Raw genomic sequence first — 71,830 nt, 5'->3', positions numbered from 1 at the left:
TGCTTTTCCTTCACTCAGCGGTCCAACTCATCCCAAACCATATCATTTGGGTTGAAGTCAGGTGATTGTGGAGGCCAGGTCATCTGATGCAGCACTCCATCACTCTCCTTCTTGGTCAAGTAGCCCTTACACAGCCTAGAGGTGTGTTGGGTCATTTTCCTTTTGAAAGACAAATGAGCGTTTTCCAGATGGGATGATGTATCGCTGTATAATGCTGTGGTAGGCATGCTGGTTAAGTGTGCCTTGAATAAATCACTGACAGTGTAACCAGCAAAGCACCACCCCCACACCTTCACACCTCCTACTCCATGCTTCACGGTGGGAACCACACATGAGGAGATCATCCATTCACCTACTCTGCGTCTCACAAAGACCCGGTGGTTGGAACCAAAAATACATTTGGACTCGTCAGACCAAAGGACAGATTTCCACAGGTCTAATGTCCATTGCCCGTGTTTCTTGGCCCAACCAAGTCTCTTATTCTTATTGGTGTCCCTTAGTAGTGGTTTCTTTGCAGCAATTCGACCATGAAGGCCTGATTCACGCAGTCTCCTCTGAACAGTTGATGTTGAGATGTGTCTGTTACTTGAACTCTGTGAAGCATTTATTTGGGCTGCAATTTCTGAGCCTGGTAACTCCAATGAACTTATCCTCTGAAGCAGAGGTAACTCTGGGTCTTCCTTTCCTGTGGCGGTCCTCATGAGAGCGCTTGATGGTTTTTTACGAAAGTTCTTGAAATTTTCCGGATTAACTGACCTTCGTGTCTTAAAGTAATGATGGACTGTCCTTTCTCTTTGCTTATTTGAGCTATTCTTGCCATAATATGGACTCTGTCTTTTACCAAATAGGGCTATCTTCTGTAAACCCCCCTACCTTGTCACAACACAGCCACTTGGCTCAAACGCATTAAGAAGGAAAGAAATTCCACAAATTAACTTTTAACAAGGCACATCTGTTAATTGAAATCCATTCCATGTGACTACCTCATGAAGCTGGTTGAGAGAATGCCAAGAGTATGCAAAGCTGTTATCAAGGCTTTTGACTGGTACTGTATACACAGTTTTTTTCAATAATTTTGTTGCAATTTTCACAAGTATGTGGTACATTTTCACAACTCAAAGCACAAAAATCTAAACAGATCATCGAAGTATTCACTTGACTTTTGATGTGATTTTCTTGTCATTTGTTAACAATACTGCTGAATAAATAATTTTTTTTATTTTTATTATAGTCAAATACTGTATGGAAATTATATTTACCATCTACTATTCTTTCTATTCAGGACAAAATAACAGTTATTGTATTTTTTTGCTATTGGATTAAATTATAGTTAATGTGACTAAATGGTGAGCCTATCATTACATTACTTATTGGTGACTAAACAAAATATAACTCTCATGGCGCCCCCGGCACCTCTTTTATCCACACGCACTGATTTGGCTGATAAATACTTTGTTGAGAGAAAATGTACATGAGATGATTGTGATATGTTGTTTTCTCACCTATCTATCTTAAGATGAATGCAGTAATTGTAAGTCGCTACGAAATAGAGTGTCTACTGAATGGCTTAAATGTAATATTCTCATGGTATTTCACAGAAAACTTTTATTTTGCAGGGGTGAAAGATGTGTGAAGGTTCTGAACATAAAATAGGGAGCATTACAAGGGTTATCAGTTTAGAATGTTGTACTTCGAGGTTTAATAATATACCACTTACATCTAAAGAATGTGCCAAAGGGATTGAAAAACAAAACGTTGAATACGGCCAGCAACAGTGTCTTCCTACAATTCTACACATTTTCCCATGGGGGGGAAGAGAAAAATTTGGTAAGGCCTTGTGTCTCAATTAATACTTATCCGGTTTCGGTGTCCCTCCCATGGGACAGTTGTAGGCTAATGCGGCTAGCATGAGGTTGAAAGTATCAAGAACATTTCCCAGGACATAGACATATCTGATATTGTCAGAAAGCTTAAATTCTTGTTACTCTAACTGCACTGTCCATTTTACAGTAGATATTACAATTAAATAATACCATGCTATTGTTTGAGGTGAGTGCACAATTTTGAACATGAAAGGTTATTTTAATAAAAAAAATTAGGCACTTTAAAAAATATAGATATTTTTTATTTTACCCCCCTTTTTCTCCCCAATTTCGTGGTATCCAATTGTTAGTAGTTACTATCTTGTCTCCTCGCTACAACTCCCATACGGGCTCGGGAGAGACGAATGTCGAAAGCCATGCGTACTCCGAAACACAACCCAACCAAGCCGCACTGCTTCTTAACACAGCGCGCATCCAACCTGGAAGCCAGCTGCACCAAGGAGGAAAGCACCTGGCGACCTGGTTAGCGTGCACTGCGCCCGGCCCGCCACAGGAGTCGCTAGTGCACGATGAGACAAGGATATCCCTACCAGCCAAACCCTCCCTAACCAGGACGACGCTAGGCCAATTGTGCGTCGCCCCACGGACCCCCCGGTCGCGGCCATAGACCACTGCGCCACCCGGGAGGCCTAAAGTAGGCACATTTTGAACAGAAATGCAGTGGTTCATTGGATCGGTCTAAAACTTTGCACATACACTGCTGCCATCTGGTGGCCAAAATCGAAATTGCACCTGGGCTGGAAAAATACATTATGGCCTTTCTCTTGCATTTCAACGATGATGGTACAAAATAATGTTTGTTTTTTCTTTGTATTATCTTCTACACTATCTATTGTTTTATATTCTCATACATTCCTTTCACATTTCCACAAACGTGGAAGTGTTTCCTTACAAATGGTACCAAGAATATACGTATCCTTGCTTCAGGGCCTGAGCTAGAGGCAGTTAGATTTGGGTATGTCATTTTAGGATAATTTTTTTATTTTATTAAAAAGGGGGCAGATCCTTAAGAGTTTTTTAAGAACTGTTGTCTAAATGAGTGGTTCTCAAACTTCTTTTCTCTCTCATCCAACCTTTTTTCTCCTTCATCAATCTACACACAATACCCCATAATGACTAAATATTACATTTACATAAGTATTCAGACCCTTTACTCAGTACTTTGTTGAAGCACCTTTGGCAGCGATTACAGCATAGAGCCTTCTTGGGTATGACGCTATAAGCTTGGCACAGCTGTATTTGTGGAGTTTCTCCCATTCTTCTCTGCAGATCCTCTCAAGCACTGTCAGGTTGGATGGGGTGTGTTGCTCACAGCTATTTTCAGGTCTCTCCAGAAATGTTAGATTGTGTTCAAGCCCCGGCTCTGGCTGGACCACTCAAGGACATTCAGAGACATGTCCCAAAGCGACTCCTGTGTTCTCTTGGCTGTGTGCCAAGTCCTGAGCACTCTGGAGCATGTTTTCATCAAGGATCTCTCTATCTTTGCTCCATTCATCTTTGCCTCGATCCTAACTAGTCTTCCAGTCCCTGCCACTGAAAAACATCCCCACAGCATGATTCTGCCACCACCATGCCATAGGGATGGTGCCAGGTTTCCTCCAGATGTGACGCTTGGCATTCAGGCCAAAGAGTTCAATCTTGGTTTCATCAGACCAGAGAATCTCATGGTTTGAGAGTCTTTAGGTGCCTTTTGGCAAACTCCAAGTGGGCTGTCATGTGCCTTTTACTGAGGAGTGGCTTCCATCTGGCCATTCTACCACAGCTGGACAAGATGGAAACGAAAAGTGACAGTGCGCACCGAGCAAGAGAGGCCACGGACAGACAAAGCTGAAACTTCACTGCTTGACATGTGTGATGAAGTCCTGGTTGAGAATGAAACGACTGAACAAATGAACAACAAAACAGCACAGCAATTAAGAGAAATAAATAGGTTTTCATTATGATTTACTGGTAATGGGGACATACGTAAATGCCAACAAAATAACTTTTTGGTCTGTGTGTGTGTGTGTGTGTGTGTGTGTGTGTGTGTGTGTGTGTGTGTGTGTGTGTGTGTGTGTGTGTGTGTGTGTGTGTGTGTGTGTGTGTGTGTGTGTGTGTGTGTGTAACCTTTATTTAACTAGGCAAGTCAGTTAAGAACAAATTCTTATTTACAGTGACGGCCTACCACGGCCAAACCCAGACGACGCTGGGCCAATTGTGCGCCGCCCTATGGGACTCCCAATCACGGCCGGTTGTGATACAGCCTGGATTCGTATCAGGGACTGTGGTGACACCTCTTGCACTGAGATACAGTGCCTTAGAGCGCTGCGTCCATGTGTGTGTTAACTATTTAACTGTACTAGAATGCTTGAAAGGCCGCAAACATTTTTAATATCAGTTATCGGTATCAATATTGTTTTTTTGGGCAAGGAAAATATTGGATATCGGTATCGGCCAAAATGATGTATCGGTGCATCACTAGATATTTTATAAGTACCATAAATCATCTTCAATAATTTATTTATTTTTTGTCTGTATTTTGTACACAGAGAAATAAATGAATTAAGATGATTATGGTGTAATAAAATATCCATAGAGTACTATTGTGTGCTGACCATGTCTTTCACTATGGACTATAAGGATCCAGCACCCGACTACCTCTGAAAAATAATATGAGAGTGAGCATGTTAACTATTATTCTATTTGATAAATATAGTCAAAGATATCATATTTTATTAAGGCTTCAATGAAACACACAAATGCAAGAATGCATCCTATTACCAATAACAGGGGAGGTATGCATGTCTTGGTTGTATGATCTTTAACGCTCTGCAATTTTCTCACTCTTCATTATTCATGATTAATTCAGGATTATCTGTAGTCATGGTATCATCCAAATTAATGTAGAAGTGTTTAGAAATGTATTATGTTCTTATTTACAATAACAGTGACTCCAAAATTACACAATGCATTAATTAGTATTAATTTCTATTGGGCACAAAATCATCTTAAACACAACCAAAACAAACTGCAAATCCATCCAACAAGTTTGTAAAGTCACAAGCTTGATGTACTCAATGCGTGCTAGGAATACGGGACCAAATACTACACTTTTGACTACTTTATTTATAAGTAGTATTTACATATGTCAATCATTTTGACCCCTGCCTTTTTGAGAAAAACAATTATTACCTGTTAAACAAAATCTTTCTTTTAGCAATTGTATTGGTATTAATATAATTTCCCTTTTTTTTAGCATACAATTGCTCAGTATTGTTTTATACAGTCATTTTTGCTCATCTTTATCAAGGGTGTCGGTAATTTCGGACCCCACTGTATATGCTGAATTTGTCAGTTCGTATTTGGTACTGCTTTTGGAATAGGCTTCATTTTCTATCTATTCTGCAGCTTACTGCTAAAATGATCATTTTAAAGAGCAACATGATGTCAAGGCTAAGAAATGTATTAAGTTTAATTTGCAGAGGACCAAAAACAGTCTACGTGGTACATTGTTGTCTACAACACAATTTGGCCTACACAATTATTATGCCAATTAAACGTCAGCACATTGATCTAGTATTTGACATTTGTGCTGCTGTGAAACATCACCAAGATAAACATTTAGAGTTATCAACACATCAACACATCAAAGTTGTTTCTGTGTAAGTTGGAATAATATATTTAATTGAAAGTATTTTTCATTGGACCCCAGTAATGACTGGTGTTTTAGCTAGCAAAAAATATAATTATCATCCATGAGCAGATAGTGTACATTCATCTCCTGTGCTTCCTATTTGTTAAGGGTTTCTGCCTCAATTCGTTTTTCATGTCTCCCATGCAGGTTGCAGCTCTCGTTCAACATCTCATTGAAAACACCCCAGCCATTTTTTGGTGAAGATGTTGAGTGCATTTTTACTGAGCCAAAGAAGGAACAAGGAACTGCAGAGGATGTCATGGGTGAGATCTATATTAGATAAGTGTTTCTTCACTATTTTAGCATTTCCATGGTAACCATGTGCTCTCATTTGGATCTTTTTGTGTTTTTTCTTTCAGTGGAGTCTTACCAGCAGGTCGACTCGTCTGATTATTGGGACTGAGAGAAGCAAGAAGGACTTCACTCTCCTAGCAGGGAACCCTTTTCCTGCCATTGGAGAAACTGGTCTTGTAAGAGATTTTGGGGCTTCTGAATGAGGTTGACTCCTTGAAAAAGCAACATGTGACTGAGGACAGTGCTTATAGCTGTGGGAATCTAGACTTAATGTCTTCCCTCTCCAGTAGGTCTATCTGCTCCCTGATGGGGACACAAAGTTTTTGCTCAGCCCGCTGCTCCTCAGAGCCCATTGTGTGTCTAAGCTCCCCCCGGTTGGGGTCCCACAGCCAGCTCTACACTCTTGTCGCCCGCCAGTCCAGCTGCGATGCAGCAGTGATGTGTGGCCATGCAGACCACTCCCAACACACACACACAAATCCCACACCAAGGGGATACTAAAGTGGGACAGCAGCCCCAGGGTAGATGGCAGCAAGTCTAGGTATGCCTTCTGGAGGTCCCCTCATGTAGCCTCGAGGTTCTGGCACCTTGCCCAGAGGCTGGCCGTGTCCAACAGGTCCAGTTTCTCCAGCCTGTCCTCCACAGGCACCTCTCCATCTACCTCCTCTCTGAGCTCCAAAGACAGCGCCTTCTCCTTCTGCACCGACTCTGTGTCCTCTCCCAACGAGCCCAACTCCCTCCCCTTCCTGTTCGGCATGTCGGCACGGTTACGCCCTCTCACTCCAGACACCACAAAGAAATTTCCAAAAGATTGGAGCATGACATTCCCAGTGGCAGTTGCTCAGGCACCCAAGGATTTGGATGGGTATAATTGGTCTGATGAGAGAAAAGGAGACTAGAAGCATTGCCATTCTATTAGCATTCAGAATAGAGAAGACCACCAGATGCTCACCCAAAGCCTCTGTAGTTTAAAAGGTGAGTATATTCAAAGCCCTGTCTCTCAACCAGACAGTGAAAGGATTCTCTCTGATTGGAGAGGGGAGCAGGTGCACCAGAGCCAGAAGGATAAAGTGTGCAAGTTGTCAGAGTCAAAAGGACAGACCAAAGAAACATCCATTGCACACATACAGCTGAGAAAAAAAAAAAACTGTCTGTCAAGAAGGAAGAGGTGAAGGGGACGAAAATTGCATTTTACACCTCCTCTAACAGAATGCTGGTGAAAAAAACAGTCTGATCAATCTGTGGAACAGTGTGGAGTCTCTCTGGTATCTGACACAGGGAGAGAACATCAGGAAATTGGGGAACTGCTGGCCCAAAGTGTGCAGCTCAACATACCCCAGACAGTGTCCTATGGTCAAAACACTCCACTGGTCCTGCAGTCTGTGTCAACCAGACAATTTGCAAATAACAAGAAAGGATCAAAGGCCAAAACAGATATTCACCTTGGTGAAGTGGTCCCTGAACAGTTGGGTGGTGGGTGCACTCCTCTCTCCCACACATCATCTAAAACTCATGCCAAAACTGCAAGCACAATCAGCCACAATACTGCAAGCACAATCAGCCACAATACTGCAAGCACAATCAGCCACAAGACTGCAAGCACAATCAGCCACAAGACTGCAAGCACAATCAGCCACAAGACTGCAAGCACAATCAGCCACAAGATTGCAAGCACAATCAGCCACAATACTGCAAGCACAATCAGCCAAAACTGCAAGCACAATCAGCCACAATACTGCAAGCACAATCAGCCACAATACTGCAAGCACAATCAGCCACAAGACTGCAAGCACAATCAGCCACAAGACTGCAAGCACAATCAGCCACAATACTGCAAGCACAATCAGCCAAAACTGCAAGCACAATCAGCCACAAGACTGCAAGCACAATCAGCCACAAGACCGCATGTGCAATCAGCCACACTATTAGAATAAAACTGCAAGCAACTGTCAGAAATACTGTGAGAGAATACTTCAACTCAAGTGACAGCAAGAATGGCCACTTAGATGCAAAATGGAACGAAAAAGAGCTCCTCCAGTGGCAAAATAAAATGTTGGAACCAACAGAAAATGCCACAAAGCGATCACATGGTGAGGAGTTGTCTGATTGTTAATGCTCATCATTTGGTGTTTTGTAATGGGCTGTCAGAATGTAGATCATCCTGGGTTAATTCACCCCCCTCTTTGCGTTTATTTTTTGTGAAATTATAAATTAAGTCAATGAAGGATCCCACTGGGCATAGACATCAGTTCAAAGTCTAATTTTGATTAACTTTAAGTTGAGTTGTCATCTAAGGTGAATTCAACATGAAATCAAGAAAACATTTCACCAAGTCATTGGATTTAGGTTAAAAAAAAATAGGGTGAAAAAATTACGAAATTATCTTATATTGATGACTTTTTGCAAATCCAATCGGTTTTTACACATGGATTCAACATCATCACATTTCAGTTTACACATGAAATGATGTGTAAACAACATTGATTCAACCAGTTTTTGCCCAGTTGGATGGTGCAGATTGAATGCAGGCACTCAAACCACTCAGACAGAGCACTTCCTCCAAATGAGTGGGGATTCATAACCTTAATCATTTTCTATACAGAAGCACTATGAATAAGGACCAGACATCTTGACATCACTGTGATGTATGTGTTTCCTAATGGGGCTGTGATAATCTGTCGGTGAAAAAGTAAAAACAACAAAATTTGAGGCAAATTAGGTATAAGATGCACAACTTGTATATGGGCAAACACACACATTTATTTAAGTTTTCATGGCCTGGATTCTGTTTTGCAAACAAAACAAATATACAGAATAATTGTAACAATATAAATACCTGAGATGGAATATTATCCAAACTGAGTTCCAAATAATGTAAAGTGATTGTATGGTGTGCAACACATATTCCTGCTGTATAGTTAACATCTGGTTAATAAGTAATCACCTACTTCTCACTTTTATCGCTAAAGAAAAATGACCAACGTAAATCACATTGCATATAGTGAGTTTAAATGTTTGTTTTGTTTTTGCACAGTTCAGTGCTATTTTGCATTTGCAAAATGAAGCCTCATGTATAGATCTCATTTAGACGCATTGATATAACGGTCTTAAACACATAGTAACATATACTGTACCACTTTTACCACATCATTGTTTGTTTTTATGTATGTTTTATCCTAGAACTGTAACTTTGAACAATAATCATATGTAGCGTTAACCTTCATAGCAACGTGTGTGTGTGTGTGTGTGTGTGTGTGTGTGTGTGTGTGTGTGTGTGTGTGTGTGTGTGTGTGTGTGTGTGTGTGTGTGTGTGTGTGTGTGTGTGTGTGTGTGTGTGTGTGTGTGTGTGTGTGTGTGTGTGTGTGTGAGTGAGGGGGAGGGGGGGATTTGCACCTCTTCACCCCTGTACGAGCTTATGTTGATGGCACCACCGATAATAAATCAAGTTAGCCCTAAACATCTCTGAATCTCTGAGTATGTTTTCCCATGCCTTCTCAGTCCTAGGGTCCTAGGCATAATGTTTCCTTTTATTTCTTTATTGGGTTTATTTATTGAGTTTATTTGAGCAAGGACAATGTACATCAGAAGCAGTACACTTGAGAAAATATGTGTTGTATCAGATTTAGCAAGCAGCTCATTTCCGTCTGCAGTTCCAGGAAAGGTTAACATCAAAACAAGAAAACATTATGAAGCCAGCAGGCTGGATGCCTTGTTACAGAGCTACAAATAATGATTTGTAACACTTAACTTACTATTTCTAATTACAGAAATGACTTCTAAAGGCATGCTACTTTAGGCAATGGCCCGCTGCTGGCAGTATTTTCTTTTTAACGCTATGTACCGTTAACATGTAATTGCTACAACTGATTCTACAACCGAACCTACTTCAAGCTAGTTGATTGATAGGGCAAAGGGCAGTGATATGTTCCTGAGTGATATGTTCCTGGGAATGTTTGATTATTATTAGACTTCGTACAATAGGTGCGAGGGGCAGCAAGTTGCATGAAGGATCACTGGCTGCCTTTAGATCCCACAGCGTCCCTCAACTATTGGGGCGCTTGGACAGTCATACCATCCATCCACTTCTGCACTGTCACATGGCAACCAAGATGGGACCTGTCAATCAGAAGCAGATTAGGCTCAGACAGATCGTTTCAGAGCATTTACATAGACAACTTCAGATTTGTTTTACTGAATTACTGAATTTACTGCAACCTGTTGCTTCTATGTCAGTTCAGCAGTCAGGCCCTGTCTGGAGTAAATCAAGCTTGTTTTGCTTGAGCCTTGATCATGTATGTAAATCATAACATTTCGACAAGCAAACACATATAAATTGTTTATGTAACCTAGTACCATCATCTTTGAAATGCAAGAGAAAGGCCATAGTGTATTATTCCAGCCCAGGTAAAATTTAGATTTTAGCCACTAGATGGTATAAGTGTATGTGCAAAGCTTTTTTTGGTACCATCATCTTTGAAATGCAAGAGAAAGGCTATAATGTATTATTCCAGCCCAGGTAAAATTTAGATTTTAGCCACTAGATGGTATAAGTGTATGTGCAAAGCTTTAAACTGATCCAATGAACCATTTCATTTCTGTTTAAAATGTTGTATCAAGAGTGCCCAAATGTGCCTAATTTGTTAATTAGTAACTTTTCATGTTCAAAATTGTGCTTTCTCCTCAAACAATAGCATGGTATTATGTCAGTGTAATAGCTACTGTAAAATGGACAGTGCAGTTAGATTAACAAGAACGTAAGCTTTCTGCCAATATCAGATATGGCTATGTCCTGGGAAATGTTCCTGTTACTTACAACATCATGCTAATCGCATAAGCCTACGTTAGCCCAACCGTCCCATGGAAGGGACACCGATCCCGAAGAAGATTCATTAATAGATATCATCCTGACCAACTTTCCCTCTAAATACACCTCTGCTGTCTTCAAACAGGATCTCAGCGATCACTACCTCATTGCCTGAGTGCGTAATGGGTCCGCAATCAAACAACCACCCCTCATCACTATCAAACGCTCCCTAAAACACTTCAGCAAGCAGGCCTTTCTAATCAACCTGGCCCGGGTATCCTGGAAGGATATTGACCTCATCCCATCAGTAGAGGATGCCTGGTTGCTCTTCAAAAGTGCTTTCCTCTCCATCTTAAATAAGCATGCCCAATTTAAAAAAAATGTAGAGCTAAGAACAGATACAGTATATAACCCTTGGTTCACCCCAGACTTGACTGCCAGCACAAAAACATCCTGTGGCGTTCTGCATTAGCATCGAATAGCCACATATGCAACTTTCAGGGAAGTCAGTAACCAATATAATCTGTCAATTAGGAAAGCTAAGGCTAGCTTTTTAAAACAGAAATGTGCATACTACTGCAGCACGAATTTCAAAAAGTGTTGGGTCACTGTAAAGTTAATGGAGAATAAGAGCACCTCCTCCCAGCTGCCCACTGAGGATAGGGAACACTGTCACCACCGATAAATCTACGTTAATCGATCATTTCAAACAGCATTTTTCTACAGCTGGCCATGCTTTCCACCTTGCTACCCCTACCCCGGCCAACATCTCACCACCCCCTGCAGCAACTTGCCAAATCCCCCCCCCACCCCCGCTTCTCTTTCACCCAAATCCAAAATCTGGATCCCTACAAATCAGCTGGGCTAGATAATCTGGGCCCTCTCTTTCTAAAATGATCTGCCAACATTGTTGCAACCCCTATTACTAACATGTTCAACCTCTCTTTGGTCTGAGATCCCCAAAGATTGGAAAGCTGTAGCAGTCATCCCCCTCTTCAAAAGGGAGACACTCTAGACCCAAACTGTTACAGACCTATATCCATCCTGCTCTGCCTTTCTAAAATCTTCGAAAGCCAAGTTGACAAACAGATCACCGACCATTTTGAATCCCACCGTACCTTCTCCACTATGCTATCTGGTTTCCAAGCTGGTCAAGGGTGCACCTCAGCCACGCTCAAGGTCCTAAACATTATCATAACCGCCATTGATAAAAGACAGTACTGTGCAGCCGTCTTTATTGACCTGGCCAAGGTTTTCGACTCTGTCAATCACCGCATTCTTATCGGCATACTCAGCCTTGGCTTCTCAAATGACTACCTCACCTGGTTCACCAACTACTTCTCAGATAGAGTTCAGTGTGTCAAATCGGAGGGCCTGTTGTACGGACCTCTGGCAGTCTCTATGGGGGTGCCACAGGGTTCAATTCTCAGGCCGACTCTTTTCTTGGTATATATCAATGACGTCGCTCTTGCTGCTGGTGATTCTCTGATCCACCTCTACTCAGATGACACCATTCTGTATACATCTGGCCCTTCTTTGGACACTGTGCTAACAAACCTCTAAACAAGCTTCAACACCATACAACACCCCTTCCGTGGCCTCCAACTGCTTTTAAATGCTAGTAAAACTTAGTGCATGCTCTTCAACCGATCGCTGCCCGCACCCTCCTGCCCGACTAGCATCACTATTCTGGACGGTTCTGACCTAGAATATGTGGACAACTGCAAATACCTAGGTGTCTGGTTAGATTGTAAACTCTCCTTCCAGACTCACATTAAGCATCTGCAATCCAAAATGTAATCTAGAATTGCTTCCTATTTCACAACAAAGCCTCCTTCGCTCATGCTGCCAAACGTACCCTCGTAAAACTGACTATCCTACCGATCCTTGACTTCGGCAATGTCATTTAGAAAATAGCCCCCAAAACACTACTCAGCGTGTAATCTATCACAGTGCCATCTGTTTTGTCACCAAAGCCCCATATACCACCCACCACTGCGACCTGTATGCTCTCATTGGATAGCCCTCACTACATATCCGTCAAACTCACTGGTTCCAGGTCATCTATAAGTCTTGGCTAGGTAAAGCCCTGCCTTATCTCAGCTTACTGGTCACCATAGAAACACCCACCCGTAGCAGGCACTCCAGCAGATATATTACACTGGTCATCCCCAAAGCCAAAACTTCCTTTGGCCACCTTTCCTTCCAGTTCTAAGCTGACAATGACTGGAACGAATTTCAAAAATATCTGGATCTGGAGTCCTATATCTCCCTCTCTAACTTTAGAGCAGCTTAGCAATCACTGTACCTGTACACAGCCAATCTGTAAATAGCACACCCAACTACCTCATCCCCATATTATTACTTACCCTCTTGGTCTTTTGCACCCCAGTATCTCTACTTGCACATCATCATCTGCACATTTCACTCCAGTATTAATGTTAAATTGTAAGTATTTCACCTCTATGGCCTATTTATTGCCTTTACCTCCCTACTCTTCTACATTTGCACACACTGTACATAGATTTTTCTATTTTTCTTTTATATTGGGTTATTGACTGTACGTTTGTTTATGTGTAACTCTGTGTTGTTGGTTTTGTCGCACTGCTTTGCTTTATCTTGGCCAGGTTGCAGTTGTAAATGAGAACTTGTTCTCAACTGGCCTACCTGGTTAAATAAAGGTGAAATAAAAAGAACCTGGAAGATATGGTGCACAACGTCCAATTAGGGTAAAAGGGACACAAGGGCACTATGTCCCAGGGGGATCACAGGACCTGGATGACGGAGCTGGAAAATGGATTAGAACCTTTGAAGCACAACCATGGGGAAACTACTGGCTGTGGGGGATCTAAAGTCACTGTTGGAGAGAGTAGTGGGACCGGTAGAAATGAAGAATGTACTGTGTGCCAGTGGCCTGACAGCGGCAGTATGGGATTCACTGGGGGATGGAATGGACTTTGATACATACCGTCCTGGATTCTGGCAGGCCCTAAGAGCAGAGTACCCCACAAGGATTGTCCCAAAGTCGCTAAAAGGAAAACCACTGGGGGAGTCAGAGAATCCGGCTGCGTATCTACATGGTCAGCTGAAACGATGGAGGCAGGAAACAGAACGGGATCCAGAGGGAGACCCACTGATGACGATTCTGTTCCGAAACTCGGTGATAGAAGCCTTGCCCCAGCCAGTAAGAAGCAGGTCGGAGGATGTGGTGGGACTGACTTCAACATCACACAAGGAATTCTGTGACCCTATGCTCCATGCAGTGGAAAATAAGGAAAGGATGAACAGAGACTCACAGAACAAGGAAAAGACATTCAGAGAAAACTGACCCAGCTTCAACTGGAAGAACTGATTGCTGAAGTACGTTCAGGGAACGTTATTAAAATCATCATGTCATGGAGTCACAGTAACACTGTAATGTTTCCTCAGAACCACTTCTATTGCTCCCACATTACTGGAACATTGAAAGAGATCCTTAGGGGAATGTTCTGTGGTAGTTTTTACAGATGTTTTGAACAAAATTTTAGTGAATGTTAAGAGAACTTTCCAAGGATATTTCATTTAAACTTTTCTTAGAAAAAAATATTTGGTGATGAAAAACATTATTTTAATGTTTGTGGGATGTTATCATCTTAATGTTGGCTGAATCCCTAACTATAACTTAATAGGAATATTGGCTAATGTTCTGGGAATGTCCCATTTTTCCTGAGTAGCTTACAAAAAACAACCCACATATCATCCTCTAGGAATGTATGTGTACATTACGTGTATGTGTACATTAAGTGCACATTAGATTGTACTCAATGTAACATTTGTTAAAGCTAGACATTGTACTCACACCCACACAAATGCCCCTGGGGGAGTTTAGGGGTTAAGTGCCTTGATTAAGGGCACAACGGCAAGAAAAGGCAACTAGAATCTCAAACAACTAATCCAACTAAACAAATTACCTTATTGTTTTTGGATTGTACGAGATCAAGTAAATTATTCGGAGTTCAGTACTGATGGAGGTCAATGACCTTTACAAGAGCTCACAGCAAACTTCTGACATATTTTAGAAAATGCAGGTATGACCTAAAAAGTTCCACTAATCCAACTGTTTTGTGACTGAAGGAAAATGTTGTGCTCAATGTGAGAGTAGTAACTTCATGTCAATGGATTTAGTCAAAATTATTTTAGGACTGCGTTGCATGGCAACTGGTGTCCTTATTGCTATGCAGCTCTGTCCTTTTTAAAACATTATTATAACTTTATTTTTTATTTAACCTTTTTATTTAACTAGGCAAGTCAGTTAAGAACAAATTTTTATTTACAATGACAATCCTTCATGACCAATGTCTTTGAAGTTCTGAGTATCCATGACAAACCTGCTCAGTGATAACAATATCCTGACAAAACATTGACTTGGCACTTAATTAGGTCATCATAACTGGGTAAAGTATTTATATTTTGACATTGCGGGACAGTTTTTGTATAAATTACCATGGAATGGACATTTGAATAAGAAGTATGTTTATGTTTTTCCCATCTCCATTTCATAAATAGGATAATCATTATAGCTAGATCTTTTAACGGTAAACAACATGAGGCAGCATGTGTAGTAAATTAGACACAGGTGGCCAAAATACAATTTAGGTACAAATAATAACTGCAAGCGTCAATGTGAAGCAGTGGCTGCCCAATGACATGTGGAAATATGCGGAGAGGCAGGATACTGAATACAATAACCTTCAAAGACAGACATCAGATCACACAGCATTGTGTTTCAGCTTGAATCATTATCTCCAGCTATGTTTTTCTTTAGAACTCCTGCACACTAAAATAGAACTACAGGAGAGTGTGACTCCCCTCTGTTCTTCATTCTTTTCATCCTAAATGTTTGTATCTTTCTGGGTGCAGATGTTCTGAGCGTGACTATTCTTCATTCTCCTTTGATCATTTGCATCGACTCCATACACCAGCTGTCTGGAACCCAGGGTAATCAACTACTCTCATCCCACGAGGTACAAATACATGAAATATGACATTCTCTATGCATCATATTTCATTTCCCCCCAATGTAGCAGTATTGCTTCCGTCCCTCTCCTCGACCCTACCTGGGCTCGAACCAGGGACCCTCTGCACACATCGACAACAGCCACCCTCGAAGCATCGTTACCCATCGCTCCACAAAAGCCACAGCCCTTGCGGAGCAAAGGGAACAACTACTTCAAGGTCTTATAGCGAGTGACGTCACCGATTGAAACGCTATTAGCGCGCACCACCGCTAACTAGCTAGCCATTTCACATCGGTTACACCAACATATTGATGTTTAGCATCGATGGAAGAAGTAGTACACGTACACAGTTTGAGTCATTTTGAACCAGATATTAATGACATGATCTCAAGGGTTAGTTTATCTGCAGGCCCAGTGGAGTCAAAAATGTGATTTTTCTGTGTATTATATATATTTAAAATAATTGTATATATATTTCTAAAATTTACCCTCCCCTCACACCACTCCCAGACAGTCCTAGCTAAATTTTTGCTTGAGAAATTGCTCTTTGCTAAGAAGCTATTTTTCACAGTAACATATTTCATTGTTTCTGTCACGCCCTGACCTTAGAGAGTCTTTTTATGTCTCTATTTTTTGGTTTGGTCAGGGTGTGATTTGGGTGGGCATTCTATGTTCCATTCTATGTTCCATTTCTATTTCATTTCTATTTCTTTGTTTTGGCCAGGTATGGTTCTCAATCAGGGACAGCTGTCTATCGTTGTCTCTGATTGGGAACCATACTTAGGCAGCCCTTTTTCCCACCTGTGTTTGTGGGTAGTTAACTTTGTAGCCCTTAAGATTCACGGTTGGTTTCTCGTTTGTTGTTTTGTTGGCATCATTTTTATAATAAAAGGAATATGTAAACTCACCACACTGCGCTTTGGTCTTCTTCTTTCAACGGCCATGACAGTTTCCCAGAAATGATTTGATATTAAGATAAAAACGGCTGCATTGGACCTTTTAAAGTAGAATTTACATTTGTTGACAGCTCAAATAAATATCAACCAACATTTGATGTTGATTTGATGGTAACAGTGTAATGGCGTTCGTCAGTTGAAGGAGAAGCGGACCAAAATGCAGCATGGTGGTTACTCATGTTCTTTAATGAATAATCGAAGATACATGAAATAACTATGATAAACAAAAACAACAAACGAAATGCGAAAACCTATTACAGCCTATCTGGTGAACACTACACAGAGACAGGAACAATCACCCACGAAAACACTCACAGAATATGGCTGCCTAAATATGGTTCCCAATCAGAGACAACGAGAATCACCTGACTCTGATTGAGAACCGCCTCAGGCAGCCATAGACTACGTCGACGCCCCACAAAACCCCAAGACAAAAAACACACCACAATAACCTGTCACACCCTGGCCTGACCAAATATATAAAGAAAACACAAAATACTAAGACCAAGGCGTGACAAACAGGGTATCCATAAGGTATTCATAACATCTTTATAAGACCAGTCATGATGACACCTTCATGAATGTTGTAGTATCATTCATACAACATTCATAAGACATTTATTAAACATGATTCATAAGCAGTCTTCAAAATAAAAGTAAATTTGACTGACTGGGTGGGTTCAAGCCCGGGTCTTCTGCGCACCACAAGACTGTGTAGGCCTGCTGAGCTAAGGACTAGGCATTAGTTTGTGGAGCTAATGTAAGTCTTCAGGTCTCAGCCAAGGTTTCAGACTACCACATTACAATGGCAAACAATTGGTCAGTTGCCACCCAGACCTGGGTTCAAATGGTATTGTACTGACCAACTGGCAGGTGTCTTCACTGACATTTTCAACATGTCCCTGATTGAGTTTGTAATACCAACATGTTTCAAGCAGACCACCATAGTCCCTGTGCCCAATAACACAAAGGCAACCTGCCTAAATGACTACAGACCTGTAGTACTCACGTCCGTAGCCATGAAGTGCTTTGAAAGGTTGGTAATGGCTCACATCAACACCATTATCCCAGAAACCCTAGACCCACTCCAATTTGCATACCGCCCAAACATATCCACAGATGATGCAATCTCTATTGCACTCCACACTGCCCTTTCCCACCTGGACAAAAGGAACACTTATGTGAGAATGCTATTCATTGACTACAGCTCAGCGTTCAACACCATAGTGCCCTCAAAGCTCATCACTAAGCTAAGGATCCTGGGACTAAACACCTCCCTCTGCAACTGGATCCTGGACTTCCTGACGGGCCGCCCCCAGGTGGTCAGGGTAGATAGCAACACATCTGCCACGCTGATCCTCAACACTGGAGCTCCCCAGGGGTGCGTGCACAGTCCCCTCCTGTACTCCCTGTTCACCCACGACTGCATGGTCAGGCCTGACTCCAACACCATCATTAAGTTTGCAGACGACACAACAGTGGTAGGCCTGATCACCGACAACGACGAGACAGTCTATAGGGAGGAGGTCAGAGACCTGGGTGGGTGGTGCCAGAATAACAACCTATCCCTCAATGTAACCAAGACAAAGGAGATCATTGTGGGCTACAGGAAAAGGAGGACCGAGCACGCCCCCATTCTCATCGACGGGGCTGTAGTGGAGCAGTTTGAGAGCTTCAAGTTCCTTGGTGTCCACATCAACAACAAACTAGAATGGTCCAAACACACCAAGACAGTCGTGAAGAGGGCACGACAAAGCCTATTCCCCCTGAGGAAACTAAACAGATTTGGCATGGGTCCTGAGATCCTCAAAGGTTCAACAGCCAAAATCGAGAGCATTGGTTGCATCACTGCGTGGTACGGCAATTGCTCGGCCTCTGATTGCTCGGCAATTGCTCGGCTAAGCTGCCTGCCATCCAGGACCACTACACCAGGTGGTGTCAGAGGAACGCCCTAAATATTGTCAAAGACCCCAGCCACCCCAGTCATAGACTGTTCTCTCTACTACTGCATAGCAAGCGGTACCAGAGTGCCAAGTCTAGAACAAAAAGGCTTCTCAACAGTTTTTACCGCCAAGCCATAAGACTCCTGAACAGGTAACCAAATGGGAACCCGGACTATTTGCATTGTGTGCCCCCCCAACTCCTCTTTTTACGCTGCTGCTACTCTCTGTTTATCATATATGCATAGTCACTTTAACTATGCATTCATGTACATACTACATCAATTGGCCCGACTCACACATTGACTAACCGGGCTGTCTGCATTGTGTCCCATCCACCACCCGCCAGCCGCTCTTTTACGCTACTGCTACTCTCTGTTCATCATATATGCATAGTCACTTTAACCATATCTACATGTACATACTACCTCAATCAGCCTGACTAACCGGTCTCTGTATGTAGCCTCGCTACTTTAATAGCCTCGCTACTGTAAATAGCCTGTCTTTTTACTGTTGTTTTATTTCTTTACATACCTATTGTTCACCTAATACATTTTTTGCACTATTGGTTAGAGCTTGTAAGTAAGCATTTCAATGTAAGGTCTACTAAACCTGTTGTATTCGGCACACGTGACAAATAAACTGATTGATTGATTGATATTTGAAATCTTTCAAATACTTTGAGTGTTTTCTTGAGCCTGCTTGCTGTGACAGATGGGCAGGTGGGGTTTGCACTTTTGGGAATATCCATTTGGTTCCTTTGCACCAGGCAAGCTCAATGAAACCCAGATATTTCATGTATTTAAATTATACTACACCCAGGGTTGTGCCATTCCCTATTGCCATAGTGGCCTCAAGCAAGGCATTTAACACATACACTGCTATGTGTTATGTATACCCCCTTCATATCAAGTGTTACTGATTATATGTACGTTTTTGCCCAGAGGGATCTCTTTGCGCTGCACTCTTTGGTTTGATACTTCATGTGCATGAGATATCTGGCCACTCCGGGGAAACGGAAGTGCTTGTTAATGATTAAAAATCATTACATTGAACTGAACCGTCAAAGTTAAGTCATCCGTCAAATTGTTAACTAAAACCGGATTTGATTTCTGAGTTTAACATATTCAAGAAGTCTATATGCAAACAAGAGAAGATATTTCTGAAACTCTACTTTCGTATTGTGCTGAGAATAAACCACTTTCTGAAGCGTTTGAAATATATGTATTGGTCAACCAAGGACCTCTAGGGTCCTTGCAGGATACTGCACCTATATTCCAATGGATTTCATATGAGAACAGACAGGAGACGGACTGGACCAGAAAGCGTCCCAGTCATTTTTAACAAACCTGCCTATTTTTAATCGAGGCACACATTATTAGCTAAATAACGGTACATTTGCGCAAAAACACCAATTTAGACATGCCCGCTTGGCTAAAGATGGACCTGCCCATCGGGCATTTACCCAAATGTACCTATGGCCAGTCAGTTTCTGAGCTCAAACAAAGATAAGGGAAACAGGAAAACAGAACACATAAAACAGTGTAGTTTCCACTTTTAATGACAGTTGAAATGAAGACTCAAGCAGCAAAGGTCTGCTGAAACATTCTGCAGATGACAAGGCACTGCCTAGTACTGTAAGAGTTACAATATTCATCCTTGTTTTAATTCTGGCTGGTGGCTTCCAGTCATTCATATCATTTACTGAGAAAAGGCTAGAGGGACACTTACAATCTGTAAGACATCCATCTTTTTACACATAACTTGTTTTATTAAAAAATCCAAATGACAAAATAAATCTTTCAAGGCAGGTCTTCGAATCATATTGCTTCAAATGCCATATAATACAAGATTTAGCAAAAGATTGATATACAAAAAGAAACTCCTAATCATGGCAGCTACTAGTGTGCATGGCTATACATCATAGCAGATACACTTGGTCTATAAAGAGTCATTCAAATGGACTTAATCAAATCTTACGTAAAAGCAATACTGCTGGGGGTTTCCAAACAAAGATGTCCTTCTCTTAGAAAGACAACCATCTATTTAAATGCTTAAAATTAGAATTACAAAATGCTAATTTAAATACAGTTTGATGTTCTCTTCATTTGCTGAAAATGCTTAACGGTCCACCTCAAAATAAACAGACCTGCTCTGAAACAATGACACCCAAATAGTGACCAACCATAATGTAATTCAAATTGCAGCTGCCCTGCATCGAGTTGTTATTTAGTTCGTTTTCAGTTTAAAACAGTGTGAGGAATGAATCAGTTAAAAATAACTACTAAAGGATAATCAATAAAACATCCTCCATCTATAATAAAATTGATCACTTTAAACTGTTCTATTAAATATCTCCCTTATTACCTGTTGCACTTATTTCATTGCTTGTAATGTAATTTGTGCACCATTATTCAAATACATTGTGCTGTACTTTTTGTTGTTGTTTCTCTTTGATATGTATACTGGTCTTGTTTGGGTAGAAGGCACTGTAGCTTGTGTAAGGCAGTGTCTGCAGTCTAGAATGAATGGACCAAGTATGGCACCGCTGTGGGGCCTATAGCAGTTGCAAACAAGATGCATCACATGCACTCAAACTCGTCTATACGCTGCTTGGTGTTGCCCGACCGAATCTGCCGGAGGGTCTTGTACTTGTCCCGTCCCGCTTTCACGTTATCTGCGTGGATGATGTCATTTGCGGTTTTCTTGGTCTCATCTCGAGCGATGGCCAACTCCGAGCTCAAAGCCTGGTAGAGGAAAGATAACATTATGGCCATGTCTCACTACGGCACACACAACAACACAGGCATAACATGATACATTTCTAAGCCCCATTCTTGTGATCTCTATACTTTCAGAAACAGTGATACAACCCCTATAAACATCTGTCTCCAGTGCTGGGGGGGATTTGATGTGAGCAGCAGCCACAGTCGGTCACTCACCTGCAGGTGTTGCTGTACACGCTCGTTCTTCTCGGCTTCGGTCATGCGCTCCTCCTCGCTGCGGTCTTTGTGGGAGATACCGCCTGTGAACTCGGCGCTGGCCTGGTCGCTGGTCTCGTCGTTCTCGTCATGCTCGTTCTCGGCCTGCATAGGCTCCTGTATGTGGGACGCCATGATTTTGCTCTTCAGCTCCTCTTTGGTCTTCTCCAGGTCCTCCTGTACCATGCAGGCCTAAGGGGGGCAGCCACTCATGTTAATGACTCATGGTATGAACTGATTCAGGAGAAGGAATATCAATAGGTTATGTGACACACAAAAAACGGGTGAACTTCAGGTGAACTACAGTGTCAGCTATCGGGTTTAGCCGAGTTCAGTATAATATCCATAAAGGATTTTGTTTCACCATAGCAGTGTTGGCCAGTGTTTCACCTGTCTGGTTCTGTTTCCCCCAGCAGAAGGAATACACTATATATAAAGAAGTATGTGGACACTCCTTCAAATGAGTGGATTCTGCTATTTCAGTGCACCTGTTGCTGACAGGTGTATCAAATTGAGCACACAGCCATGTAATCTCCACAGACAAACATTGGCAGCAGAATGGCCTTACTGAGTAGTTCAGTGACTTTCAACGTGGCATCGTCATAGGATGCCACCTTTCCAATAAGTCAGTTTGTTACATTTCTGCCCTGCTAGTGCTGCCCCGGTCAACTGTAAGTGCTGTTATTTTGAAGTGGAAAGGTCTAGGAGCAACAACGGCTCAGCCGCTAAGTGGTAGGCCACACAAGCTCACAGATCGGGACCTCCGAGGACTGAAGCATGTAGAGTGTAAAAATCGTCTGTCCTCGATAAGAGCACTCACTACTGAGTTCCAAATTGCCCCTGGAAGCAACGTTGCTGTTTGGGGTTTTAGGCTGGGTTTCTGTACAGCACTTTGAGATATCAGCTGATGTACGAAGGGCTATAATATAAATAAATACATTTGATTTGATTTGATTTGATAATGGTCTGGGGCTGTTTGGGCTAGGACCCTTAGTTCCAGTGAAGGGAAATCTTAACGCTACAGCATACAATTACATTTTAGACGATTCTGTGCTTCCAACTTTGTGGCAACAGTTTGGGGAATTACCTTTCCTGTTTCAGCATTACAATGCCCCCATGCACAAAGCGAGGTCCATACAGAAATGGTTTGTCGAGATCGGTGTGGAAGAACTTGACTGGCTTGCACAGAGCCCTGACCTCAACCCCAGCGAACACCTTTGGGATGAATTGGAACGCCGACTGCGAGCCAGGCCTAATCGCCCAACATCAGTGCCCGACCTCACTAATGCTCTTATGGCTGAATGGACGCAAGTCGCCGCAGCAACGATCCAACATCTAGTGGAAAGCCTTCCCAGAAGAGTGGAGGCTGTTATAGCAGAAAATGGAGGACCAACTACATATTAATAACCATGATTTTGGAATGAGATGTTCGACGAGCAGATGTCCACATACTTTTGGTCATGTAGTGTATCTATACCTCTATAATGACCTCTATAAGATTATACAGTTATACAGTCCAACATATACATTAATATCCTGTGTGACAGTATGGTGCACCAATCAGCTCATAAATCTTTCAGATTAAAATGGGGGAGGGGGAGGTAGATCTAGACAGCACAATCACACAACATTTGGGAACTGCCATTTAGATTAGCATTCTTTCAAATGTGAAAATAGGTCAAATATAACAATGGGGTGAGAGAAATCCTCCCAGGCAAACAGGATTTTCCTAGTGTAAAGACAGAGAGAAACCATCCCTTCCAGCCAGGCCCACAGCTTGAGTCACCATGCACACAGGGGGAGAGAAGAGGAGGTGCCCCTTCAATGGAGCAATTCCCTCCACCAGAGGGCTCAGACGCGCCAATAGCGTTTACTGGATGATTGTATTGAGCACCTTCTGAACAGAGTCTCTCATCCATGATGTAGAATCGTGTGATTTTTTGGGTCAGTCAGACGATTACAGCGGGTGGTCCCTTAAACACAGCACACTGGACAATCAGAGACAAACGCTAGATCCACATTCGGTGCTGTGCGCACACACTGCACCGATTGTCGTTCTGCTGTTCATCTGCTGTTTGTTTGCAGTTCGTTCGGCAAGGTGTGTTTTAAGGACCATCCCTGCCGGTGGGCGTCTCTGACTGCCGTCATTTTGCACTCATTTTGCAAATTACGACTGGCACTCTGTTCTTAAAACAAACAGTGTCCAACTGCTATAACCTCAGAACAGCATATCAGAGCTATGGTTACTTTGTTCTAATGGATGAATTACTGCAACATTGGATGTAGTTAATGACACATGGGGACTAAACCATTTGAGAATGTGGGGGAGGTCAGAGTGAATGAGGAGAGCAGTAGCTGAGACTACACCTTCTGTTGCCACTGCGTTGCCTCATCCTCCTTCCTCTGCTTGGCGTCCTCCAGTAGGGAGATCTTTGAGGTTAGCTCAGCCAGTTCCGTGGCCTGTGGGAAAAATAGGTTATTTTCACTTTCTTTCTTAGCTATCATGATAATACATGTTTCAAACAATTATTTATTTGTTTTATTCCAAAAAATTAACTACAGTAATTAACAATCATCACATTACTCAGTAGCTCATCACTCTGTAGCACAATGCTACATGCTGACACTGCGTGTGCTGTTGATGAATGTGTGTAATATGTGGGTAACTCGCCAAGTGTTCCTGGTTTTTCATCTGGTTCTCAGACTGCTGGAGCAGGGCAGTCTTGGCCTCCTCAGCCATCCTGCGCTCCTTCTCCAGACGCTCCGCCTCCTCCTGAGCACGCTTCCTCTCATGCTCCAATTCCAGAGCCTTCCGCGTCTGTTCCTCCAACTCTGCACACACACAGTAATGATGATAATAGACAGAATGGACTACGTGTACTGTAGCTTTCATTAAGTCTCTCTTGTAAAATGGAATTTCTCTCAACAAGACTAACTTCCTTAAATAAAGGTTACATTAGGTCTTACAGTGCTTTACAGTGTGTTGGTTGTATTTAGACAATAATCAATAATAAGCAATGAACAATCACTCTTTTATAAGACTCTAAGCTTTAAGAGAAAAGATAATAGGTTTTCTCTTATTTATTCATACTACAGTAATAGGGGGTTTCCAACCTTGCTGAGCTTTTTTCGTCTGTTCCTCAATCTGTTTCAGTTTCTCCATAAGATCCTCCTTCTCCTTTTCAATCTTTTCCTTTTCTTTTTCAGCAAGTTCTCTCTTCTTCTTTTCGTTCTCCAGCAGTGCCCTGGTGGACAGAGGCCATAGAGTAAACAGGGAGATAGAAGGGAGGGAACATGGACAATTTCATAACATTTTCAAGCCTTCTTTATCAGACAATAGGCCAAACTAAACATTAGCTAAAGAGATCTGTCAATGTTCTGATGGCTACTGAAGTTAGAGGGACTTTAGTAATAAGAAGTAATAATGTCTGGCCAGTGGCCACTATTTTCCACCCACAACAGACTGCTGTGATTTTAATGTTAGAAATTATCAATTTCAACAAGGACGATACAAAGACAGAGGCTGGAGTAACCACGGGTCTCTGAAGTCTTGAAATGGTCTTGTAAGCAGTAACTACAGTGCGGTGGTGGTGATACTGACCTCTCCATCTTCTTGTGGTTCTTTTCCTCTCTGGCCTGGGCCTTCATCTGCTGTACCTCGATGGTGTCTGGTTTGCGGCGACGCATATACAGCTCATGATTGCCCATGCAGAGTGCCAGGATGCGCTTGTTGATACGCAGTCGTGGAGCATAGAATACAAAGTCCTAGGAAAGAAAGTATGTGTGAGTACCAGTAATCTTTAAAAAAAAAAATTATGGCAACAATAATAATTTCTCTCCCTAGTGAATACTTTATAACTTTATCAAATCAAAGTTTATACAGTTTAGCAGATGCAAGATTCATTTTTCTACTTACCCAGAGTCAGATGAACTCATGGATACCATTTGTATGCCTCTGCATGCAGTAGAAAGGAAGTTAGAGGTAGTTTTGCATATGCTAGCATATCTGTAGACTTCCCGTTGTTGTGCTAACGCTAGTTAGCATTGGCTCGCTAAACTACCTCTAACTTCCTTCATACTGCACACATAGACATAAAATGACTATCCACGAGTTCATCTGACTCTGGGCGCATCTGACTCTGCCATAATCTCACAGTATTCCATTAACCATGAGTACAGAGAGGGCATTGGTGGTACATACTGGTGCTTTCTTGTCAATGGGTTTGATAACAAACTTCTTGTCATTGAAGGAAATATTCCTGATTTCACTCCATGGGAATCCAATTTTAGGTGTCATCCTGTTGAGGCAAAAATGTGATATCAACACATTGATATTTGCGTTCTCATTTACACTTCATCACAATCATAAAACAACCATTGGACCAGAGTTTGTACGGCATATGTATAACAGCTTTCAGTCCCATATGTGTGAGTACCCCTGTTGAGTACATTTCTACATGAGTCACTCACTTATCATTCTGTTCGTAAATGTTGAGTCCCAGGGCGTCCACTCCTAACCATAGCTCTGATCCTTTCTTGTTCTTGATGCTGAAGTAGTTGACACCGTACATCTCCAGGTCCTGAGCAATCTTCAGGTACTCCATCATTGAGTCCTCTCTGTGTGGGTATAACAAATCAAGTCATTAAGCACAGAAGAAACACAAGCTGTTAAGTTATTAAAATACTACCAGCAAGGTAGCTGCCAAAATAATTCTCAATAAGAGCTGATTGTCAAGATGCTTCAAAATCATAGCATATGCTTTCACATACTCAAGCTCTGAGTGCAAATCTATTCACTCTATGAGAGAAGCTAAAGCAATTTTCCACATGGTATGTTGTACTGTAAAGAGAGATATAGAACTTGCAATTGAAACCAACAGCTGCAGAACAACAGAACTAGGAGCGGTAAGTAATGTGTGTGTCTGTGTGTGTGTTTCACTACCTGAGCATGCCCTTGTGTTCCTCATGCCACACCTGGATCCTCTCCTCCCACTGCTCCTTGTTGAGCTTGTGCTGGTCCAGGACTCTAAAAAGAGAACATTACATTACACCATAAAAACATGACACCATCAAAAACTGTAGGCCATCATAGACTGTTTAAGGTAAAGAGAGTATGGAGGTCCAATCAAAAGGTGTTATGTAAACTCTAGAGATGGTGGAGGCCTTACCTCTGAGGCAACAGTTTGTCACTGGACAGGTATCCTGTTGAGTGGATGTCCTTGTTGTAGTCAGCATACTTGGCCTGCACGGCGTAGGAGGCCAGCAGCACAGCAGTCTCCGGGGGGCAGTAAATGTCATCGTTGAGGATCCCCTCCTTCACCTGCAAGAAGAACAGCCTCTGGGTGGCCTCCTGGATCAGCTCCTCTGACACATCCTCAGGGAAGAACTTTCCACGGAACTTGAACAGTAGTGGGCTTTCCTTCCTCACATCCTGGGCAGTCACCTAGGATCAGGGGTCATACAGCTGAGTAGAGGCACCAGGAGCAGTTTCTCTTTTACCTACACTCTTAGAATTAGTGGTGACTAAGAGATCCTAAAGGAACCCTTGGAGTTCCTCAAAGAACCATTGCTAGTCAATGGTTCATATTTGCACCTTCGGTTAGTTGAGGGGTTCTTGGAGGAACCATTATGGATTCAATGTAGCAACAGGTTCCTGGATAAACCCTGGAGTAGAGGCGTGGCTTAGTAGGGGTGTGGCGCTAAGATTTTTTTGGCTATCCGTTAGAGTAAATGTCATTCCTGTTAATGTGATGACAATACAACAGAAAAGATTAAGGTTGAACACTGACAGTTTTGTAGCTTCAATGAGGCTAACACAGATGTATGAGTTCCTTAAGAGCCTATGCAAATCCGAAAGTTGGAATAGTTTCCACTATATTACTGTATGTAATCAGCAATGTTAATATCATGAATATTATATTAGAATATGTAATATGCATAAATATTCAAGGAACATTTTAATATGCAGTGTACAAACTTAAGACGATGAACAGGAATGACATTTACGCTAACGGGTGACCAAAAACAACTATCTCAAAGCAACGACTACAATAAGCCACGCCTCCAATCTGATAGGCTGCCACCGCTACAATATATTATCAAAAAGGTTCAGGTTTGACCTTTACACAGGGGTTCCTTGAGGAACCTTTTTCAACTGGTAATGTTCCGCCGGTGTGGCAACCCAAAAGGTTTTTCTGGGCACATTTACTTTTAAGAGTGTAAGGTGGCATAGAAGCCTTGTTCACTATATCCTTGTTCAAATGGAGGCACTCACCTTCTTATTAAGCTTGAGCCAGGTTGAGAAACCTTTTGTATCCTGGTACTGCAGTCCGAAGAACCACACCTCCCGCAGTCCGATTGTCTTCACAACCTTAGAGCACAATTTTTTTTAATGTAAGCTAGCTCTCAACAGGGGCTAATTGTGTTAAATTGTCTGTGAAAACAGTGTTATGCGACATTCTTATTTCATGTAAGATTTTAATTTACTGTTGGTAATGGTACATGATGGTTGAGTCATTAATTGAAAAGAATATGACGATCTAATAGTCTTTAGTTTAGTCTTTCTTTAGAGTTATATTAAAACACTTTTACTGAACTATGAATACAGAATCATCTTCGCTAAGTGCATAGATATTCTACTTATCTTTTACATTTTATATTTAATTTTCAGTTTCAAACGAACACTGTATCAAATAACCATTTCTAAGCTAAACCTAATGCCCAAAATAATACAGTTGGCAGCCATTTCCTAAGAGTAATTGCATGGACCTACGTGTAGAAGAGCAGTTTAAACTTTTTCAACATTACTTAACTCTTCATCTTCTACCCTAGACATTGGTACTCTTTTTTTGTTATATGAGTAGATCATCTCTCTCTCACACACACAAACAAACAGAGGCTTTAGATCCAATATGCTAACTTGTGAAAGGCACCCATTTTATGTATTACTACAATCATAACAAGATTAAAATAAGAATTAAGTCACATATTAAACTTAGTGCTTCAGCATTGTTGCCCGATACAGCTCTCTTTCTGATTGCCTGAGTAAAAATAGAGGGGAAACTCTGTAATCTTATCTAATGGTTGTGGAGTGAGTCATCCAGTCCCCTGCCCAGAATGCCCACTACATCAAATGCCACTTAGAGGGGTCTGTGGCTGTCCTGACACAGATATGTCTGGACAGCAAAGTCCACATTAAGTTTAAAAATTCAGAATAATAAAAGTAATAGAAACAAATAAAAAATATATGTGTGATTATGAGCATTAAGTGAGATAGGGACAGCAGCCAAAATACAATTGGTGATGGAGTGACTCTGCTAAAACGATAGAGACGTAATCTTAGGCCGGGCTGACCTGCCATACAGCCATGGCAAGTTTGTGTCTAAGAGAGCCACTTTAACACTGGTGTGACCAAAACGGCTTGCCAAGCACCAACCTCTCCTCTCTCCTCTCCTCACACAGACAGGCATCGTAGAACAGCTTGAGACGGCTAGGGACTGATGACCACTCATGGAGGAGACACATCTGCTGTGTAAATAGCCTTGAGGAGGAGTTGGTGGGGGTTTTTCCCATATTGAAGACAGTGTTTAAACACACTACCACTGCCTGCAAATCATCCAGTTCTACACAGTCATCTGATTTGATTGAGCCACCCTTGAGTTGAGATGGGTTAGCTTAGGGTGGGTAGAGAGTTAAATGGCAAATCCAAAGCACCGCTACAACGTGTAATATTTTACAGCGAACACGTTCCTCCACTACCCTTTCCTCCACGTGAGGCTACAATAAGTCGAGTTTCCCCAGGAGGCTGTGAAGCCAGCTGCAGCCTACTGCATGATTCTGTTTTTGAGTCGGTTATTACAAAATGTGAAACAATGCTGTGTATGTTAACTATTGCTTGATTGTGTGTATGAGTCTGTTATTAAATGTGTATGTTCACTGCTTTTCATTAAATAATGTACAGTACCAGTCAAAAGTTCAGACACACCAACTCATTTAAGGGTTTTTCTTTATTTTTACTATTTTCTACATTGTAGAATAATAATGAATACATCAAAACCATGAAATAACCCATATGGGATCACGTAGTAACCAAAAAAGTGTGAAACAAATCAAAATATATTTTAGATTTGAGATTCTTCAAAGTTGCCACCCTTTGCCTTGATAGTAAAATAGTAAACATAAAGAAAAACCTGGGATGAGTAGGTGTCCAAACTTTTGACTGGTACTGTAGATATAAATACATATATAATAAAAAATCTTCAGGAGCCCCCCAAAAATGTTTTGCTCTCAGGCCTATGCCATAGCGAACAGCTTGACTCAATGAGAAGAACAGCGAGAGAGTGAGAGTTCCTAGAAAAATAAACCATTCACTCCAGTCCCACAACTGGGCTTCCATTCCCCAGCTTTCAATTTAGACTGATTAGCATTAGAAGAAAAGCACCACAAGAACATGTCATTTGCCACCGAGGAGGCAAAACCGTTAGCATGTTTCAGCAGAGCAAGCATTGTTCTTACCTGGTCGAAGAGTTGCTTTCCCGTTGTGTTGGGCTGGATGGCAAACTCCAACTCTGCATCCATCGTGGTAACTCGCACACTAATCTGTTGAAGAAACCAAAATTAGTTAGTACACTGTTACTGACAACCAGTGAATTCCATTTAAAAAAAGTTACATGTGTCGTCGGTGTACCTAATTTACAACAAATGTGATTATCGAGCTAGATGCCTCTGAGAATTTGAGATTGAGAATCAATAGCATGTTGGAGCAGACTACATTGATTAGAGACTGTTAGAGTTACTTACTTATGATTTATGCTAATAAATATATACATGTATGTACATTTATATGCTAAATTTAGTTTTGGGATTGATCAAAGGGGAATAGGCCTCATAAGCATTAGAATGAACCCTCATTCTATGACCGGAAGCAGTAGAGTTTCACAGCAGGGTAGGAGTGCACCTATATGACAACTTGGGCCAGGCATATGAGCACACTAACTTAGCAAAATCTTTATTTGATTAAACATTTTGGCAGTGTAATTTATAATTGTCTACATCTCATGAAATATTTATGGTTATAGTAGGGTGGACACACATACTTTCAGAAAAAAATGGTGCTTATGAGGGTTGTCAGATATGTTTAATCCAAAATGTCAGTGGTTTGTAAACTGATAACTACTGAACATATTACCAAAGAGCAGGCAGCAAAGGCATCATAGTGCGTTAGGTTCCAAATCCTGCTTTCATCAGGCGGTAAGCAAAAGCCATAATACAACAATTTAGGCAGACATTCAACTAGTTTTTCTAGACAGTTGGGTTGCTTCCGGCAATGTTCCAATGCTCCAGTGCCATTGCCTAGCTTACGTTGTTCCCAGGTCTGGGATATCTGAGACTAACACTCGACCATTACTTTTTTCAAAGCAGTGTGAAACATTTTTGTCTTTATTTGAGAGCTGTTGCATGTCCATACTACTCTATTAAATTGTCTTTGGGTATACTCCTTTGAGACGTAATACAGTGGGGCAAAAAAGTATTTAGTCAGCCACCAATTGTGCAAGTTCTCCCACTTAAAAAGATGAGAGAGGCCTGTAATTTTCATCATAGGTACACTTCAACTATGACAGACAAAATTCTATTTAAAAAAATTTTAAATCACATTGTAGGATTTTTAATGAATTTATTTGCAAATTATGGTGGAAAATAAGTATTTGGTCACCTACAAACAAGCAATATTTCTGGCTCTCACAGACCTGTAACTTCTTCTTTAAGAGGCTCCTCTGTCCTCCACTCGTTACCTGTATTAATGCCACCTGTTTGAACTTGTTATCAGTATAAAAGACACCTGTCCACAACCTCAAACAGTCACACTCCAAACTCCACTATGGCCAAGACCAAAGAGCTGTCAAAGGACACCAGAAACAAAATTGTATACCTGCACCAGGCTGGGAAGACTGAATCTGCAATAGATAAGCAGCTTGGTTTGAAGAAATCAACTGTGGGAGCATTTATTAGGAAATGGAAGACATACAATTAAAAAAAAAAAAAAAAAAAAAAAAAAAAACCACATATAATGTGTTCCGGAGTTCTAAATTGAGCAGCTACTGAAAAATGAGCTCCTGTATATATTAAGATTTAAATGTTTTTTTAGAGTGAAGTACATCGAAAAAAATCAAGAGAAAACTGCAAGACTCAATAGAAGACAAAACAAGGAACAAACCAAAAAAGACAGGCTTTTGAAAAATTAACTATTTTTCATAAAATTGTACAGTTATCTTAGCTAGCTGAATTGCTAGCAGAATTGTTTACTTGTTGCTAAGCAGTTGCTAGGGACTCTCCTGGAAGAAGCTAGCTAGCTTACAAAGAATAACAACAAAAAATATCTAGTTAACAGAAGAAAGGAAGACAAAATTAGGACAAAAGAAGGACAGAAGAAAAAGGAAAAGAAAGAGGACAACAAAGTGAAACAGTCAGCACTTCTATTGCAACTTCGTATTTCGTCGTCCTCACGTAGTCTACACTGCTATCTGCCCAGCAGCTAGCCAGCTAGCAAACGTCCACCGTCTACCGAATAGCAGCACTGTAGAAACTATTACACTCAACTGAACGAGTTGATTAGTGTAGTGTTAGCTAGCTACATAGTTGTCTTTGCTGTCTTCGTATCCAAGATAATTGTGTAGTTTAGAGCATGTAGTCTTAGAGTGATTATCTTAATTTACCGAGGTTAGCTAGCCAGCTATTTGTCGTCCTTAACGTAGGAGACACTGCTAGCTAGCCAACAGCTAGCCAACGTCTACTGAATAGAACTTCCGCACTCAACAACCCGGTCGCATTCCGCTTCGCTCCACAGGTAGTATCACATTTTCATTTCATTTCATTACAGCACAACGGTTTGATTTGTTTGATCTACATAGCTAGCTACATAGCCGTCTGTGTATCAAAGATAATTGTGTAGTCTAGAGCGATTTTCTAGGTTAGCTAGCCAGCTATTGTCCTTCTTTTAACGCAACGTAACGTAATCAACACTGCTAGCTAGCCAGCTAGCCCCCGAATAGCAGCACTGTAGAAACTATTACACTCAACGGAACGACTTGATTAGTGTAGTGTCAACAACGCAGCCACTGCCAGCTAGTCTACAAAGTCAACAACGCAGCCACTGCCAGCTAGCCTACTTCAGCAGTACTGTATCATTTTAATCATTTTAGTCAATAAGATTCTTGCTACGTGAGCTTAACTTTCTGAACATTCGAGACGTGTAGTCCACTTGTCATTCCAATCTCCTTGCATTAGCGTAGCCTCTTCTGTAGCCTGTCAACTATGTGTCTGTCTATCCCTGTTATCTCCTCTCTGCACAGACCATACAAACGCTCCACACCGCGTGGCCGCGGCCACCTAATCTGGTGGTCCCAGCGCGCACGACCCACGTGGAGTTCCAGGTCTCCGGTAGCCTCTGGAACTGCCGATCTGCGGCCAACAAGGCAGAGTTCATCTCAGCCTATGCCTCCCTCCAGTCCCTCGATTTCTTGGCACTGACGGAAACATGGATCACCACAGATAACACTGCTACTCCTACTGCTCTCTCTTCGTCCGCCCACGTGTTCTCGCACACCCGAGAGCTTCTGGTCAGCGGGGGGTGGCACCGGGATGCTCATCTCTCCCAAGTGGTCATTCTCTCTTTCTCCCTTACCCATCTGTCTATCGCCTCCTTTGAATTTCATGCTGTCACAGTTACCAGCCCTTTCAAGCTTAACATCCTTATCATTTATCGCCCTCCAGGTCCCCTCGGAGAGTTCATCAATGAGCTTGATGTCTTGATAAGCTCCTTTCCTGAGGACGGCTCACCTCTCACAGTTCTGGGCGACTTTAACCTCCCCACGTCTACCTTTGACTCATTCCTCTCTGCCTCCTTCTTTCCACTCCTTTCCTCTTTTGACCTCACCCTCTCACCTTCCCCCTACTCACAAGGCAGGCAATACGCTCGACCTCATCTTTACTAGATGCTGTTCTTCCACTAACCTCATTGCAACTCCCCTCCAAGTCTCCGACCACTACCTTGTATCCTTTTCCCTCTCGCTCTCATCCAACACTTCCCACACTGCCCCTACTCGGATGGTATCGCGCCGTCCCAACCTTCGCTCTCTCTCCCCCACTACTCTCTCCTCTTCCATCCTATCATCTCTTCCCTCTGCTCAAACCTTCTCTAACCTATCTCCTGATTCTGCCTCCTCAACCCTCCTCTCCTCCCTTTCTGCATCCTTTGACTCTCTATGTCCCCTATCTTCCAGGCCGGCTCGGTCCTTCCCTCCCGCTCCGTGGCTCGACGACTCATTGCGAGCTCACAGAACAGGGCTCCGGGCAGCCGAGCGGAAATGGAGGAAAACTCGCCTCCCTGCGGACCTGGCATCCTTTCGCTCCCTCCTCTCTACATTTTCCTCCTCTGTCTCTGCTGCTAAAGCCACTTTCTACCACTCTAAATTCCAAGCATCTGCCTCTAACCCTAGGAAGCTCTTTGCCACCTTCTCCTCCCTCCTGAATCCTCCCCCCCCTCCCTCTCTGCAGATGACTTCGTCAACCATTTTGAAAAGAAGGTCGACGACATCCGATCCTCGTTTGCTAAGTCAAACGACACCGCTCGCTGGTTCTGCTCACACTGCCCTACCCTGTGCTCTGACCTCTTTCTCCCCTCTCTCTCCAGATGAAATCTTGCGTCTTGTAACGGCCGGCCGCCCAACAACCTGCCCGCTCGACCCTATCCCCTCCTCTCTTCTCCAGACCATTTCCGGAGACCTTCTCCCTTACCTCACCTCGCTCATCAACTCATCCCTGACCGCTGGCGACGTCCCTTCCGTCTTCAAGAGAGCGAGAGTTGCACCCCTTCTGAAAAAACCTACACTCGATCCCTCCGATGTCAACAACTACAGACCAGTATCCCTTCTTTCTTTTCTCTCCAAAACTCTTGAACGTGCCGTCCTTGGCCAGCTCTCCCGCTATCTCTCTCAGAATGACCTTCTTGATCCAAATCAGTCAGGTTTCAAGACTAGTCATTCAACTGAGACTGCTCTTCTCTGTATCACGGAGGCGCTCCGCACCGCTAAAGCTAACTCTCTCTCCTCTGCTCTCATCCTTCTAGACCTATCGGCTGCCTTCGATACTGTGAACCATCAGATCCTCCTCTCCACCCTCTCAGAGTTGGGCATCTCCGGCGCGGCCCACGCTTGGATTGCGTCCTACCTGACAGGTCGCTCCTACCAGGTGGCGTGGCGAGAATCTGTCTCCTCACCACGCGCTCTCACCACTGGTGTCCCCCAGGGCTCTGTTCTAGGCCCTCTCCTATTCTCGCTATACACCAAGTCACTTGGCTCTGTCATAACCTCACATGGTCTCTCCTATCATTGCTATGCAGACGACACACAATTAATCTTCTCCTTTCCCCCTTCTGATGACCAGGTGGCGAATCGCATCTCTGCATGTCTGGCAGACATATCAGTGTGGATGACGGATCACCACCTCAAGCTGAACCTCGGCAAGACGGAGCTGCTCTTCCTCCCGGGAAGGACTGCCCGTTCCATGATCTCGCCATCATGGTTGACAACTCCATTGTGTCCTCCTCCCAGAGCGCTAAGAACCTTGGCGTGATCCTGGACAACACCCTGTCGTTCTCAACTAACATCAAGGCGGTGGCCCGTTCCTGTAGGTTCATGCTCTACAACATCCGCAGAGTACGACCCTGCCTAACACAGGAAGCGGCGCAGGTCCTAATCCAGGCACTTGTCATCTCCTGTCTGGATTACTGCAACTCGCTGTTGGCTGGGCTCCCTGCCTGTGCCATTAAACCCCTACAACTCATCCAGAACGCCGCAGCCCGTCTGGTGTTCAACCTTCCCAAGTTCTCTCACGTCACCCCGCTCCTCCGCTCTCTCCACTGGCTTCCAGTTGAAGCTCGCATCCGCTACAAGACCATGGTGCTTGCCTACGGAGCTGTGAGGGGAACGGCACCTCAGTACCTCCAGGCTCTGATCAGGCCCTACACCCAAACAAGGGCACTGCGTTCATCCACCTCTGGCCTGCTCGCCTCCCTACCACTGAGGAAGTACAGTTCCCGCTCAGCCCAGTCAAAACTGTTCGCTGCTCTGGCTCCCCAATGGTGGAACACACTCCCTCACGACGCCAGGACAGCGGAGTCAATCACCACCTTCCGGAGACACCTGAAACCCCACCTCTTTAAGGAATACCTAGGATAGGATAAAGTAATCCTTCTCACCCCCCTTAAAAGATTTAGATGCACTATTGTAAAGTGTCTGTTCCACTGGATGTCATAAGGTGAATGCACCAATTTGTAAGTCGCTCTGGATAAGAGCGTCTGCTAAATGACTTAAATGTAAATGTAATAAAAGACCACTGATAATCTCCCTCGATCTGGGGCTCCACACAAGATCTCACCCCGTGGGGTCAAAATGATCACAAGAACGGTGAGCAGAAATCCCAGAACCACACAGGGGAACATAGTGAATGACCTGCAGAGAGCTGGGACCAAAGTAACAGCTGGAACTAAAGCCTACCATCAGTAACACACTACGCCGCCGGGGACTCAAATCCTGCAGTGCCAGTCGTGTCCCCCTGCTTAAGCCAGTACATGTCCAGGGCGTCTGAAGTTTGCTAGAGAGCATTTGGATGATCCAGAAGAAGATTGGGAGAATGTCATATGGTCAGATGAAACCAAAATATAACTTTTTGGTAAAAACTCAACTCGTCGTGTTTGGAGGACAAAGAATGCTGAGTTGCATCCAAAGAACACCATACCTACTGTGAAGCATGGGGGTGGAAACATCCTGCTTTGGGGCTGTTTTTCTGCAAAGGGACCAGGACGACTGATCCGTGTAAAGGAAAGAATGAATGGGGCCATGCATTGTGAGATTTTGAGTGAAAACCTCCTTCCATCAGCAAGGGCATTGAAGATGAAACGTGGCTGGGTCTTTCAGCATGACAATGATCCCAAACACACCGCTCGGGCAACGAAGGAGTGGCTTCGTAAGAAGCATTTCAAGGTCCTGGAGTGGCCTAGCCAGTCTCCAGAGCTCAACCCCATAGAAAATCTTTGGAGGGAGTTGAAAGTCTGTGTTGCCCAGCAACAGCACCAAAACATCACTGCTCTAGAGGAGATCTGCATGGAGGAATGGGGCAAAATACCAGCAACAGTGTGTGAAAAACATGTGAAGACTTACAGAAAACGTTTGACCTCTGTCATTGCCAACAAAGAGTATATAACAAAGTATTGAGATAAACTTTTGTTATTGACCAAATACTTATTTTCCACCATAATTTGCAAATGAATTAAGTAAAAACCCTACAATGTGATTTTGGGGATTTTTTTCATCTCATTTTGTCTGTCATAGTTGAAGTGTACCTATGATGAAAATTACAGGCCTCTCTCATCTTTTTAAGTGGGAGAACTTGCACAATTTGCGGCTGACTAAATACTTTTTTGCCCCACTGTATGCATGTTCATTTCAACTCCTTTACTCACTAGAGAGGGGAGGGTGGGGCAGACAATTACAATGTTTCAAAGATGTACAATGTGGGAGAGAGGCCATTTTCCGTGCCTGGTACAGATGATTGCACAAGGGGAGGTGCTTAGACTAAAAATGATTGATCAGCCTCAAACCCTGGAAAAAACAATTTCAGGAAACCCGCTGAGGGAGACAGTGCACCAATTCCTGCCACAATGAGGTATTATTAGCTTATATTGGAAAAAGAGGCACACTGACTTCACAGAAACCAAAGGGGAAATAAATATGTTTATCTCAATGATGCGATAAAACTTGTCCACTACACTAACAGAATTTTAAACAGAATTTAATCGGAGTAGATTTGACACAGAAATAAAAACAGTTACTATACTTATACTGTGTCAAATGAAATAGTATTAAATAGTTTTGCATCTGGCAATAGTGATGAGTATACCTCTCTAAATGTAGCAGAATGACTTTGGGGGTTTTAGCATGCTAAGTGAACATGTTGTCCCCCAGCTCACTCTCTCTCTCTACCAAGCTGCTTCACTACAGGAAGTAACCACATCCTCTGGTAGCTGGGCCTCGCAAAGCGAGGGTGGCCCGCCCAACATGGAGCTCACTGACACTACATCCTGTAATGCATCACATTGCTGCTTGCCTGCCTTTCTCTCAGAGTTAACGTGTGCTCAGTGATTGCACCAGCACAATTTCTCTTTTTGATTTCTTAAAATCCACACACACGTGCATGCAAAAAGGACTTGTAGCTCTCTATCGCACTGTTTTGCCCTCATATGACATTTACTGTAGGCCTATGCGTAATTATGATAAAAAGTTGCTCTTAGACTGTTCTAGTGACACGATAATAACGCGATCATTTTGTAATTGCAAGTTCTGCCATTTTTGTAATTACAAAAGTGGAATTAGGAAAAGTGGCCTTATTTCTAGAATGATTTATATAACAGCAGGCATACAAAACCTGATGAGCTAGCCATCATGGATACCTCAGTCTTTAGACCACAACATCATGGCCCAACACTCAAAGCAGTTTTACAGCCAGTATGAATTAGAAACAAATGGAATATGCCCATAAAAGGAATGCAACAAATGAGTGTATGCTGCCTGCCACGTGGTATACAAGCTTCCGCCTGCTGTGCACCCTAAACATATTTCCATCCCACGCTGTGAGTGATTAATAAAGCTATATTGACATGGCTCCATGTTCTGTCCTCTCAGAAATGACATGAGTGTGTGTGTGTGTGTGTGTGGGGGGGGAGAATAACTGAGCAGGGCTGAGGCCCACGCCTGAGCTGAGCCACAATGGCATGCTTTATTTCCCAGCTGTGTGGCTGATTAGGGCTGCGTTCTTTCCCCTTTGTGTCAGCAGGCCCCATTTGCTGGTCAGTCCACTTGTCACCCTGCCACTTCCTGTCATCACCGGCAGCACAGAGCAGACTGGAGTGGCTGGACTGATGTGGCCCACAGAGTAGAGGGCTGTAGAGTAGAGCGTGACTGGACCGAGGCTTGTAGGAGCAGGAGCTAACTACTATGAACATTAACCTCATTTAGGCTTCACAAATTACCCAGACACATCCAGCCATCTACAATAATTAGTACAAACATTTAACATGGTTGGTTCTCAAACAAATTCTATGCCACTCAACAGTGCATAGTTGAGTTCCTTGTTTTCTTAAAATGTATGACTAAACAAGATCTGAACACATCTCAAAGGTGTTATCTAATGTTGTAGGGGAGAGATTAATAAATAAATGAAATATTTCACACAAAATGAAGGCCCAGTTTTCTAGGGAGTGGTTAGCTGAATGTTTAATTTCCTCTTTCCATGTTCCGGCAACTTCTACCAGTGAAATTAAGCTTTATGTGCACTTGCAGGCTATACCGATAACTTATGTTTGTAAACAAGTTAGGGCCTATATCTGTCTATTGCCATTGTCACGTTTCCCAATAACCAACCAAAAATCGTTGCTCAACATAAAAAGGTAACTAACAATTGAGTCACTGACAAACAAAACAAAACCAGGTGGGGGTTTAAAATGGGTTCTGAAAGGCATTCACTGAATGCTGACCAATCAACCTCGACTAGGGTCTTAAATATACACCCACAATGGACGCTCCCGTAGATTTGCATGATAAACTAAAAGAAAAGAACACACGCCAACTTAGGTTAGGGAGTGAAAATAAACATCAATCAAACCAAATGGCAAAAAAATAAAAGGTGTCGCATTAAACTTAAAGCATGAGTGTTAAACAGCAGTCTAGCTCTTCCAACATCTCTAGTGCCAGCTGGAACACTGGCTTTGCAGCTTTTAAATATCACCTGTGCCAGCAGGTGATTAACGAGGTGCAACACATCCTGACCAACAAGGATGATTCCAATCAGGGCAAGCCACAAACTCGAAGTCGAAATCCCAAAGCCTATAACATCTTCCCCCTTAAGACAACAAATATATACCATGTATTTAGTGGACACCAACAGAAAAAAACTCCCATTTCACAACAAGATCAACTTAAATGCGACACTACTTTAATGAATCGCCTTCTCTAATATAAACCCGGTATTTGCTGCCAGTCTATTGTACAAGACAAAACAGGCACAAAAAAATGCTATATTATAATTTTTCATATTTGTAAATATATATATATATATATATATATATATATATATATATATATATATATATATATATATATATATATATATATATAATAATAGCTGCCTAAAACTCAAAAGTTTTGAGAACAGAGGGAAAATCTCGATCTGTGTACCTTCCTAGTACTCATCCCATTGGGACAAGCCCAACCAAACCAAACCAAACAATGCCACTTAATATAATGTTTACATACCCTACATTACTCATCTCATATGTATTTCTATATACTGTACTCTATATCATCTAATGCATATTTATGTAATACATGTAATACTAGCCACTTTAAACTATGCCACTTTGTTTACATACCCCACATTACTCATCTCATATACTGTACTCAATACCATTTACTGCATCTTGCCTATGCCGTTCTGTACCATCACTCATTCATATATCTTTATGTACATATTCTTTATCCCTTTACACTTGTGTGTATAAGGTAGTAGTTTTGGAATTGTTAGGTTAGATTACTTGTTGGTTATTACTGCATTGGCGGAACTAGAAGCACAAGCATTTCGCTACACTCACATTAACATCTGCTAACCATGTGTATGTGACAAATACAATTTGATTTGATTTGGATTTGGCACAACCTTCCCTCCAGCCAAATCGTTGCCCAAAATTAAAGAGACCCTCTTCACCAGTATGCTAGGCCTCACTCCAACGATAACAGCAACTGGTTACACATACAGTATAATCCAAAACCTTGTTTAGGCGATAAACCAGTCCCAGCCAGAGACTTAACGGGCTGGAGTGATCCCCCAAAAAAGAAACAGTTTTTCTCTCTTTTTTTCTGTTTCAACTTAGGACACAGAGACAATGTGTCCTTTGTCACGGCAGTAGTGACAAACTGGCAGATACAAAGCACAAGTTTTCTGCCTTGTCTTTGGGCACTGCAGAAAATACATAAACCTCACAGAGGGAGGTGACTTCTCTAGATTGCTTTTTGTGTAGGAATAACTACTGGGCACTTTGTTTCTGAAGGTAGGTTTATGTGTCAACACAAACTCATCTGCAAGGACTGCATCTTTCTCAAGAGTGAGATCCTTGTGCTCATAAATGTAGTTAGCAACCCTTTCGTGAAGGCAATTCTTGAACTACTTGAGTGGTAGGAGTGCCTTTAACTCTTGAAGGACCTTGACCTCTTGAGAACAACACCACTGATCAAAAAGACATGCTGGTTCCCTTGAGAATTAAACATGGCTTTTTAATGTCTCTCGTAATTTACTGAACTGTTGTCTGTATGCCTCTGGGACCAACTCATAAACCAGAAGGATAGCAGCTTTAACAGTGTCATAATCTGAACTCTGATCAAGAGATAAAGCACTGTACACTTTCAGAGATTTCCCCACAAAAACACTTTGTAGAGGAGAACCAGATATTGCACAGCCATTCTAGCAACGTGGCAATCCACTCATAGTAGAATATACACCCACCTCCTTTATCCTTGAAAGGCGGTACAAGCCAACCAAGATTTTTTATTTTATTTTTTATTTTTACCTTTATTTAACCAGGCAAGTCAGTTAAGAACACATTCATATTTTCAATGACAGCCTGGGAACAGTGGGTTAACTGCCTGTTCAGGGGCAGAACGACAGATTTGTACCTTGTCAGCTTGGGGGTTTGAACTCGCAACCTTCCGATTACTAGTCCAACGCTCTAATCCACTAGGCTACGCTGCCACCACTCAAACTCTGTTGAGGGTGGAGGATCATGGCCTGACTTGATTGTGAGGGCATCCACTTCTGGTGCTGCTTTGGTGGCCAACAGTTCTATCTGTTTTAACTGAATGGTGTGCTTGAACTCTGTTGCTTCAATCTTGCCTTTAGTTCTACCTCTCACAGTTGCACCTCTACGGGGTGTATTCCACCATCCGTAGGACCCTTCTCATCCTCCCTCTCCACGAGGATTTCCTCTTCCACTAAAACAGTAGTGATTAACTCCTTGACTAGTTCTTTTGAATCGGCAGTTGCCACTGTCACATAATGCTTTGCAATGATGAGCAGATTTGCTTTTGTACATTTTATCCAGTATCTCCCAAGTAGGGTTCCCCACAAATGCTTGCAAATAAAAGTCCATATTTATTTTTAGTTACAGTGTGAGTTTTTATGCAACTTTCCACTGATTTCACCAATTTTATAACCCATCTGAGTGGTTGTCAGTGACAAACCCTCAAACAAAAGTGCATTTTGAAAACTCAAATATATGGGCACAGTAACACTTCAGAGGTGAGTGACGACCATACTCATAGGAAACAATGATCCTTCCTGGCTGAGCCCCCATTTTGTTAAGTTCCCCAATAACCAACCAAAAATCATCGCTCAACATGAAAAGGGAACTAACAAATTAATCACTCACAAACAAACCGACACCAAGTGGGGTTTTAAAATGGATTCTGAAAGGCATCCATGGGGGTACCTACTGGATGCTGGCCAAGCAAACTTCAGTCTTAACACACACACACCATGTACACCCACTAGGTTTGCCTCATGCCAACTGGCACATAGGCTCTGCAGCGCTAAAATATCCCCTGTGCCAGCACAGGTGAAACTTAAACATGTTTAACAAGGCAACAGGTGCAGCTCATCCAATCTGGGAAAGCCACACCCAAACAGAACCAAACTCGAAAACGAAGTAGATCAAAACCCCAAAGCCTTTAACACCATAGCTATTCCTTTTATGGTTTACTCTATGAACTGAGCCACACCACAAATGTGAGTTGAATCTAACTGCAGTGGCTGTGAGTTGAATCTAATTTCAGTGACTAAGATTTGTTAAATGACACTAATTTACAAGATCTAGTAAGACATTGAGAGTAGATTTGCATGTAAGTCCCACATTGTGCCTCTGTCACCATGTTAAACATTTATTTGCATCATTGTTTTGATGAATCCCCGAAATCAATGGTTCCCAAACAGGGGTACTAGGACCCATGGGGTTACTTGGCCTATCTACAGAAGGTACTTGAGAAGACTCGTGACCATAAGCTTACTGGTAAAATGCACATGAGGGGGTTCTTCAGGCAGACCAAAATGTTGTTGCTGGTACAGTTACTGAAAAAGGTTGGGAACCACTGCCCTAAATCATACCACTTTTATATTTTCTCTAAACACTATACTTTATTTTCCCAGTTAACCAAACGAACTGCTTAACATGACATAGCCTACTGATTAGACATTATTTAATTGTGTAGTTCAGGCCTACAGGTCCTTGGCTACCAGTCAAGGGTTGTTAAGAAGTGCCTTTCCTGGGTAAAAATAGTTCATCTCACACAGGAAAAAAAGAACTACGAATGGGCAGTTCTGCCTGGTAAGGGTAGGTATCGCATGGCTAGAGCTCAGAACACTTCTCACACACTATTATTAGAACAGCAGCAATACATCACTCTCAGTAACAGGACCAATGATAGTTTTGTGGCTGATTCCTCACAAAACATGAACAAATGTAATACATAGACGAATACCTTGTAGGAAGGCTATCAACCTAGGGGTGCCAGGTAGCCTAGTGGTTAGAGTGTTGTACTAGGAACCGAAGGTTACAAGATTAAATCCCCAAGCGATCCGTCGTTAACCTAGACTATCATTGAAAAAACAAATTGTTCTTAACTGACTTGCCTAGTCAAATAAAGGTAAAAACATTTATTTTTTATTTTTAACTGGACAGATTGTTTGATTTCCTTCAGTTCTGTTGTCACATTCTGCGATTGACTTGCAATGGTTCAGCGGTGTATTTGATCTGTGCATGTGCCAGCAGCGCAATACTCTCTCTATGCGAGTGAGGTGAGTTTGAAAAAACTGAAAGTATGCATTTTAGAAATAAATAGGCTTCCCCAAAATAGCGTGGTAGATTTAAAAAAAAAGTTTTTAAAAAAAGTGTTTTTATCAAAATCCCACCCCAAGCCTGATTTCAGTTATATCATGTAAACAAGATCATTAGGGAAATCGTTATTCTTGCACAGCATGTAAAATTTTAAATCTAACTATTATATTATTCTGACTATTTACACTAATCGTATTATTGTGTACATACAATGCCGGCAGTGTTACTATTGGTCAGTCATCGGGATCGGCTCCTAACACCAGCCACACTACACGATGAAGGCAAAAAGTTTACTTAAATCGGCAGACCTAGACCATGCCACACTGAACGAGCGAAGACATCCAACAATTGTTTCCGACATAAGAATTTGCCCACGCCGTGGAAATTTTGTCTGGGGGGCAAAATCGTGGCATAAGACGGCTAAAATTGTACAGTCTACAAAGGCCTTTACCCAGGCCTCCTTTAATAAGACTCTATAATGTTTCATTTGTATGTGCTACAAAATCACAATGTTAATGTTTCCATTCTGTCTTGGTAACATTCAATGCCTTTTCTGTCTTGTAAAGGGCGTTGGGTCATACTGAGGAGCAAACAAAGCTATAACAAATCTTAGCTATAGACTGTATTTCAGTAAAGTACGCAAATTATTATAAACGGGGACACCAATCACTTGGGGAAAAGGAAGTGACATTTTACACTTTCCAAATTCCCTTTCCAAAATGTTGGAATGTCTCCTTCAACTGCATCCCCTCAAGAAATCTGATTGAAATACACTTTGAAAGGGATTTAAAAATCATAAATATGTTAACCATTCACAAACATATTCACATACACAAATGGAATACAATCAATTAGAAAAGTATTCATAGTATGTTTTTAGGTCAAAATCATGAACAGGAAGATTAGAGCCACAGGCACTAATGTAGAAAGAAAAGCTCTCTCTGGGTTTAATTCTGAGAATGAGGTTAGCCTAAAACTGCTAATGCTACTCTCCGTAGAGCCAAAATGTTATAAACTTCCACTATAGACAGTTTTTCAGAATCAATATAAGAATTTCAATTATGTTGATATTTGTTCAGATTGAATGTGTTTGTGAGTCTTATATTAGTTTCAAGTTATTTAAACTCACTGTACTATGACTTGCCCTTTTTCAAATCAGGTTCATGAATTGCAGATAATGCAAGGTAATTTGTAATTCAAACACCTTAAAGCAACCACTTATCAGTACAAATTATACGGTCGTTATCACAATCATTGCTGTTCACTTACCAACGTAGTAATAGTGCAGTGATTTATGTTAACCTAGGGTGAGATCCTATGTAAAAAATAAATAAAGTTCTGTTTTAGCAAACCTCATCTAAATCAACTCAAAAACACACAAAAACAACAACAAAAGACAACTCACTGGTTGGTTTTCTGCAGCCAGAGAGATGTTTCAGAGCTGCTGTTACCCTCCATTTACGGGCTGAAGCCCCCAAAGGTTCGCATAATTTCTGCCTTTCATACACTCTACCACCGGTAGCTTAGTTTATTACAAATTGTTAATCTCAGCTCTGCTATGTGCGTTTACAGAGCTGCTTAAATCCCCTTCTTACATACCACTGGACTTTCCACTTCACTTGGTTCTATTATTTGTTGTTTGTGAAGAACTAAGGATTTTCAATTATACTCATGCCAATATAGTATTTCACTTCACTGGACAGTAGTAAGTAGAAATTGCTGTTGATTAGAATATCGTAGTTCTGAAGGAAAGCAACATCACTTAATAACACATTTATTAGTGATGTGTAGAGTTCTAGAGTCTAAAGGTACATCTGAAATAAAATTAACCAGACTGCAAGTACCTTTTTAGTGATGAGAGGGTCTTATGAATATAATAAAATTGATTGATGTAAAATAGCATATCATAACATATGTATTATGACATTATCTGGGAAATGAGAAAGGAGTCAATTTGGTGTGTGACATGGGGTGGCCTGTAGAAGTGTTTAAAAACCTAGATGGTAAAACACTGGCTGAGGAACGTGCAATTGCGCAGTACGGAGAAGGGGGAGTCTGTGCTGTGAAACACCAAATAAGGCTTTCAGTGGCAGCGTCAAGAGACTGCAGGCCAGGAAATGGCTCAAAAGCAACTGACGCAATCTTAGAAACCTTGAGTCACTAGATTACAGTTCCTTGGGAAGCTGTAAAATTGCCAAAAGAAGCACAGCCAAAGCCTACACTAATGGCAGGGGGACACATGGATGACTTCTGTGAAAAGACATGTTAATACATAATTACAGATTAAAATAAATACAACTATAATCTTCTCATGCGTTCACAATTGATTCTTGAAAGCTAAATGTCACAATACTGCACATTATTTTACTGTCATTACCTGGGGTGCATTTGATCACAGTGACTGATTAAGCAAAACATATTTTTCAAATCCTCATGTCTGACATCCTGACCTAAAATATGATGCTATACAGAGTGTTTTATTCATTGTTCCTAATTTGAAGTAAATACTTGATTAAGATAACGTAGAAATCAAATAAATTACAAATGCAATGCTATTTAACATCAATAGAACTGATCCAGTGGATTCTACATTCAACTAAATTTCCCTGGGCTGGGCTATATATGTTCGACTATTAGAAACCGGAAGGTTGCAAGTTCGAATCCCGGAGGTGACAGGGTAAAAAAAAAAAACATCCTGTCCCTGAACTAGGCTGTCATTGAAAATAAGAATGTGTTATTTTAACTGACTTGCCTAGGTTAATAAATGTCAAATATAATAAATATAGCAAATATCTAAATCACGCAGGCCTGGTAATCTTCTAGGCTAAGGTTTGCCATAGATCAAACTATAAGAACCTACATTTCTAGATACTGTACCTCCTAGAATAGCCAATACTTTGATAGAGCACAATGCAAGTGATCTAACCTCCATCACTCAATAGCAGGCCTATAGGACAGGATAACATGGGAGTCCACTGTTGAAGAGTGCATAGGCTAGCTATTGTACTACGGGGTACCACAAAGACAAACACAACGTCATCGAATGGGCCATGGGAACCTCCGGTAGGCCAACAGCAAACAAAATCAACACTAATAGGCCACATTGATATGAATTGGGCCCGGTGACGCGTTAATGTTGTCTAAAGACTACATTTGAACAACATTTAAAATGTCTGACATAATTATTCATGAATATGGATCGAGTTGATATGAACCCAACGCTGGTCTATTCAACTTCTTGAACGTTCATTCAAAAGCCAATCACGTTCCAAGGAACGGGGGATTGCCGATGGCGCATAGCTTGACACAAAATAACGGTTCATAAGATAGACACAAACCTAGGGTAGCCTAACAAAAAATAACGTTGGGCAACATTGTATCAATTCCTTGTAATTCGTAATAAAAACAAGTTTAGGGGATGCTGGAGAAAAAAATATAAGCTACAGCGTCCTGCCCTATATGAAATACATGTTTTAAAATACACTTTTCATTCATTTGAGGGGCGCTAAACCTTTTCTGAACCTATATGGCTCTACATAGGCTATACAACGTCAGACACATTCAGTAGCCCAATTGAGTTAAATCTGCCAAATATATGCTTTCGAAGAATTATAGGATATCAATTCAAACATTTGACTTTATAGCCTGTTATGGGCTAAATTATCTTTCTCGACCAAACAAGACAACAAGTTGGAAAGCTACATTTTGACCAGAGATAGCGTTTTATATAATGTCTTATTTCTATTTAACATCAGTGTTTTAAAGCTGGTCCCACACACGAATAAAGGCTACTCACCGTCTTCGGCATTTTCGCAGTTATCTGTCCTTGGTCACTGATGTCAGGAATTGGATGGTAGCAACAATGGAGTCAACAAAAACTTGTGACCATTAGATAAAGTGCACAATCTGAAAATCGTCCGTCAACTTCAGTTAAACTTTGATTTCAAACTTTTTAAACTGCTCGTATTTTCCTATTTTCTTTGTATCGCCTCAAAGTGGTGATCCAGAGCTTAATTTCCTGCTAACGGCACGGTGACTGAAAAACCACACCCAGCCCAATGAAGACATACTAAAATGAGTTTTTCAGCAGACTCCGCCTGTATTCTCAATGACCCGTTATTCCTTTGTCAAGCTCCAGTTGAACGTGAGCAGCTAAACTAAATTCCTGGACTTTAAATTTAAGCCCGGATACCCCACAAGGTTCCGATATAAGTAATTTCCCGCATACCATAAGTATATAGCTAGCGAAATTTGATTTTACTCCAGTTTTTCAATCTAAGATATAATACAATTTTTAGGGTAACACACTGTTTGGGACAGGCGCACCGGATAGGGTGGTTCGGCATATTTGATTAAAAAATTGCCATTGCATATTATTTTCAACAAACACCTAGTCAGAACTATATTTTATAGGCTAATGGATCGAATAAATATAAAGCAGATTTATTTTTCCAATCAATTATTGAACCTCCGACGAGTGTTTTCTAATGACACGGTCTGACACCCCCATATGACACAACTTCCAATCAATACAATAATCACCATTTCATATGATGTGCATTTTGTGTATGCAAATGCATCATTGATATCCATTCAAAAGGAATCCAGACAGAAATAGCCTCATTCCACTTCCCCTGACCCATGGACAACCTACTGTATATAGACAGCTACTGAAATAATTACAGAAATGGGATAGGCCAAGGTCCACTATAAAGGCCTGTCACGATGCATACAAATATAAGCCACATTTCGATACCAGTAAGCTAAAGTAGTGTAACGACCCTGGGTTTATAAGCGCGGAAATCGACCCTGCCGCACGAGCATGCTTTTGCGGCACAGTCGATAGCGCGCCGGATCTCGGGCTAGAAGGTCGAAGGTTCGAGACCTGCTCCCTGCCTGTTTCATTACAGTAGCTTACAATATATTTGATTTCCTGTCCATAAATATAAGTTATAATTCACAATAAGTTTGGCCAGGGATGGGCAACCTTTATGGGAGTGGGGCCGTAACAAATCTGAACTCAAGGGGCAGCAGTGACTCGAGGGTCTGCATACCCACGCACGAGCCGGCTCGAGGATTTTGGGGGCCCTAAACAAAATGTTAGCCCCCCTCTTGACATCGTTTTAGACTTCATTTCCTGCAACTCTACACATTTTGCCATAGGGCGTGGAGAACATGTTGCAGTTTTAAATAAAATATGCTGTAATTCTACACATATTGCCACGAGGCAGAGGGAAGATTTTGCAATTTTATAACTAATACCATGCAATTCTAGTAATTTTGCCATAGGTTGGAGAGACATGTTTGCCGTTTTTAATATGGATCTGAGTGAGTGACAAACGAAATCAACGAGGGCCCCCTGGTCGGTAATTTGACCATGATTACTACACGTTTAGATAGGTAAATGCCTATAGCCAGCTATCTAATTGAGTGACTGTCAGTGACTGACATGAGAGGAAAAACTGCTGATGCACAACCAAATTTCGAAATTGCAATTTGTGTATTCTATTATTCTAACTCTCATCAGTAAGTAGAGACCCCAACTGAGTTCCAAACAAAATGTTAGTTTTTGTTTTTATTTTATCCGCGGGCCTACAAGAGGGAAGGCTTTAGCCTACATTCATGCGCAACACCTATGACAATACATTACACACTATAATTGTATGATTGAATGGCAGACTAGATGTTAACTATTATATTTGCTTATTATTTCGTTTTTTTCTTTCTATTTATAGCATTATAATTTGGCGGGTGCAATAGCGGAACATTTCTGCGCGGTATCGGTTTCTTGCTGTTGCATTTAACCGACCCCACTCTAGTCTGTGGATGATGTTGGCAGGTTAGCATAGGAACATCCCATTTTGGTTAGCCTAGCTAGCTATATGTTTTGCATTAGAGCTAAACTAACTAGGTAAAAACGGTTTGTCTCTATTGTCTTTCTGTCGTTTCTTTAGCTGGTAAATATGAAGAAAAAAACAACAGAGAAAAAGGGCCATGTAGTTGCATGGATCAACAAAGCAGAATGGGACCAGGTGCTCGAGTATCTGTACTCAAAGGATTGTGCTTTACAAAAGTATGCATTACACCGAATATCGGCGTGGAAGGGCAGGTAAGGCATTTATTTATTTCGGTAAGGTATTTTATCTTCAGATAATGTTTTCCTGTTGCATAATTACTATTTTGTTAGCTAGATAATTGCAGAATAGTTGGTTAGCTTAGCTTGTAGCTAACGTTAGTTCGTGTCCAACTCATCCCACCACTGCTGTTTTCTAGTGGACAAAGCCGTTCCTAGATGAAAAATATTATCACATTTGATTTATTTTTTCAGATTTGCCCACAACACTCCCATCGCTGTAGAAAGCACAGCAGACCTGGTCAGATGTCAAATACTTGACAGATCAGGAAAACTTGACGCTGACGACCTGGTCTTGCTTTATGGAACAGCACTCATGAGGTTGAAATCGCTTTTTTAATGTTTAAATGTGCTCATACAAGTCCGGTTCATTGTTACATTTTCTCACGTGGCTGCATACTGTTGCAATCAATGATGTATGTATGTATATATACAGTGCCAGTCAACAGTTGGACACCTACTCATTCCAGGGTTTTTATTTTTACTATGTTCTACATTGTAGAATAATAGTGAAGACATCAACTATGAAATAACACACATGGAATTGTGGTAACCAAAAAAAGTGTTTAAACAAATCAAAATAGATTTTAGATTCTTAAAACCTTTGCCTTGATGACAGCTTTGCACACTCTTGGCATTTTCTCAACCAGCTTCATGAGGAATGCTTTTCCAACAGTCTTGAAGGAGTTCCCACAAATGCTGAGCACTTGTTGGCTGCTTTTCCTTCACTCTGCGGTCCAACTCATCCCAAACCATCTCAATTGGGTTGAGGTCTGGTGATTGTGGAGGCCAGGTCATCTGATGCAGCACTCCATCACTCTCCTTCTTGGTCAAATAGCCCTTACGTAGCCTGGATGTGTGTTGGGTCATTGTCCTATTGGAAAAACAAATGATAGTCCCAGTAAGTGCAAACCAGATGGGATGGCATATCGCTGCAGAATTGTGTGGTTCACCTACAGTCTCACAAAGACACGGCGGTTGGAACCAAAAATCTCAAATTTTGACTTTTCACCGGTTCACCATTGCTCGTGTTTCTTGGCCCAACCAAGTCTCTTATTCTTATTGGTGTTCTTTAGTAGTGGTTTCTTTTGCAGCTATTCGACCATAAAGGCCTGATTCACGCAGTCTCCTCTGAACAGCTGATGTTGAGATGTCTGTTACTTGAACTATGTGAATCATTTATTTGGTCTGCAATCTGAGGTGCAGTTAACTCTAATGAATATCCTCTGCAGTAGAGGTAACTCTGGGTATTCCTTTCCAGTGGCAGTCATGAGAACCATTTTCATATAGCACTTGATTGTTTTTGCGACTGCACTTGAAGAAACTTTAAAAGTTCTTAATTTTCCGGATTGACTGACCTTCATGCCTTAAAGTAATGATGGACTGTCATTTTTCTTTGCGTATTTGAGCAGTTCTTTCCATAATATGGACTTGGTCTTTTACCAAATACGGCTATCTTCTGTATACCACCCTTACCTTGCCTCAACACAACTGTTTCCCTCAAACGCATTGAGGAAAGAAATTCAAGGCACACCTGTTAATTGAAATGCATTCCAGTTGACTACCTCGTGAAGCTGGTTGAGAGAATGCGAAGCGTGTGCAAAGCTGTCAAAGGCAAAGGGTGGCTACTTTGAAGAATCTTGTTTTAACACTTTTTTTTGGTTGCATGATTCCATATATTATTTCATAGTGTATGTCTTCACTATTATTCTACAATGTAGAAAATAGTCCAAATAAAGAAAAACCCTTGAATGAGTAGGTGTCCAAACTTTTGACTGGTACTGTGTATAATTTAAAAAACGTGTTTTATTGATTCCTCTATTGGCTTGATATTTTTCTCAATAGGTTTGTCAACTTAATTACAGAGCGTCAGCAGGGGAAAATTGCTCGTCCCCTCAGAAGGCTAGCCAGCAATGTGAGTAATATATGTAATTCTTGCATCATGATTAATAAATCTAATATTACATTTTCCTCTGCTCACTACTCATGAAATTATCATGTCATCTGGGGGACCTCACTATACAGGTGATGGAATAATAAATACATGTTTTTATTCTAATGGCTTTTTTAACAGTTGAAGATCCCTGAGTGGATTGTAAACCTCAGACATGACATTACCCACCGCAAGCTCCCTACCTTGAAATGGTGTCGCAAAGGTGAGCATGAACGAACAGATGAATTTTTCTCTTAAGAATTTCTTAATCTCAGAGACCATGGGTTTTTATCCTCATCATCCTCAATAACAATATGATATCATTCCTACTTTCCATTGTGACTTTGGACTTTCTGCAGTGATCTTACTCTTAGTTGTGTTGATGTCTTTTCTATGTTGCAGGTTGTAAGTTTGTGCTAGAGTGGCTTCAGCAGGAGTACTGGTCCAGGCAGCTGGGCAGTGGGCTGGCTGAGAACTGGGAGTCCCAGTCAGAGGGGGAGGATGGAGAAGATGAGCTTCAGAGGCAGGAGGATGAGCTCATCACCAGACAAAAAGAAATTGAATCCTACAGTAATTTGAACACTTTAGATGCTGCTTATTACCCAGTTACATTTTCAAAGGGTATTTAAAACAGCTTTTTTCCCCTCTCTTTTCAGAGAAGGCACGAGAGTTATTGATATCTTTTGAAAAAGAGCAGTTTCAGGTATTTACACCCCCCGCATTACCCTTTGCCTGTTACATTTTTGTATTGATTTGTGAAATCCCTTAACAGCAGGATTGTTAGGTTTATTTGCACTGTATGCCATGTACGTCAAATGTATGTGAATCATGCATAATCAACATCAAGGATGATATGGTTGTGGGAAGTCCTCAAAACATTTAATCACAATTCATAACCACGTAATCATTTTCCTATGATTGTGAGACTTGCCCACTCAACTCAACCCACTATATTAGAGGGTGAAGACGTCTGTTCTCCAGTCTGCACAGCATTTCCTCTTCCATCTATAAATGAGGGCCTCTCAAGATAGGCATTTTGTTATTGACATCACTCTTGAGTGATTGGGTTTTCTCTACTGCCAGAAATGTTTATAGTGGTTGGTGGTCATTACTCTTTTCTTTTGTTTAGACGTTTGAAGGATTTCTAGAGGAGGACAAACAGGCGAGCTTGTGGCCAGAGCCCTCTGCAGACATGAGCTGGATCCTTGCCCAGATCAAGCACTTTGCACTAGAGTCTAGGTCAGTTAACACATTTATTGTTATTGCAGTGATTGTCAAGTCCACAAACTGCATCAGATTGTATTCTACAAGAATAACGTAATTTAAAAAGCAACGTTCCGGGCCCTCATTGTTCTTTTTCCCATATAGTGAAATACTAATAGATGCATTGATTGAGGATGGATTCATGGTTCCAACCATTGAACAACTGGTGTCACTTAGTGTCGACAACTCGGGTAAGACTGGGATTAGGTAGATTTTCTCCCAATACATTTCTTAAAATAAGTCTGTGTGTAAATCCCATGTTGATTTTATTTACAGATGTTGTAAGACTGGGAACATGTTAAATACTGTAAGCCATACACACTTACCTGAGTGACTAGAATGCCTTTGTTTTTGAAGATGCAGACCCCACTGGTCCCCACCTTCCTCGAGTTGTCCTGCGTTTCTGGCTGCCCCTCCTGAAGGATCTCAACTCTCAGCTCTTCATTCATCTCCTCCTGGAGAAACTATTTGTGGAGCTGCAGCAGCTCTCTGAAGACAACCAGAAACACAGATCCTTCTACATCGCTGGGTGGATTTCTGAGGTCATCCGCTGCAACTCCAACAGTACGATCATTTTCAACCCCAATAACAAAATAACTATGTAAATACAAAACTGCTGGATTTACTGATGTGGATTAATTTTGTTTCTACAGAGAATGAATACCATTATGAATCGAAAATCCAGAGGAAATCCAGACTGAAGGACAAGATCTTTATGAAACGCATCCAGCTGAGGTGGCAGCAACTCCTTGCAGCATGTCTGAATGCTCCCTGCGTGGCCACGCCTCACCTGCTCCAGCAGTAAGTGACTTCATAATGTACATACATCACTGTGTTCTCTACTGTGTTGTACCAGCTTATGAAATATAATTTGTCATTATGTTTGAAAATGACTTACTGTTTGAACTTTTAGGATCCTGGAGGACATGGAACATCCGATGCCCTTGGACACCCGACAGAAGCTACTCAGACTGAGCAGTATCTACACTCAGGGGGCAGACTCGGGGTGTGATTCTCCCATGGAGCATTCAGGCCAGCCTAGCGGTATCTACACCCTGGAGAGCCTGCATGAGAGGTTGCGGGTGCAGTCCAGACGCCAGGTCTACATGATGCACCCAGGAATCGTGTCTGACTCACGCAAGGCCCTGCCAGAGAGGACCGAGGACTTCCAAGAGCACCTGAGCCCAGATGTCCTGGCCGAGAGGGCCGCGGAACTCAGGGGTTCTCCCTGGCAAGTTTGCACAGGTCAGTTCAAATCAAATCAAATTTATTTATATAGCCCTTCGTACATCAGCTGATATCTCAAAGTGCTGTACAGAAACCCAGCCTAAAACCCCAAACAGCAAGCAATGCAGGTGTAGAAGCACGGTGGCTAGGAAAAACTCCCTAGAAAGGCCAAAACCTGGGAAGAAACCTAGAGAGGAACCAGGCTATGTGGGGTGGCCAGTCCTCTTCTGGCTGTGCCGGGTGGAGATTATAACAGAACATGGCCAAGATGTTCAAATGTTCATAAATGACCAGCATGGTCAAATAATAGTAAGGCAGAACAGTTGAAACTGGAGCAGCAGCATGGCCAGGTGGACTGGGGACAGCAAGGAGTCATCATGTCAGGTAGTCCTGGGGCATGGTCCTAGGGCTCAGGTCCTCCGAGAGAGAGAAAGAAAGAAGGAGAGAATTAGAGAACGCACACTTAGATTCACACAGGACACCGAATACGACAGGAGAAGTACTCCAGATATAACAAACTGACCCTAGCCCCCCGACACAAACTACTGCAGCATAAATACTGGAGGCTGAGACAGGAGGGGTCAGGAGACACTGTGGCCCCATCCGAGGACACCCCCGGACAGGGCCAAACAGGAAGGATATAACCCCACCCACTTTGCCAAAGCACAGCCCCCACACCACTAGAGGGATATCTTCAACCACCAACTTACCATCCTGAGACAAGGCTGAGTATAGCCCACAAAGATCTCCGCCACGGCACAACCCAAGGGGGGCGCCAACCCAGACAGGATGACCACAACAGTGAATCAACCCACTCAGGTGACGCACCCCCTGCAGGGACGGCATGAGAGAGCCCCAGTAAGCCAGTGACTCAGCCCCTGTAATAGGGTTAGAGGCAGAGAATCCCAGTGGAAAGAGGGGAACCGGCCAGGCAGAGACAGCAAGGGCGGTTCGTTGCTCCAGAGCCTTTCCGTTCACCTTCCCACTCCTGGGCCAGACTACACTCAATCATATGACCCACTGAAGAGATGAGTCTTCAGTAAAGACTTAAAGGTTGAGACCGAGTTTGCGTCTCTGACATGGGTAGGCAGACCGTTCCATAAAAATGGAGCTCTATAGGAGAAACCCCTGCCTCCAGCTGTTTGCGTCGAAATTCTAGGGACAATTAGGAGGCCTGCGTCTTGTGACCGTAGCGTACGTGTAGGTATGTACGGCAGGACCAAATCAGAGAGATAGGTAGGAGCAAGCCCATGTAATGCTTTGTAGGTTAGCAGTAAAACCTTGAAATCAGCCCTTGCTTTGACAGGAAGCCAATGTAGAGAGGCTAGCACTGGAGTAATATGATCAAATTTTTTTGGTTCTAGTCAGGATTCTAGCAGCCGTATTTAGCACTTACTGAAGTTTATTTAGTGCTTTATCCGGGTAGCCGGAAAGTAAAGCATTGCAGTAGTCTAACCTAGAAGTGACAAAAGCATGGATTAATTTTTCTGCATCATTTTTGGACAGAAAGTTTCTGATTTTTGCAATATTACGTAGATGGAAAACAGCTGTCCTCGAAATGGTCTTGATATGTTCTTTAAAAGAGAGATCAGGGTCCAGAGTAACGCCGAGGTCCTTCACAGTTTTATTTGAGACGACTGTACAACCATTAAGATTAATTGTCAGATTCAACAGAAGATCTCTTTGTTTCTTGGGACCTAGAACAAGCATCTCTGTTTTGTCTGAGTTTAATAGTAGAAAGTTTGCAGCCATCCACTTCCTTATGTCTGAAACACATGCTTCTAGCGAGGGCAATTTTGGGGCTTCACCATGTTTCATTGAAATGTACAGCTGTGTGTCATCCGCATAGCAGTGAAAGTTAACATTATGTTTCAAGAATAACATCCCCAAGAGGTAAAATGTATAGTGAAAACAATAGTGGTCCTAAAACAGAACCTTGAGGAACACCGAAATTTATAGTTGATTTGTCAGAGGACAAACCATTCACAGAGACAAACTGATATCTTTCCGACAGATAAGATCTAAACCAGGCCAGAACATGTCCGCGTAGACCAATTTGGGTTTCCAAACTCTCCAAAAGAATGTGGTGATCGATGGTATCAAAAGCAGCACTAAGGTCTAGGCGCACGAGGACAGATGCAGAGCCTCGGTCCGATGCCATTAAAATGTCATTTACCACCTTCACAAGTGCCGTCTCAGTGCTATGATGGGGTCTAAAACCAGACTGAAGCATTTCGTATACATTGTTTGTCTTCAGGAAGGCAGTGAGTTGCTGCGCAACAGCCTTTTCTAAAATTTTTGAGAGGAATGGAAGATTCGATATAGGCCGATAGTTTTTTATATTTTCTGGGTCAAGGTTTGGCTTTTTCAAGAGAGGCTTTATTACTGCCACTTTTAGTGAGTTTGGTACATATCCAGTGGATAGAGAGACGTTTATTATGTTCAACATAGGAGGGCCAAGCACAGGAAGCAGCTCTTTCAGTAGTTTAGTTGGAATAGGGTCCAGTATGCAGCTTGAAGGTTTAGAGGCCATGATTATTTTCATCATTGTGTCAAGAGATATAGTACTAAAACACTTGAGCGTTTCTCTTGATCCTAGGTCCTGGCAGAGTTGTGCAGACTCAGGACAACTGAGGTTTGGGGGAATACGCAGGTTTAAAGAGGAGTCCGTAATTTGCTTTCTAATAATCATAATCTTTTCCTCAAAGAAGTTCATGAATTTATCACTGCTAAAGTGAAAGTCATCCTCTCTTGGGGAATGCTGCTTTTTAGTTAGCTTTGTGACAGTATCAAAAAGGAATTTTGGATTGTTCTTATTTTCCTCAATTAAGTTAGAAAAATAGGATGATCGAGCAGCAGTAAGGGCTCTTCGGTACTGCACGGTACCGTCTTTCCAAGCTAGTCGGAAGACTTCCAGTTTGGTGTGGCGCCATTTCCGTTCCAATTTTCTGGAAGCTTGCTTCAGAGCTCGGGTATTTTCTGTGTACCAGGGAGCTAGTTTCTTATGAGAAATGTTTTTAGTTTTTAGGGGTGCAACTGCATCTAGGGTATTGCGCAAGGTTAAATCGAGATCCTCAGTTAGGTGGTTCACTGATTTTTGTCCTCTGGCGTCCTTGGGTAGGCAGAGGGAGTCTGGAAGGGCATCAAGGAATCTTTGTGTTGTTTGTGAATTTATAGCACAACTTTTGATGGTCCTTGGTTGCCGTCTGAGCAGATTATTTGTTGCAATTGCAAACGTAATAAAATGGTGGTCCGATAGTCCAGGATTATGAGGAAAAACATTAAGATCCACAACATTTATTCCATGGGACAAAACTAGGTCCAGCGTATGACTGTGACAGTGAGTGGGTCCAGAGACATGTTGGACAAAACCCACTGAGTCGATGATGGCTCCAAAAGCCTTTTGGAGTGGGTCTGTGGACTTTTCCATGTGAATATTAAAGTCACCAAAGATTAGAATATTATCTGCTATGACTACAAGGTCCGATAGGAATTCAGGGAACTCAGTGAGAAACGCTGTATATGGCCCAGGAGGCCTGTAAACGGTAGCTATAAAAAGTGATTGAGTAGGCTGCATAGATTTCATGACTAGAAGCTCAAAAGACAAAAACGTCTTCTTTTTTTTTTTTGTAAATTGAAATTTGCTATCGTAAATTTTAGCAACACCTCCGCCTTTGCGGGATGCACGGGGGATATGGTCACTAGTGTAGCCAGGAGGTGAGGCCTCATTTAAAACAGTAAATTCATCAGGCTTAAGCCATGTTTCAGTCAGGCCAATCACATCAAGATTATGATCAGTGATTAGTTCATTGACTATAATTGCCTTTGAAGTAAGGGATCTAACATTAAGTAGCCCTATTTTGAGATGTGAGGTATCATGATCTCTTTCAGTAATGACAGTTCAGTTGTCATGCCAATTTGCAGAACATGAATCTGATCATCTGATTCCACAATATTTCATTAGAATATTACATTTGATCTAAATAGGTTTGTTTTCTCACCTGTCTAGACAAAGTCCAGTGGAAGAACTATCCTCTTGGGAAAGTTCCAGGCCAGTCAGAGGACCCCTCCTGCCTAATGGTAGATAACTTCTCTACCATTATGGTGTTTGACCAGCAGGTGGAAATGGAGAATGCCACTCAGCACAATGCGCATGCAGGGTAAGAAACAAAATGTTTACTATATATCTGTAGGCACCCATAGAAATAAAAGTATGAGTAAGTCAGATCAACCAATCACTAAGCAATTGTACTTAATCTGATCAGTAATGTTTCTCTTAATCTCTCCAGTGTCTCAATGCCACACAGAGTCACCACGGATGGGCTTCTCTGGACACACAATGACATCAGCAAATTGAAAGCTGGCCTGCAACTGTTTTAAACAAATATGCCAATACTGTAAAATAAAGGCCTTCACTGTCATTGCTCTGCAAACGCATTGCATTGTTTCTACTCTGACATGCCGAAAGCATTTGTTTTTTTCCCAGCAAAGGCACGTGGCAAATAAAAGTACTTAAAGAGTACCCAAGACATTGTATTACGTTATTTTGATTTTAAATATTAAATTCCATCTTACTTGCAAACACAAGGTTCATGAATCCCTGTTATGCCACTAATGTCAATTACAATTGGCTAATTCAGTCAGTCAGAACAGTGTTCTGGAAATCAGTGTGTGGCACAAATAAATCAAATCAAAGTTTGTCACATGCACAGGACACAGTACCATTTAATTGCTTACAAGTTCTTATAACAAAGGTGACTAGTTTCAGCAGCCATCTGAACCACTCTGCTGGCCCTTGGATGGGAAACTGCTATAGAATATCAAAATTCCGTTGGACATTACGAGAACACTTGACACGGCCAACAAAAGAACACTGTATAAACATAGTCTTGCTTTATTTGAGGAAACAAACACTTCGTCATTGAGACTTACATTTTGTTTGAGCCAACAGACCCAAAGAGTTCGTTTTGTCTTTTGGTAATTGTTTTGTCACTTAAAACAATTTTAAAAGCAATGCATTTAATTCAACATGGAAGAGAACAAACTACTGCAGCTCATAACACACGGCCTAGTTGTCAACTCACTCTTATAACCCTTTTACATTGCAAAACCACAATACAAGACAGTTCAATGTAACTTTAGGACATGAGAGCTGCACTAATTCACAAATCTGACTTGGTAAGCGCATTTATCATTCATAATAGCACACATCAATATTGTTTTTGTAAATCTCATAGTACCTGAGAATTTATATTGTGGGTGTATGAGAATTTACCATTTCAGGTAAGCTGATATATTTAGAACACAATTCAAGGTTAATCTACACATTGGAAATTTCTGTAGTTTTTCAAACATCTACCTGCTGTGTTCAATTCCAACAAAATCAACTGCAAGTTGCTCAGACCACCAATATCAGACTGAAATCAGTCAGTCATCACAAACAAGCCTATCTTGTAAATTCAAATGTAATTACAAAGGCTCACAGCAAAAATATAATTTCTCATTTGAAACAATAGAATTTAAACCAATATACTCTCACATGCTTTAAAATACTTAAGGCTAGATCAAGTGCCACTGGTGAGAGTCACAGATTTCTAAAGTAAACCACAAATCAATAGTTATAATCTTGTCACCAAAAAAGGGGGTTATCCATCAAATATTTTTCCATGGGTTTTACCCATGTCCAATCAGAGGTCATTGACGCGGTCTCATAAATACTAAATCATACTGACACAGTCACTCGACTTTACTGTGGCAGTAGCCTAAGAGTTGAATATAGTATTATGGGTCAAATTATTATTTTTAAAAAAGTATAATAAATAACCCCCTAGGTGTCGTAACCCAAGCATATATGACTGACATTGCAACCTATTCAGTTTTCTGTGCAGCAATTAAAAGTTAACCAGTTTTGGCATGTTTTTCAATATGTCAATACATTTAAATATAGATGGTATCAACACAGGAATAGAGCAGATATGGATAAAAAAGTTAGTCACATTTTTTACCAAGCTGCTTGGGTTACAACACAGCAAAAAAACATTGATGCAACAAGTTAAATAGCGCATTGAAACGGTACAATGAGTGGTCATTTCAGTATTAATACATACACAGAGAAAGGACACGATGCTTACAGCTGCACACAGGGTATCTATGCACTTCCATGTAGCACATAAGTGTCCCTGTAAATAAACTACTGTGCCCAGTAAGAAAAAGTACATACCAATGGGCTACTCCCAGTGACACACAGTGTCACAAACATTATGGCATTGTATTTTTTTTCCTTAAAACTTAATGATACTGTACATTTCATAAATATATTTTACAATCGAGAAAGATACAATTTGTATCAACAAACAAAGGTCATTTCTAGACATTTTAGGCGTTGTTGTTTGCGGCACTTCAAAATGGGGGGCTCTTCTACTCTCATCAAAAATATGAAACATGCACGTCATGTCAAAAATAAACCAAATATGAACGTGCATTAGATATGGCCCCAGTCCTTGATTCCAGATCATATTTTACTCACTGAGAAAAGAAACAATTCCATAAGTCTTTAGAAATGATATTATAACCAACATATTTCACATCATGTGAAACCTTTCAAACACGATGGAAAGTAGTGAGGGGAAAGGTAGGCACGCAAACTGTAAGCCAAATGCCAGAAACAACCCTGACGGCAGCCTCGCATTCTGAGTGTTTCACAGGAAGAAACATTTAGGCAGTGTGTCACACCTTCTCATGAAGAGACAACAGGCCCAACATGGCCTGCTCTTAGTTCATGAAAAAACAAAAGTCAACAAAGCCCCAAAATTCTTTTGGGCAAATAACATTCAGAAATGTTTTTTTTTGTTTTCTTTACATGTGTTAATTTATATGGGTTGTCACTCAGCATTAATAAGGAAATGGATGCTTTTCTTTAAAGCATTTTGCCAAAGAGACTTCACCAGTTCCTTAGTAATTACAAATAAGTCATGTTAGACACAATGGAAGTGCCATTAAGTCACATGCCAGTTCCCAATGATATATACACATGCTCAAAATGATTCCAATAATGTTCATGTAACACAGTTACATTAATGTAACTAATCAACACAGCAAGCCATACAATATACCATAGGAAAGGCTTACAACACTGGTGTGATGTTACACTATTATCCAATCAATTGTCTGCTTCAAAACTATAATTGCTTTATAATGACAAGGTCAATTATCTATCTTTTTGGCATTATTTCAGCAGCTTTGAAATGGCTTTCATGTGTCATATGAGCACAGGTGTTTTAAGTCTGATCTTTCCCAGTTCTAGTTTGGCTTGCTTATATACGTGCACTCACAAGTTCTACCAAAATAGTAGCTTTGTAAAGTGAGATTGAGAAAATATATATATATAATTCTAAATACTTACAGTGCTTAACATTTAAAAAGCAAAAGAGACTGACCTCAACAACATAAGGATATTCATTGAAATCCATTAAACAATGACTGGAGAAGTGAGGTCATTCAGATATAAGGCCATTAAAAAGTTCATGCTCTGAGGTATGGTTGCACTCACTTCCCTCTGTCTTTTACCACAAATCATTGCACAATAAACAACAAAGTCACATAGTATTTACATCAGTGTCAGATATGCACAATATTATCTAGGTATAGTGAACTAATTCCTCACTGTATCAAATGATAGAGGACTACGTTTAAATTCAAATACATAATCTTACCATCAATCAAAGTTTCCCTTACATTTGATTATAATGATTTTGGGTTTCTGAATTTCATGAGGAGAAATTGTTTTGATGACAATCAAATAACTTCAAATATAGAATACTAATACTATTCAGACAATTGTAGCTTAAAAAATAAAATAAAAACACTTAATGGCAAGACCTCAGCTTCGTGACAATGACAGCAGCGAGTTGTTGTGGGTCCGTTAGATGAGGGTTTTTCTCCATGACAGAGTGCACCACGAAAGCAGGGAAGATGTTGCAGAGGTTGCGGTATGTTTGGTACTGGTGCTCTGGGATGACATGGCGCTCCTGGTGCTCGGCTTGAGGCGGGTTCTCCCACGGAGACCTCCAGATCTGCTCCATCTTGTCAGGCATGCTGCGGACCATCACCCGCTCACAACACGGCTGCATCGGGCTGTTACTCAGGGGGTACGAGTGGTATCCATAGGATTCACTGCCGCAGGGCAGCGGATCCCAGCTGGCATGCTGCTCGCGGCACAGTGGGGGTCTCCGCTGCCTCATGGGGTTACTCTCGTACAGCCTGGAGTCTGAGATGCTGTCCATGCGTGTCATGCCCAGGGAGCGTCCCGGTTGTGAGGACTGTGACGGGAGGACATTCTGAGGTAAGGGGTAGTCCCCTGGGCAGCTGGACCTGGCCCCAACAGCAGGGTGCTGGACATGCGGTGCCAGGTGGGATATGGACTGCTTCCTGCTTGGACCCTGCTTAGGCTGCTCAGGGCCATAGCTCTGCACTCGGGTCAGGGCCTCGTGGTGGAACCCCCCATGGGAGAAGGCCTGGAGTCTGCTCTGTGCAGGAGACTGCTGCCCCTTTATGCTCTCATCCAGGCTACTGTCCACTGAGCTCATGTATAATTCCCCATAAGAGGAGAAGGAGTCACTGTTCGAGTGGCTGAGGCAGGGCTCAGGGCAATGCTGGCTGGGATTTCGCTGATAAATCCCATGCTCATGCTCCATGCTACAGAAGCTGTCCACGTTGTGCATGCTGCTCATGCTCATGTTAGAAAAATCACTAAGCATAGAGTAGTATCCATGGTCTGTGCTCACAGAATCATATTTAGGAAACTGTTCACTGTAAGTGACAGAAGCACCATGGCTGTTGGTGACTAGGATGGGTGGGTGTGGGTACTGTACACTAGACATGTGTTCCAGGGAGCTGTGGGTGAACTGGAGGGAGCCGGGTACTGGGCTGCTGGCTGATCGAGTGTTCAAGGCACCAGCCCCGTGGCTCTTAGCAGGCTGCATGGTGGGCACACTGAGGGCAGACACGAGGGAAGGCACAGAATTTGCCTCAGGCTTACGGACAGCAGACAGTCTCTCCTCTGGCTCGCAGGCCACTGAGCGGATGCTGGGATCAGACTGGCGCTTGGGGGCCACACGTTTAGCCTCAGAGCCACTGTCCCCCTTAGCTGTGGTGGGTCCAGTGCCACACTTGGCCAGGGCCCCCTCGCTCATTGTCTTTACAGCAGACAACTTGGCAAACGCTCTCAGTTCATCAGCCACTGACCGCTGAGGCTGGTTTGCACGCTCTGGGTGATAGTACTTGCACTTATGTCCATAAGTGCATTTTTTCCCTGTTCAAGGTGATATAAAAGAGAGCACAAGTTAAACAATATTGACATCAGCAGTACAACCACGAAAATAAAACCATAATTTGTTGAGACAACCTACCATATGGACAGGGTTGCTTTTTGTGCTCTGGAACAACAGGACGCTTGCGGAGGAAATTCTCTAAACTTGGACCATGTCTTCCTAAAGGATCATCAGGTGGCATGAATCTGAAACATAAAAGGAGAATATGCTTAGTCATTCTGTAGTTAATTATACTCCCTACCCAAGTCGCTGAGGGCTCTGATTACTTACTTATCATTGACAAATGAGTACATCAGCAGTCGCTCCTCTATGAACTTCTTCCACTCTGGCTTCTCATTCTGTAAGTCCCTGTAGTTGTCATTTGACACAATAATGCCATCAGAGTCACAGGCCAGCTTCACTATGAAGCGATCATCATAGCACACCACTCTCCTTCCTTGGACTCTTCTAGATGGGGTGAACACTAGGATCTTTTCTTTCTCTAGCTTCCGCAAAATGTCTTGGTCTGTGAAAAGAAAAGCATTAAATCAGTGAAGAACAGCAGTGTACAAATTGTTACATAGAACTATGTAGGCCTATGTACCTGTGGTTTCACATTGACATTTTCATATGCATTGCATTTGAACACAAACTCAAATTAATTGTGGATAAACATTTATCCAAATTCATGTTATTGTTCATTCAGAATTATATACTTAAAATGTTAGTTATTTTTCAAACTGTGGGTCGTGCTTTTTTGCACGGGGAAAATGGAGCTCAATGTCCAAACATGTTGATTAAAAAAGCACACACACACAGATACCCCCCACCCCTCCCCCAACACAGACACTTTTTAGAAAACATCTTGTCTAATGTGGCTAATTGAAGTAGAGCTTTAGTACCTGTAATGGGGGCGTCAGGTCTCGACTGCTCTTTCCTCCAGGCAGGAACAAACACTGTGATGTCTTTGTGTCCTTTCTCCACAAACCAATCAACAGCCAATTGGATACCAAGGCAAGAGAACACCTCTTTGTTTCCATGGCTACAAAACAACACAACCAAATCTAGTAAAAGGTCTGCTTGTAAAGCTAATTCAATTACAGCCATAAAAAAAACAAGATGGCTCAGAACATTCTGCATGAGGCGAGATTTGTTTTGATTGTGTGCGTCTAATAGAGACTTACCTCATCGCCACATTCGATCCATCAATGACGATAGGCCTGAGATTATCATAAGGATCCACAGAATCATCTTCAAGTGACACCTCTGGACTGACAGCCTCTTTGACACAGGGGCCTCCACGGGAGACGAACGTGCCGGTGTTACTGCTGGCTTGAACCTCCGGTTCTCCTTTATTACCAAGCCTTACAAGCTCAGCCAGAATGTCATTGATAAGGGCACCAGCCCCTAACTTGTTCAGCACGGTCTCCACCTGTTCACCTGAGTATCCCAGCTTCAAGGCAAACTCCATCTTGGTTTGGTACTCCTTGTCACTGGCATGTTTAAGCACTGCAGTGGCCTTGGTGTCTTCAATGCGGAGCTCTGGTAGAGTGCAGCTCTGGGAGAAGCTGGGCCGGTCCAGGCATGGAGAGCGACAGAGCTGCCGGTGAGGCTTGGTGGCACTGAAGGACTCTTTCCTCTTACAGCCGCCACTGTTCAGCTGCAGCTGATGCTGCTCCTCTGACTCGCTCTCTGAGCTGCTTCCCTCCTCAGACTCCCCACTGGGCTGCTGGGCCTCAGTCAGCTCAGGGGCCTCTTCCCTGCATGGGTGTTTCTCCATTTTGATCTTCTCCACCATCGACCATGCAGTCATCACGTTCCTCTCGCCACCGGAGATGTCCACCACATGCTCCCTCACCTCCACCACAGCCTGAGAATCATACTCGATGGCTGACTTCAGCGCAGCCAGCTGTATGTGTAAAGCCAACGTTAGACGCTCCCTCTTTCGGTGAGCTGGCGAAATTAAGGACACTATGTAATCCTGGAGGAAAACAAAGGGTAATTGTCAATAAATCACCAAACTGGCCAAATGTCATCCCTGTCTATAAGTACAAAATTAAATGCATGTCTAATTCATGTGTAAATGTTAAGTATGGCCTCAGAGGAAATCTAAGGTCCCTGAACTCCCCATGAAATGTAAAAACTGGAATGGTGCAATGCACCAGACTCTTCAATAAATTGATGTGTCAATGTTAATTGTATCTGTTCCTGTTCAAATAAAATATAAATCTTATCCATTGTCATTGACTTAATGTAAAGGCTGAGATGCATGAGATTACATGAGCATTTAAACAATAAATATGCATACAGACCCAAGTGCTTTAAAACAAATGGAAACGGATTGCATGTGCTCCTGAAACCGGTACTTCCCCAGGTCTTGCAGATAGTAGATTGAGAGCTACTTCCATTAGTGCTTCAAGAGGCTCAGCCCATGAAATGGGTTGCCTAGCAACACAGCCCTGTCATCAGCTAACTGCTTTTTAGCAGTCACGACGAACAGAACACAGTCCATCTTTCTCTAGGCAGCCTGGCAAACATGGTTAACGTAGCATGCCTCAAAATATGAGATTTACAATGTAAAACACTAGTAATATTAGGCGCATAAATCAATGTAAGAAACAAACACAACAAAAGCATTAATTGAGTACATTGCTACATATTTTGCCCAGTTTTATACAGATTGTATCCTAACCACCACATTGTCAAGAGCCAAAGCTAAGGGAAAAACAGATATTTGATAATCACATAAAAACAGAAAATGTCCATCTCTAGTAGTCTTTCTATGGTGTTCTTCTATCAAAGGGTAAAAATAATATAATGAGCCTTATGCTTATGATGAGCCTAAAGGTTTTATTGACTTACATAGAGAGCCTAATTATTTCCCCACCTCATATCAAAGAAAGTGAGTCAAGACTCTATAGAAAACACAAGATAATAGAGTAGATCTGGCCTGAGAAAGTGGTGGAATGAAACTACTGTACTTGATCCTTAGAACAAATATAGCTAGGCTATACATTATATGAACAATAACCTATTGGGAAAAGATGAGCACATTCAATAACAAAAGTGGCAGATTATTTTCAGATGCCCTCACAACATCAACACAAAGACATTTGTGTATATGTAGGAAACCTGGTAGCTACCCCCCACAACAATAATGATGTGTTGGAATTTCCTGGCATTACATGGCATAACAGCAAAGAAGCCCCATCCTTTCCCCCCTCCACAGAACAGGCTGAAGCACAGCAAGGCCACAAGACTAAAGCACTGCACATGCACAGGCTTGTGCAGCCCTGTCTCATAGCAACAAGTGGAACATGTGCCTTCAGAAGCACTAGATGGTTGGTCAAGCTGAAACGTAAATGGATGCTGAGGCCCCACAGCGAAGCTGCAAAGTACAGATATGCTGCAGTAATAGGTCTCTAAAGCACACAACACCATGAGTAACTCAAAACGATGTCAAATAAGGGGTCATTTAAGTAGCTATGATGAGGTTTGCAACATTAGTGGGAAATGTTCGTAGCTGGTGCTGCTTACAGAATGAACGTTAGAACGGATTCATTGGTGTCTAAGGTGAGCTAATACTGATTAGATAGATAGCAAGATCCTACGAGTTTATTTGGCATCACGTTTCAGAAACATTCGTGCAAAAGGTAGCTAGATGGGCTAGTTAATACTACTAGCTAGCTCACAATCATATCAAAGAAATAAATACCTGTGATCATATTTCCCATACATTACTGGTAACGTTAACGTCGTTGGCTAGATGAGATATATATATATATATATGCCATTTAGCTGACGCTTTTATCCAAAGCGACTTACAGTCATGTGTGCATACATTCTACGAGACCTGTAGACACTAGCTAGCTAGCTAACACATTAGCTGAAAAGCGTCCAACAGAAATGAACCACATCATTTAGGTCAATTTTGGCACTGTAATAATGGCATCTATTCAGAGCAACAAAAAAAATACTCAAACAAGTTGTATAGCACTAGCTAACTACGTTTGCGAAGTAGCTAACGTTAGCTACTATTAGCTAGTTAGCTAAGAATGTAGCAGTAACGTTAGTTAACGTATACCAGCTAGCTAACGTTAGCAACATAAGACTGAAAACAAAAAGGACATGTAACTCTAGTCAGACGTTACCAACTCCACTACAATAACAGATGAGCTTAATAGGCTAACCTTCGTTAGTACTAGTTAGCTGCAAACATTAGCCTGCTAGCTAGCGAACGTTACTCTCCAGTCCAGAGATAGATAGGCTGTTAAACACAAAGCATATGTTAACGTCCCAGAAAAGTTACATACTTTTGCCTTGGTGCAGTCATCTTCCTCGCCCTCTCCGACACGAACTATGATTATATTGCTGGTGCTGACATTTGCGCTGTCGCAGTTTGACTCAGCGGATCCGTAGCTGACCCTCACCCGGAAAATACGCTCAATGTGCTGGATGGAGCGGTGAAGCAATGGGCCTGCATTTGCGGGCACTGCCAGCTCCAAAACCATTTATTATGATAAATCAACGACTCACGAATACAACGCACTCAGCTGTCTCACGAATTGCTTAGCTGTGATGTTTTGTTCAGAATGTAGTAAAGTAGATGTATTTAAGTTATATAGCTAGCTAGCTATTACAGTCTATTCACGAACATTACAGCTAGCTAAATATCATTCATCATCCCCTCCCTTCATCGTTTCTGACAGCCTCCCACATACTGTCTCTTAGCAACAAGTAGGACGCCCTCTGACGCCGATTCCGTGCAATGTCTGCTGAACTAAAAATAAACATTCTGGGGCCGTTCCAGGTCGTCTTTTTGCAATCCCGCTGCATAGAGGATCATATTTGAGATTATCTGCAGACGGAATTTGCAGAAGGAATTACCACCTCATAAAGTCAGTCCACTTTAATCAACACAGACTGTTTTAACTGCACATTCAATTTGGCTATTTATTTTCAGCAAACTTTAAAAAGTATTAGCAGACTCACATGGCCTCAAATATCATAACTCTTGTTTTGGTGGGCATTCCATCTACAGGCTGTTATCATTTGAAATGTGCATGTCTTACTAAATACTACCCCCCATTCCTTATTATCTAGGCTACTGTATCACAATGTCCTATGTAAAACTGTTTTTAGCCTCGACACTAATGACTGTCATAAGGTAGTTGAATATCTGCGCATCCCCTGAACCCCAAGCTGTGCCCTCCTATGTACTTATCCTTCACTTCCCCCAACTCATTTTCAAGAGATTACCACAATCCCCTCTTTACCTAGGTTTATTCAGAGATTGCAACCTCCGTCCATTGTCCTTCCCTCCCGCTGTTTTGCCCCACACACCAGTAAGTACACTCTTTTGAAAACATCTGGGATACATCACAAAAGACTTTAACTCCAAATCTTCTGGCCATCCTGAAGACAAAGCTTGTTTGCAGCCCAAAACATTGGAAGGCTATTGTTTTAGCATTCTATCGTGGTACCCATACGTAAAAAGTGTCTTCGAAATAGCATATGATTAACTTTGCAATATCATGAGTAGGGCTCCTTTTGACAATATGGGCCTATGGGATGATTGTCATGCTATGTATTAGTCACTATAGTACAGTGGGATTTTAGACTGTTTGGAATCCTTATTACAGGATCAGAGTTAAGACTTAAGACAAAAAAAATTTAAAAATACATTTTATTTACACTGATATCCACTGAAATCAGTGGATAATAAACATTCCATAAATAACTCTTAGACAAGGCAAGTGGGCACTCAAAAAATGACTGTCATGTGGCAAAAAGTTGTCCATAGAGTAATCGCCTCATATTGTGACACCTGTGTACAACTGTTCTGTGTGCATTGGAGTCTGAGGGATGGAATGGACCAGTTGGTGTCCGTACATTGAGCGGTTATCTAAGAATGGAGCCATTAGCAACGTGTGCTCTGGGGGCATCCCATAGTTTAGATATGGCTGATAGAATGGACCAGGGGGCTGCGGGTGAGGCACATACTGGTTAGACTGTGTGCTTGAAACAGGGTATCCATTATTCAAAGGCGCAACATACATGTTTACGTTGACATCAGTGCCAGGAGTGGAGGTGGTTGGTTGTCTTGGGGGTGCCAATGTTGATCTTCCTGTTGAGCTGGAACTAGACTGGCGAGATGGAGTCATGCTCTCTGGAGATGGCCCTCCAGATTCCAAAAGGCTGGTCTGGAAGGGTGCTGATGCATTTTGACGATCCTGTGCCTTTGGCTTTAGGCACTGGCAGCAACATATGGATACAATGGTACCAAGTAGCACAAAGGACAGAAATGTGCTCACAACTATCACAAATGGCAAGTAGGCGGGTACTGGAGGGGAAAAAAGATAGAACAAATTGTAAATGCTGAACCACAAACCACGATCGATGAATTGTATACATTGAACCAAAATTACTATGCCTGCTATTTACTTTTAACATAAATGCTTTAACCTTTCCAAGGGAGAGATCATTTAGCCATTACATTTTAAATGTTGAATAAACCAAAAATAGAAAATGTTGACACAAAATCTTACCCGTTGGTGTCATGTTGATTGTGTTATCGTTTTCAAATTCAAAAAATTCTTCCAGGTCACAGGAGCTCTGATCCAGCCTCGCCTCCACCGCCGTGCAACAGTAGCGGAGAGCACAGGTCCCACAGCAGTACTTTGCATCCTGGCCGTCATACTGCTCTGGACACTGGAAGCCCTTGTGCCAGATCTTGTAAGAGTCGGACCAGCCATGGCAATACTCTCCTGAGCTGGCCACAATATGTTTGTGCATCAAAGAGAAAAATAAATATAAAGCAATTAAAAAACGCATCTTGTATGACAGGAAAAACCCTCACACCCAATTGGTGAAACAGCTGTTTGGAGCTTCAAAAAGTTCAAATCAAAAGCCCAATGACATGCTCACAATTGGGAAGAAAATGGTCAATGAAATATCAACAACAATTCAATGAATGAAAAAGTGATGTTATCCAGTCAATGGTCAAGTGGTGAAGCAAGGCAGATCTGTGACCATAATGTGAGTATGTGGCTATTTCACTTCTGTTTTATCCTCTGCCCCCCTCCCTCACACCTATTGTGTGCCTAATATGGGAGGGGCTTGATACATTACTTTGCTAATTTCATGTAGGCCTGCCCCAGGCCAAGACCTGTCTGCACTTTTGGATAAGGAGACAATACTATATGGGCTAATAGGCTACTGGAGATTTTTTTTAAATGTTCATTCAGATTCAACCAGCCTTACTCAATTAGATATTCAAAATAGTAAGGTGAGGTCTGGGTGTAATGTGTTACCTTGCATATTTCTTTGGAAAGTTGTTGGGGGAAAATGGAGAGGTCTGCATTCAGTGCAAACAAAAATAAGTGAGGAGTTGAGGGAGGGAGGGAGCATGTGTTTGATACTACAATGTAGACTTTCAATCTTTAAAATTAATGATATATACCCTCTGATTCTTGAAGAATATAACTTATAAATGCCTCATGACCTTACTTCAACTGTCATACACCATCAAAACTCATAATATAACCAACCTACAATCAAAGGTTATTGGTAGCGTACACAGTTTAGCAGATGTTACAGTGGGTGCAGCTAAATGCTTGTGTTACTAACTCCTAACAATGCAGTAAAAATGTAAAACAAGTACACAAATAATAATAATCCAATACTAAAAAAAGAAGAAATCAGGAATGTTAGGACAAATCCAGTTAACAACCCAAATAACACTGTATCAGTAATCCAAATGCATGCTGTGTATATAGACCAGAAATATATACTAAGAATGATATGTACAGCAGTAGATACAGTATATTACAGTGAGCTATGTTAAAGAATCCGGTAAATAAATACAGGCGGTGTATATAAACATTGTAACAAAAATTTGTATACGAATGAGCTATGTGAAGAATACAGTATATGAATGAGAATCCAGTATATAATCCAGTATATAAATAAGAATCCAGTATATAAATATGCGGTGAGTATTAACAGTGTAACAAAAATACAATGTGCAGTTGTTGATATTTGAATGAGCCATATGAGATTACAGTAAATGAAAATGCAGTGTGAAAATCAATCTAAAATAAACGGTCCAGTGTTTAATGTCTATATATACATGGGTCAGCAGCGTTGACTGTGTGTGTTTGTGTGTTATGTGTGAGTGAGTCTATCTTTGTCTCTTACTTACTACAGAAGTACTGCTTACAAATCTTACTTACTACAGGAGATGGCGTGATGGCTGTTCAACAGTCTGATGGCCTGGAGATAGAAGCTGTTTTTCAGTCTTTCGGTCACGGCTTTGATGCACCTGTACTGTCTATGCTAGATGGTAGCAAAGTGACCTTGTTTTACTCAATGTTTTTTTTAACAATGTAATTGTAAACAAACACCATAAAGCCTCAAAACATGGTTAAAACTTTAATTTTAATTTC

At 41.7% G+C, this 71,830-nt stretch overlaps 4 protein-coding genes and 1 long non-coding RNA gene across 8 annotated transcripts; 2 read left to right on the top strand and 3 right to left on the bottom strand.

Annotated features, from left to right (window-relative positions):
- Positions 1–20,085: 20,085 nt before the first annotated feature.
- Positions 20,086–47,588, bottom strand: LOC118391324 (moesin). Of its 2 annotated transcripts, XM_035782601.2 has the most exons (13): positions 47,316–47,588; positions 30,043–30,126; positions 27,803–27,898; positions 26,697–26,971; positions 26,471–26,554; positions 25,999–26,145; positions 25,730–25,826; positions 25,130–25,293; positions 24,643–24,773; positions 24,200–24,360; positions 23,896–23,988; positions 21,490–21,720; positions 20,086–21,294 (listed from the first exon to the last, which is right to left on the bottom strand). In XM_035782601.2, the coding sequence occupies exons 1-13, from the start codon at positions 47,325–47,327 to the stop codon at positions 21,130–21,132; spliced, it is 1,740 nt and encodes a 579-aa protein (XP_035638494.1). In that variant the 5' UTR covers positions 47,328–47,588; the 3' UTR covers positions 20,086–21,129. The 2 variants fall into 2 exon arrangements, with proteins under 2 accessions (XP_035638494.1, XP_035638496.1); XM_035782603.1 differs by lacking the exons at positions 26,697–26,971; positions 27,803–27,898; positions 47,316–47,588 and having other exon boundaries at positions 30,043–30,101.
- Positions 47,589–49,027: 1,439 nt separating this feature from the next.
- Positions 49,028–58,597, top strand: las1l (LAS1 like ribosome biogenesis factor). 3 transcript variants are annotated; one of them, XM_052458023.1, is made up of 14 exons: positions 49,028–49,045; positions 49,474–49,628; positions 49,848–49,973; positions 51,498–51,567; positions 51,727–51,808; positions 51,988–52,155; positions 52,242–52,288; positions 52,715–52,824; positions 52,954–53,039; positions 53,206–53,412; positions 53,502–53,649; positions 53,762–54,093; positions 58,085–58,235; positions 58,365–58,597. In XM_052458023.1, the coding sequence occupies exons 2-14, from the start codon at positions 49,483–49,485 to the stop codon at positions 58,453–58,455; spliced, it is 1,764 nt and encodes a 587-aa protein (XP_052313983.1). In that variant the 5' UTR covers positions 49,028–49,045; positions 49,474–49,482; the 3' UTR covers positions 58,456–58,597. The 3 variants fall into 3 exon arrangements, with proteins under 3 accessions (XP_052313983.1, XP_052313982.1, XP_035638493.1); XM_052458022.1 differs by lacking the exon at positions 49,028–49,045 and adding an exon at positions 49,224–49,358; XM_035782600.2 differs by lacking the exon at positions 49,028–49,045 and having other exon boundaries at positions 49,305–49,628; positions 53,212–53,412.
- Positions 58,598–60,627: 2,030 nt separating this feature from the next.
- Positions 60,628–68,125, bottom strand: LOC118391322 (probable ribonuclease ZC3H12B). The gene is made up of 6 exons (XM_035782598.1): positions 67,697–68,125; positions 64,568–65,364; positions 64,286–64,425; positions 63,675–63,909; positions 63,483–63,589; positions 60,628–63,385 (listed from the first exon to the last, which is right to left on the bottom strand). The coding sequence occupies exons 1-6, from the start codon at positions 67,892–67,894 to the stop codon at positions 61,941–61,943; spliced, it is 2,922 nt and encodes a 973-aa protein (XP_035638491.1). The 5' UTR covers positions 67,895–68,125; the 3' UTR covers positions 60,628–61,940.
- On the top strand, positions 65,382–70,130 carry LOC127906320 (uncharacterized). The gene is made up of 3 exons (XR_008060889.1): positions 65,382–66,956; positions 68,664–68,728; positions 69,987–70,130. It is a non-coding gene; the product is annotated as an uncharacterized LOC127906320 (long non-coding RNA).
- Positions 69,151–70,217, bottom strand: shisa2a (shisa family member 2a). The gene is made up of 2 exons (XM_035782597.2): positions 69,932–70,217; positions 69,151–69,726 (listed from the first exon to the last, which is right to left on the bottom strand). Exons 1-2 carry the CDS (start codon positions 70,215–70,217, stop codon positions 69,197–69,199), a joined length of 816 nt encoding a protein of 271 aa, XP_035638490.1. The 3' UTR covers positions 69,151–69,196.
- Between the last annotated feature and the right edge of the window lie 1,613 nt (positions 70,218–71,830).

This window comes from Oncorhynchus keta, chromosome 12 (genome assembly GCF_023373465.1).
Source record: "Oncorhynchus keta strain PuntledgeMale-10-30-2019 chromosome 12, Oket_V2, whole genome shotgun sequence".
NCBI classification, from domain to species: Eukaryota; Metazoa; Chordata; class Actinopteri; order Salmoniformes; family Salmonidae; genus Oncorhynchus; species Oncorhynchus keta.
This window is presented reverse-complemented; position numbering and strand designations above follow the sequence as displayed.

Coding starts and splice junctions, on each gene's coding strand:
- LOC118391324 (XM_035782601.2), bottom strand. Junction 26,146..26,470: donor GAACACAAGGGCATGCTCAG/GTAGTGAAACAC, acceptor ATACCCACACAG/AGAGGACTCAATGATGGAGT. Junction 21,721..23,895: donor CAACGCAGTGGCAACAGAAG/GTGTAGTCTCAG, acceptor TGCCCCCCTTAG/GCCTGCATGGTACAGGAGGA.
- las1l (XM_052458023.1), top strand. CDS start 49,483: ATGAAGAAAAAAACAACAGAGAAAAAGGGCCATGTAGTTGCATGGATC. Junction 52,156..52,241: donor AAAAGAAATTGAATCCTACA/GTAATTTGAACA, acceptor CTCTCTTTTCAG/AGAAGGCACGAGAGTTATTG. Junction 52,289..52,714: donor TTGAAAAAGAGCAGTTTCAG/GTATTTACACCC, acceptor TCTTTTGTTTAG/ACGTTTGAAGGATTTCTAGA.
- LOC118391322 (XM_035782598.1), bottom strand. CDS start 67,894: ATGGTTTTGGAGCTGGCAGTGCCCGCAAATGCAGGCCCATTGCTTCAC. Junction 65,365..67,696: donor ATGACTGCACCAAGGCAAAA/GTATGTAACTTT, acceptor GTTTTCCTCCAG/GATTACATAGTGTCCTTAAT. Junction 63,386..63,482: donor AAAGCAACCCTGTCCATATG/GTAGGTTGTCTC, acceptor CACCTTGAACAG/GGAAAAAATGCACTTATGGA.
- shisa2a (XM_035782597.2), bottom strand. CDS start 70,217: ATGCGTTTTTTAATTGCTTTATATTTATTTTTCTCTTTGATGCACAAA. Junction 69,727..69,931: donor AATCAACATGACACCAACGG/GTAAGATTTTGT, acceptor TTTCCCCTCCAG/TACCCGCCTACTTGCCATTT.